The sequence below is a fragment of the Coregonus lavaretus genome (assembly GCF_964263955.1).
Source record: "Coregonus lavaretus genome assembly, chromosome: 28".
Classification (NCBI taxonomy): Eukaryota; Metazoa; Chordata; class Actinopteri; order Salmoniformes; family Salmonidae; genus Coregonus; species Coregonus lavaretus.
Window position 1 is genome coordinate 15,368,037 of NC_140015.1, and position 59,261 is coordinate 15,427,297.

The following is a 59,261-nucleotide window of genomic DNA, read 5'->3' on the forward strand; positions in this document are numbered from 1 at the left end:
TTTAGACAGGCAGCCCAGTTCTGATATTTTTTCCACTAATTGGTCTGTTGACCAATCACATCAGTTCTTTTCACATCAGATATTTTTCAGAGTTTATCTGATTGGTCAAAGAACAATTAGTGAAAAAAATATCAGAATTGGGTTGCCTGTCTAAACACAGCCATTGATGCATATACTATTTCTCTCCTTCAGCAGAACCAACTATAGTCCTTGTCCTCAGCCAGTTTGTATTTCCAGTTTGTGTGATTGCTGGAGTTCTGTTGTTTGTATTTTACAACCCCACCACAAGGTAACTGGTCTTCTTCAGAAACCCATAAAAATACTTTAAATTGTGTCATGAGAGAGCAAGTCTGATTTGGAAGCACACAAACACAAATCATTTATAATCATTTGTGCCATAGAATGAAGATAAAAGCTTTCTATGATGTGCCAAGCCCAGCCCCCTTTTTCCAGCCTATGTACAAAGATTGATTAAAAAAATACAAATATTTTACCTTTATTTAACTAGGCAAGTCAGTTAAGAACAAATTCTTATTTACAATGACGGCCTACACCGGCCAAACCCGGACGACGCTGGGCCAATTGTGTGCCGCCCTATGGTCCTCATAACATCTTCAAAATGGTCCCTGGGTTACAGTTCATATCTGAATCATTTTTTCTCTATAGGACTGGCTTGCGTCAGAGTGCAATCTGATACAAACGTACAAGACACAAGAGTTCCTGACCATCGATACTTTGATTATTGATGCCAAACCTATAGCAGAGGACCAGGACTGTTCAACTACAACACCATATCCTCTTTCACAAGGTCAAACTCCCTATGTTGGTCCCTCAGTGATGGACTGGGTCTGCAGTCACAGTCCAAATGGAAATGGTCCAGGGGACATCCCTTACACCCAGCTTCCCTGCTCTCCCCTAGAGCTCCAGTTTGGAGATATAGTCACCTCTCTCTCTCGGGACCCTTCGGTCGCCTGCGAGGGTGACTCTGGATGTGAGGACTTAACACTCAGCCGTGATAGCAGCTTGCCTAATAGTCCTGTATCTAGTGAGCCAGAATGCATCTGTACTGATTACTGTATCCTAAAGGTTTTATCCCCACCGTTGTGCCCAAAGAGGTCTTTACTCATCCCTTGAAGAGTTATTGCATAGAGGGACCAGGTAAGGAGGAAACCTGTGCCACTGAGTGAAGTTACCAATTGTTACATCATATGCCAATAGGACACAGACTGCCTACCTCTTGAGTTGTGAAAATGTACTGAGCAAGGGGTGTCATAGTCTTTATAATTGACTAAATTACATAAGGTTGTCTTATGATCATTTGCAGTTTCTAATTAATAATTTTGATGTAGAATTGTGTATATATACTGTAATTAAATGTGTTTTGTCTGTTTTAAATAACGTACATTTTAAAATGACTGTATCAATTGTGTGATAGTTTAAATAGCTCTTTTGGACCAGTTCATTTCATAATTTGTCTGCACTGATGGCACCACTAGAGCCATTGATCCTTCAGTATGTGAGTTAACCACCAGAGGATGCTGCGACTCAACACTTGCTACTATCTGTAATATTTTTTAAGTAGCTCAATAATCCTGTAATTACTATGTCCTTTAATTTGTCTTGTATTACATACGTGTTCGCTATTGCAAATACAATAATACATTGGTATGGTTTATATATATTGTTTCCTATTTAGCAAAACAGTGGATGAGTAGCTATAGTTATCAGTAGAGGCAATTGCGCCAATATCTATTTATAGCCCACCAATGGTATTCAACTTGCTTCATCTTTCATCCTTCTTGGTACAATTTCAAAACAAACGCGCGTGCTACAAATTAACGAGAGTAAAATGTGTCGTTGTGATATGACGTCACGTTTCGGAAAAACGAACCCAGTACGTAGCTAGCTTGCTTGAGGACTTCCATCCATGGCAGCAAGCAACCACTGGCCAGATTGTGAGTATCTGCCTGTGTTGCATTAACTGTCAGTTGGTTGTGGGAATGGGGAAAGTCAGGAAATGGTGACCTTATACTACTGACGTTAGCTAGGCAGCTTAGCGTGTGCTGGTAAGATTCATTTTCAAGTTTGGGGTTGGGTCTCACAGCAGCTACCTGCTAGTAGTACTACTAGCTAGCTAGATTGCTACCTTAGCACATCCGTGTGTGCAGTTGTCTTCTCAAATTTGGATTGCAAAGATGTCTAATTTAAATTGATTGACAGACCAACACTTTTCAATGAACAGCCTGTCAGTGTCTGCTACCAATTTGATCAGTAAACTGTGGCAGCACTAGCCGAGTAAACTCAATGATGATGGAGGTGAGCAGCGACTGGTGTGGGCGGACTGGAGTTCAGACGTCAATTATTATTATTTTTATAGGGACATCAGCACCCAAAGAATAGCCCGCATTTGGGTGCTGAAATCCGTCGTTTTTGATAAAAACTTTATGTGACGTCGGAGCTGCAGTCTGCCCACACTAGTCGCTGCTCAAATAAATCGTTGAGTTTAGTCGGCTATATCTGGCTAGGCCTATGCTTCTGCAGCCATCTCTTTACATTACTTTAACATCCACAAATGTGAATCTAGAAGGATGGTTCATTTAACATAGCTATGATGTTGGTTTTGGTTATCTGCTATGGTATTACCACCGACCTGTGCCATAAAGGTCAGACCTCTTGGCAAAGGATGTAGGACAGGGGTTCCCAACTGGCGGCCTGCTGACCGAATTAGGGCCACATTTTATTTTATTTGGCCCCCCAAGTTTTCTGAGCAACAAAAAAACGTATTTTTAAATAACTTTTAAAATGTTTGACCATAAAATACATAAGCAAATCAGCTCCAAGTGATTTTAATTTTGGAAATCTGTTCCAAAGTATTCCCACGCATAATAGCGAGATATACTGTATGTGATCGTAAGCAAGGTTTGAAATGATTATGTTTTAGTCAAATATATCTGTTTGGGCTTCTTGCGGTACATTTTTTGTCTACAAATTATTTGTAATTATGTTCCAGCCCCCTGACCATCTGCTCAAGAAAAAAAAAAACAGCCCAGGACTGAATCTAGTTGATGATCCCTGATGTAGGCCAATTACCCACACACATACAGAAGGCTACAGTCCTCCTGAGAGCTGTAATATTATAGGGTCATAGAGTACCACAGCCATAATAGCCATAAAACCTAGCGGTCAATTGTTTTTCCACCATTCAATTTTCCCATAGTGAATTTTAGAAATACTTAAAATAAGTGCTTTGTTTTGTGTAGGCTTACCCTGGTGTGATATTTTGATAACGGTGGAGATCTCTCTAGGACAAGGTGACTTTTATCAATATATTCACCTGGATTAACCCCCCCCCCCCCCCCCCCCCAAAAAAAAAATCAAAAAATAAATAATAATAATAAATAAATAAATGAAACGCTAATTAGCTGCTAATGTGGCAAACATAAAGAACTACAAATGCCATGATGATCTGGACGAGACTGCCGAATCGAAGCAAAGGTAAGAATCTCTGGATTAACTATCTAATGTTAGTTAAATGTAGTAATTAATAAATTGGCTACATTTCTTTAAATGGACAATTCTGTGAATTGTTTTGTGTACGTTTTAAATTGACACAATACCTGTTAGCAAAGGCGTCAGCTAGAGATGCTGTGCAGGAGCTTGCAGGGATTTGTAGTTTTGCATGATGTGTACTTTGCTGCTACTTAGCATTTTTGAATCTGAGAGTAAATAGAGCCGAAATATATATATTGATAAAAGTCAACTTTTGCAGTAAGAGCTGTTTTCTTCTAAATTGTACATTTCTATGTGCAAAGGGACATACCCTTCTGGTTTCTGTGGTTTATAGTTTTGTCATGGTGTTGTTGGAGCACTGCCTTCCGTGGCAGGTGTCTGGAGTGGAAAGTACCCTACACCAGGGATCATCAACTAGATTCAGTCGCAGGCTGTTTTTTGTTGTTTTCTTGAGCGGATGGTCAGGGGGCCGGAACATAATTACAAATAATTTGTGCACTAGATTCTACTCTGCTGAAATAGTATGTGCATTACAGTATTTGCATTCTAAAGGTAAATTCACAGGTAAGACCAATTTCACAATGTATTATTAAGTTTGACATTCATTTATTTTATATTTTTGTATCTTTGAATAACTTTTAATGGAAGTTTTATAATGTTCCTTGTTTAGAAATTGTGGGCTGTATATTCGGCTGGCGCTAAGGAGGCGCAAGTGTCAAACGCACATTAGTAACTGTCAAACGCACGTTAGTTTGCAATGTCGTCATGTAAAAACTGTTGCACAATTTATTTATTGATCCAGTCTAAATAAATAATATAATAATACTCGTAGGAAAGGTTTTCATCTTTTGCTCATAATCTGTGGATACTATACGATTAGAAAGGTTCAAAATGTATGTAAAACATCACAGCACAATTGAAAAATATATGGCACATGGAAACCAAACGAGGGTGGTCTATGGTGATAGGTGGGATGGGCTGAGAGTGGCTGAGGGGTGGGATTAAAGATCTTATGTTCAGTAATGTATTATTGTTATGTCATCATTTGTAGACAACATTAAAATCACTTGGAGCTGATTTGCGGTTGTTATTACAGTCTTTTATGTCCAACAATTAAATATATACAGTACCTGTCAAAAGTTTGGACACACCTACTCATTCCAGGGTTTTTCTTTATTTGTTACTCATTTCTACATTGTAGAATAATAGTGAAGACATCAAAACTATGAAATAACACATATGGAATCATGTAGTAACCAAAAAAAATTATATTTGAGATTCTTCAAATAGCCACCCTTTGCCTTGATGACAGCTTTGCAGACTCTTGGCATTCTCTCAACCAGCTTCACCTGGAATGCTTTTCCAACAGTCTTGAAGGAGTTCCAACATATGCTGAGCACTTGTTGGCTGCTTTTCCTTCACTCACCATCTCAATTGGGTTGAGGCCGGAGGATTGTGGAGGCCAGGTCATCTGATTTAGCACTCCATCACTCTCCTTCTTGGTAAAGTAGCCCTTACACAGCCTGGAGGTGTGTTGGGTCATTGTTCTGTTGAAAAACAAATGATAGTCCCACTAAGCCCAAACCAGATGTGATGGCGTATCACTGCAGAATTCTGTGGTAGCCATGCTGGTTAAGTGTGCCTTGATTTCTAAATAAATCACAGACAGTGCCACAAGCAAAGCACCTCCACACCATAACACCTCCTCCTCCATGCTTTACGGTGGGAACCACACATGCAGAGATCATCCATTCACCCACACCGCGTCTCACAAAGCCACGGCGGTTGGAACCAAAGATCTCAAATTTGGACTCCAGACCAAAGGACAGATTTCAACCGGTCTAATGTCCATTGCTTGTGTTTCTTGGCCCAAGCAAGTCTCTTCTTTTTATTGGTGTCCTTTAGTTTTGGTTTCTTTGCAGCAATTTGACCATGAAGGCCTGATTCACACAGTCTCCTCTGAACAGTTGATGTTGAGATGTGTCTGTTACTTGAACTCTGTGAAGCATTTATTTGGGCTGCAATTTCTGAGGCTGGTAACTCTAATGAACTTATCCTCTTACATTGCAGTGGCGGTCCTCATGAGAGCCAGTTTCATCATAGCGCTTGATGGTTTTTGTGACTGCACTAGAAGAAACTTTCAAAGTTCTTAAAATGTTCCGTATTGCCTGACCTTCATGTCTTAAAGTAATGATGGAGTGTTGTTTCTTTTTGCTTATTTGAGCTGTTCTTGCCATAATATGGACTTGGTCTTTTACCAAATAGGGCTATCTTCTGTATACCCCCCTACCTTGTCACAACACAACTGATTGGCTCAAATGCATTAAGAAGGATGACATTTCCACAAATTAACTTTTAAGAAGGCACACCAGTTAATTGAAATGCATTCCAGGTGACTATCTCATGAAGCTGGTTGAGAGGATGCCAAGAGTGTGCAAAGCTGTCATCAAGGCAAAGGGTGGCTATTTGAAAAATATAAAATATATTTTGATTTGTTTAACACTTTTTTGGTTACTACATGATTCCATATGTGTTATTTCATAGTTTTGATGTCTTCACTATTATTCTACAATGTAAAAAATGGTAAAAACAAAGAAAAACCCTGGAATGAGTAGGTGTGTCCAAACTTTTGACTGGTAGTGTATATATTCAGTTTTTTTGCTCAGAGAACTTGGGGTGCCAAATAGAATAAAATGCTAGGGCTGGGCGCCAGGCTGCTTGTGTTTCTATTGTTTTGATGGTTGCTTCTCTCAATGGACTCATTCACCAGTGTCTCTAAACCGTGTGTTTTCTGTTTTAGCCTAAGTCGAGGTCTATCCCTATGCTCTGACAATCACTTAGCCTAATAAAATTAATTAATGAAAGTAACTTGCTACCGTAATTTCATGATTGTCCCAGGACAATATTCTATAAGATAAACAACAGTTATTAAAGACCCTTTCTCTCTTTGAGTCATACTTGAATAATGAAATGGTAATTATAAGGAATTGGAACAGCACCTGTAGTCATGCGTTAAAAAATAAATAAATAAAAACTCCCTGTGTGGAAGCAGCATGCTAGTTTATCAGCTGTGGGTAACTCGCTGTATGGTGGTTTTCTTGTGTGTGAGAGAGAGAGGGGGGAGGGAAAGTGGGGTGTAGCTTAGTATTTTTGTGTTGTGACTGTTGTTTTTCTGTCTCCGTACTTTCTTTACAGTATGATGCCATTCCTATTCTGCCCAGCGTCATCCTGTGTTCCTCCCCTCCTCCTTCTATGGTAAGAATCACCTGAACTCCAGTTTGTACCTCCACCTAAGAATGGAGGGTCCTCAAGCCTCCCCAAAGCCTGGAAAGCAGCCAGAGGACTTCAAATTTGGTCGAATTCTAGGAGAAGGCTCCTATTCAACAGTAAGTCCTCATACGTTTTCTATGGTGTTGTATTTTGTGCGTGGGGCTTACAGATTACAGTTGCAGTCATATGGGCCCCATGTAGCTCAATTGGTAGAGCATGGCGCTTGCAACGCCAGGGTTGTGGGTTCGATTCCCACGGGGGGCCAGTATGGAAAAAAAAAAAAAAAAACATGTATGCACTCACTAACTGTAAGTCGCTCTGGATAAGAGCTTCTGCTAAATGACTTAAATGTATGAATTACTTTTTATTTTCTATTGTTGGTAATGGGTTGATGGATTGTTAAAAAATATATATTTGTTGATTGCGAACTTGTTTCAGGTTGTGCTGGCAAGAGAACAGTCCACAGGGAAGGAATATGCTAGTAAGACACATATGTTTTCTCTTGTTGCATGATGTTAATGATCCTCAAGTGGCGTTCAAGTGACTGTCCTAGATTCTGCTTATAACTTAAATGCATTTGTCCTAAACAATAATACTCTTTGAAGTAAGGAAACTGGAATTTGATTCAGTCATAAATCCTGAGTGGTATAGTATATCGATTTGAATTGTGTTTCAGTGAAGATTTTGGAGAAGATGCACATCCGGAAGGAGAACAAGGCACATTGCGTGACGCGAGAGAGGGATATCATGTCAAGCTTAGACCATCCATTTATCGTCAAGCTCTACTTCACATTTCAAGATGTGAAAAGGTTGTGTATCCTTTGAAATAATCAGAACATGGGCTACTTCAAGACTCCTACATAATAATATCTGGTCTCATCTATTTTATGATCTTACTTACAGTACCATTATCCTTAACTGCCTCCTGTTAGATTTTGGCATAAGCTATGCAAGAAATGGGGAATTACTGAAATACATTCGCAAAATAGGCTCATTCGATGAGACGTGCACTAGATTCTACTCTGCTGAAATAGTATGTGCATTACAGTATTTGCATTCTAAAGGCATAATTCACAGGTAAGCCCAATTTCACAATGTATTATTAAGTTTGACATAAACATGAATTTATTTGATATTTGTATATCTTTGAATAACTTTTAATGGAAGTTTTATAATGTTCCTTGTTTAGAAATTGTGGGCTCTATTTTCAGCTGGCGCTAAGGAGGCGCAAGTGTCAAACGCACGTTAGTTTGCAATTTCATCATGTAAAAACTAGCGCACTGGCATTTTCCAGCCCTAATGCCAGGTTCGGCAATTTACCTGTCTAACATCAGCTTGCTTGCGCTGATTAATTATTTTGGAGGTTTTTGCCCCCAGCTTTTTCATTATTCACAATTCACATACTTCCATACCATATAAACATTTTTGAGAATCTGCCTAGCACATAGGCAACGATACAATCAACAGGAACCTAGTATTTTGTAAAGACGTGCAAATGTTATGGGTAAAGACACTTGAATTGTAAATATACTGCACATCCTGAAACATACACACATATGCCTACCTGCGTACTTCATTTCGCTTGTTCAAGTATCCATCTCCAAAGAGTGCCTCTCATCTGGTTGCCAAAGACGCACCCCTCCAAACGTATTTAAATTATTCAGTCCTATAATGCAGTATCAACGGTAGGCCTAAGCTATATTTCGCTTATTGAGAATGTGCCTCACACATACAATACAATTTACAGGAGCCTAGTATTTTTTTATTTAGGAAAAGTTTGACGCATAAAGACATCTAGGCTAGGCTAGGCTCATTGAAGCCAGTTACAACAATGTTGACTTCAAACTCTCCAAACATAGGCTATTGAGCAAACTTGTTACTGTAGCCTATGCTATTTCATCAACTTTAGTATCAATCCAAAATGGGCAAGGATGAGAATACAGTGGGGGAAAAAAGTATTTAGTCAGCCACCAATTGTGCAAGTTCTCCCACTTAAAAAGATGAGAGAGGCCTGTAATTTTCATCATAGGTACACGTCAACTATGACAGACAAATTGAGAAAAGAAATCCAGAAAATCACATTGTAGGATTTTTTATGAATTTATTTGCAAATTATGGTGGAAAATAAGTATTTGGTCACCTACAAACAAGCAAGATTTCTGGCTCTCACAGACCTGTAACTTCTTCTTTAAGAGGCTCCTCTGTCCTCCACTCGTTACCTGTATTAATGGCACCTGTTTGAACTTGTTATCAGTATAAAAGACACCTGTCCACAACCTCAAACAGTCACACTCCAAACTCCACTATGGCCAAGACCAAAGAGCTGTCAAAGGACACCAGAAACAGAATTGTAGACCTGCACCAGGCTGGGAAGACTGAATCTGCAATAGGTAAGCAGCTTGGTTTGAAGAAATCAACTGTGGGAGCAATTATTAGGAAATGGAAGACATACAAGACCACTGATAATCTCCCTCGATCTGGGGCTCCACGCAAGATCTCACCCTGTGGGGTCAAAATGATCACAAGAACGGTGAGCAAAAATCCCAGAACCACACGGGGGGACCTAGTGAATGACCTGCAGAGATCTGGGACCAAAGTAACAAAGCCTACCATCAGTAACACACTACGCCGCCAGGGACTCAAATCCTGCAGTGCCAGACGTGTCCCCCTGCTTAAGCCAGTACATGTCCAGGCCCGTCTGAAGTTTGCTAGAGTGCATTTGGATGATCCAGAAGAGGATTGGGAGAATGTCATATGGTCAGATGAAACCAAAATATAACTTTTTGGTAAAAACTCAACTCGTCGTGTTTGGAGGACAAAGAATGCTGAGTTGCATCCAAAGAACACCATACCTACTGTGAAGCATGGGGGTGGAAACATCATGCTTTGGGGCTGTTTTTCTGCAAAGGGCCCAGGACGACTGATCCGTGTAAAGGAAAGAATGAATGGGGCCATGTATCGTGAGATTTCGAGTGAAAACCTCCTTCCATCAGCAAGGGCATTGAAGATGAAACGTGGCTGGGTCTTTCAGCATGACAATGATCCCAAACACACCGCCCGGGCAACGAAGGAGTGGCTTCGTAAGAAGCATTTCAAGGTCCTGGAGTGGCCTAGCCAGTCTCCAGATCTCAACCCCATAGAAAATCTTTGGAGGGAGTTGAAAGTCCGTGTTGCTCAGCGACAGCCCCAAAACATCACTGCTCTAGAGGAGATCTGCATGGAGGAATGGGCCAAAATACCAGCAACAGTGTGTGGAAACCTTGTGAAGACTTACAGAAAACGTTTGACCTGTGTCATTGCCAACAAAGGGTATATAACAAAGTATTGAGAAACTTTTGTTATTGACCAAATACTTATTTCCACCATAATTTGCAAATAAATTCATTAAAAATCCTACAATGTGATTTTCTGGATATTTTTTTCTCATTTTGTCTGTCATATTTGACGTGTACCTATGATGAAAATTACAGGCCTCTCTCATCTTTTTAAGTGGGAGAACTTGCACAATTGGTGGCTGACTAAATACTTTTTTTCCCCACTGTATACTTTGCCTCCAGCCGAATTGGAAGTGATGACAACGCAAAGACCGTCAATAACCGACAGAACTTGAGGCAAACACATGCAGTATTTAAGCCATGGAACGCGTTGATAGGCCAGTGAGTGGCCAAGCCCTCGTCACATCTACAACTTGTTCATTCATCAAAACCCAGCCCTTTCGCGCCACCGCCAGCTATTGTAGTCATAATTCCGGCTGTGAAAATGGCAAAAATATTTCTGACACACCCCTGATCCTATAGTGCTATCACCAGCGCTTAGATTTACCACTGCATTAGGTTTGTTAAAATAGAGGCCCTGTATGTCATGATATTAATTTTATTTGAAGGTTTTAAATGGTGTGGCTTTTTCTTTACAGGGACCTCAAACCAGAGAATATTTTACTGAATGAGGACATGCACATTCAAATAACAGACTTTGGAACTGCAAAACAACTCTCATCAGATAGTACACAAAGTAATGTAACACATATTGCTTTGTCTTTGTGTAATTTTCCTCCAGTTTGTTGATAGACAGAGTACAGTACATTGGTTTGTTTATCCCTTATCGTATTGTGGTTAACTTATCTATCTATACCTCTCTAAAGGCTAACAGAAAAGTGTTTTTGTTATTTATAGCCACATGCACAATGGTCTCTATGTGGACATCATAGATATGGAAGCAAATTATAGCAAATTGCTGGTTACACAGTACTCAGAATATAATTTTAATAGGTATGAGTCAATAGTGCCATTTTAAGCACAATTGACTCAAGACATCTTCAGTGAAGGTACCAAATGTGTCATGTGAACAATCTGTCCATACTTATAATTCATATGATTGTTTTGTTTTGCAGACAGAGCGAACTCCTTTGTTGGAACAGCTGAGTATGTTTCACCAGAGCTACTGACTCAGAAATCCGCCTGCAAAAGGTAGTTTGACTCGAATTCATTCAGAACCCTGATTTGAATCTAATATTCAGGTTCTCTGTGTAGTTCTCTGTTAGTGTATCACCTCTAGCCTCGCTTGCAATGCTTTATGCAGCTGGGAACAAGACTAGTGTATTTCTGGCCATGTTTACATCACTAGGATAAAACCCAACACTGAAAAAAAGTTAACTGAATCTGTCATGTTTTCTGGTGTGTTTTAGCTCTGACCTTTGGGGATTAGGCTGTATCATCTACCAGTTGGTAGCAGGATTACCTCCATTTAGAGCTGGGTAAGTCACGTATTATACATTCTTTTTCTTTTCCTTTTTGAATATTCGGGTAAAATATTTGAGAAGCGACATCGTCAGGGGCTTTGCAGAAGTGCACTTTGTTATTTGGGAAACGATTGAGTCTATTTGTTATCACAGTCTAAAAACACTGTGTGAAATAACAGGAAGTTATGGCTGTGGTGTTTATGACTTGTTTGTGTATTGAGTGCCTGGAGGCTTGAAGAAACCCCAGTCACTCTGTCACATGGCAGCAGCTTCATGGTTCAACTATAAACCAACACATTTACCTCAAAGCCCTTTCAAAGCCAAGTACAGTGACAGTTGTGTATACTGTATGCATCTGCCACTTTCAGGCAATCAAGCCCCACAGAAGACATCAATATGACACAAGTTCTAAAATGTGCCTTGCACTCTCATATGATCTTCTGTCTGTCCATGTGGTTGATGGTGTTATTTGCTCACTTATTTGCTCACCAGGAATGACTACCTGAAATTCCAGAAGATTATTAAACTGGAGTTTGAATTTCCTGATAAATTCTTTCCTAAGGCGAAGGATCTAGTGGAACAGCTTCTAGTGAGTCTAATCATATTAATGATTAAAATACATTCTGATGTTGTTCCTCAGTTACATACTAGTACCCAATGAGTGTCATTATTAACTAAGCATTGATTTATTTTTGTGGTAGTGCTTGGATCCCTCCAACCGATTAGGTTGTGAGGAGATGGGTGGGTACAACCCTCTCAGAGCCCATTCTTTCTTTGAGGCCATCACATGGGAGAACCTTCACCTACAGACACCCCCCAAACTCACCCCCTACCTGCCAGCCATGGCTGAGGATGATGAGGACTATTATGGAAACGTAGGTTTTTCCCTCTTGACTAAATTTAATCTATGATTAAATCAAGGTTGACACAAATCCTTGTTGACATATTGATTCCCCAATATGTCAAATTAGCGTGTCCTTGTTTTGTAATCTGTACTGAAAACACCCCGATTATGATGTGGTTCCATCCACAGTATGATGACCTCCTCAGCCAGTTCAGCAACATGCAGGTCGTCCAGTCCAGCTCTTTCCAACCACTGTTTGTGGCCAACCCCAGTCCCATCCCCAACTCCAACCCTGCACAAAGGCCCAACAGCAACATCGAGCAGTACATTCATGACCTGGACAACAACTCCTTTGAGCTGGACCTGCAGTTTTCCACTGAGGTGAAGCGGCTACTGCTTGAGAAGCAGACAAGTAGAAACCCCTGGTAGGCCTGCAGCGATGTCCTTGCGAGCAAAACATGTTTTTGTGGATAAAGTGTCAGAAGACTGATTAACTGTCAATATTATCTCACCATAATATTGACACATACTGTAGTTGATGATCTCATTCTCGTCCATTGGGATTCCTATGTTTACTTACGATATTTACACAATTCTATGTGTGATATCTTGTAAACATGAAGCACTTTACCTAAAGGCAATACAATGCCAACAATAACATCCTCTGTAGCTCAACTGGTAGAGCACGGCGCTTGTAACGCCAAGGTAGTGGGTTCGATCCCCGGGACCACCCATACACAAAAATGTATGCACGCATGACTGTAAGTCGCTTTGGATAAAAGCGTCTGCTAAATGGCATATTATTATTATTATTATTATATATACTGTGTGAACTGTATCAAGAAAGATTTGGAGAATTTACTTTTTTTCTGTATTAAGGCATCGGTTTGTGGAGAATAATTTGATCCTCAAGATGGGACCAGTGGACAAAAGGAAGGTAAGGATTTATGTAGTCCCACATTACAGTAATGTTCTACTTTTCAGTTTACTACGTTTTTCAGTTTGAAGGGGAGGAGTAAATGTCTTGATACTGTACTCTTCCAACAGTAAAGCAACATACTGCCCTCCTCTGGCAGTTGTTTGCAATTGCTGCCGGGAATCAATTTGGGGCATCTTGAACCATACTTACTGACTTTACCTACAGGCAAGGGATTTCATTTTTATGTCTGAGAATCGCTCTCTGCTTTTACAGGGGCTGTTTGCACGTCGGCGCCAGCTATTGTTGACTGAGGGACCACACCTTTACTATGTGGACCCAGTTAACAAGGTTTTGAAAGGAGAGATCCCCTGGTCCCCTGCACTGCGCCCAGAGGCCAAGAACTTCAAGACCTTCTTTGTCCATACAGTAATGAATTAGTCTATTGCAATTAATAGCTCACCCTTAGCTAACGAAACTCACTTTATAAAACAATCAGTAACAGTGACCTATCCTCCTCTTTGCAGCCAAACAGAACATACTATCTGATGGACCCATGCGGGAATGCTGACAAATGGTGCAACAAAATTCAAGAAGTGTGGCAAAAGATCTATAACAAGCATTTTAACTCATGCATGTAGGTTGTGTACACTATCTTTTGAAGACGGGTCTTACCCCATAATGACAGGAGACAGAAAATGAAGGCGTCAATTAATAAATGATGGAAAACACCTAGCTGTAATGTAGCTTACAAATCGGTTTCCCTATTACTACACACGTTTTATTTATTGTAGGGCAGCAGGTTCAGGACATGTACTATTGTAATGCAGAATTTGATACAATCAGCTGGATCAAAAGGCATTCTGGTATAGAAAGGACCTATTATTCAAGGAAGTAGAATGGGTATTGCAACTATTCTAACTGGTGATTTCTTAGGCTTGGATGGTCTCATGTCTGACATGGTGGCCTTGGTACTCTTAAGCAATTTGTCTTCTATAGCAGAAAATAAACCGGTCAAACCACATGGGCTGGTGCTGCTTTTGAAAAAACAGTTGACTTGGATGTTGGTAGAACAGTTCATCCAAATTGCAAAGGAGGATGTTGTAGCCTGTTTTTGACGGTTGTTCTCATTTCTGGGAGCAGTTGATTGTAAATGTTATTTTGTTATGTGAGTCTATTCTACCGAGCATTGCTGTGATGTACAAAATGGGATGCAAGTCAAGTGTAATATGTATATTTTGTATTTGTTTTAGGCTTCTATACTTTGCTGATTCATCCTCATGTTATCCAAGCAGTTCAAATATGGTAATCATTTGGATAATGTCCAGGCTCCATGTTTACATAATTTAAATGTAAATGTAAATAGTTGATAACGGTAAATTATGATATTTTGCTACCTTTCATTGTAGTCTATATTTTATTTATGGATGATGTTATGTTTTACATAAATATATGTAGGCCTGCCCTATTTTGTTGTGTGCAAGTTTTAAATTGTTAAATGGGAGAATGCAGTATATATAAAGGTGGCTTGGTAATAAATGCATGTGGGATTTTGGCAAACGTCCTGTGTTTATTTATACTTCGCTTGGGTGAAGGCTCAGTATGATCATTTTGGGACCAAACCTTCAGCTACAGCAGCTGAAACCTTTTTTGAGGTCATGGAGTCACAACTGCAAAGATTATTCTTATGACAAGGATGTGGGGGGAGGGGTCGTCACTAGCCTCAGTAGCGACAAAGTTATAAATGGGAGGGGGGGGGTTACCAAACTTGGATTACAGTACTTCCTGCCTGTGCCTTGCCCAGCTCAGTTCCTGTAACTTTAGCTAGCGACGGAGCCATAGGAGAGGAGAGGAGAGGAGAGGAGAGGAGAGGAGCTGGGATGGCGGAGAAGAGCCCTGACTTCAGCGGCTCAGTTGGCCAGTGTCCCGCCCTGTCTCCAGAAGAGAAAATGCAGTCACCTGGGATCGGAGCATCCAAATGGGTCCGTCTGAATGTCGGTGGGACATACTTTCTCACAACGAGGCAAACGTTGTGCCGAGACGCAAAATCTTTCCTGTACCGTCTGTGCCAGGCCGACCCCGACCTCGACTCTGACAAGGTACGGCTATCAAGCTAGCTAATGTTAGTTACTAGCTAGTTGGCTAATGTTAATAACTAGCTAACCTTAGTCTGTCTTACACATCATGTGAATGTTCTAACACGTTACCTAGCTAGCATATCCAGACCGATTTACTAACTAGTTAGCGTTAGTTGTTTAGCAAGGAAGCCAAACGGTTAGCTACCACTAGGCTAGCTAGCTCAGCTGGCCAGCAGTGCGTTAACTCAAAAGAAGTTGTCTAGCTAGCTAACGTTAGTTTGTTTTCCTCTTTTTTTTCTTCTGATTAACCCTCCTGACCACAGATCTAACTAACAAATATGAATTTGCACAACCAGCACAGTAGCACGTTTTCTACTAGTACTAAGATAACATTCGTATATAGTACTAGTATCTGTCAGCTAGCTAAATGGCAAGTTAGTTAGCTGGCCAACCACAATAAAAAGTAACGTTAACTGTTACTGTAGCTATCTAACTTGCGAGATAACAGTTGGGCTGGTGAACGTCAGAATAACGCCTACAAGCAAATGGACCATAAAATACATTGTTTGTTTGTTGTAAATAATTGGTCTTATAGTATACAATTGTGCAAATGAGAACCCCCCCCCCCCCCCCGAAAAAGGAGCATTGCCCTTGTAAGAGAGAGAATGATAATCAACATGTTGAGAACTTGTTTACCATCCTGATTTTCAACCCTCAAAGGTCACCATGCACCATTTAACAGGAGGATGACATTTAAAAGCTGGCAAAAGACCTTACAAGACAAGTTGGCTCAGTCATACAGATGCAGTTGCAATTAGTCTTGGGCTCTGAAAGATCCACAGTATCCCAGCAGAATAGTTTCATCCCATAGTTTCGTAAATATCCTAGATAACTATGCTGATTAGCATTCCTCATTTGAAGTTGAGGTGAAAGTCTGTAATGTTCATGTGCCCAGTGTAATGTGGTAAGATGTATCTGCCCTCTGTATTGATTCTTGCTAATGATGGTGTGTGTGAAGGCTGGAGCAAGGCCGCTGTGGTGATTCTTCAGGGATAATGAGACCTGCTAAATGTCAGTTACCCCATGTTGGCGCCTCTGGCTGCTCCATGCTCTGGACATTGAGCTGGTGTATCCATGGATCGACTATGGGCTAATTATAGGATTGCACAGTTCTGTTTCGATGTTTGTCACTGTACAAAAATCGTTAATGGTATCTCACCTGATTTGTTATTGACTGACTGCTTTTTGTCATTGTTATTGACTTCTCTTTCTTCAGGATGAAACGGGTGCCTATTTGATAGACCGAGATCCAACGTACTTTGGTCCAGTGCTCAACTACCTGAGGCATGGGAAACTGGTGCTCAATAGAGGCCTTGCAGAGGAAGGTATGATGAGAATGTCTAAGGGATATTCTGGGATATGCTAAGACATGTCTGAAGAGTTGTGCCATTGTCATCTTTGTTGCTGTTTCTTTTTCGCTCCAACACTTCACACGCTAACAATCACACGTATTTGTTTTGACTACCTCTTACATTTAACACCACAGCAGTTCTCATTAGCATACATAGTTGTTTTCAATGATTGGGGTTTTAATAACTGGTTAAATACATTCTGTTCCCCTCAAGGTGTACTGGAAGAGGCTGAATTCTACAATATCACTTCTTTGATCAAGCTAATTAAAGACAAAATCAGGGAGAGGGACTGCAAAACAGTTCAGGTGTGTGGGCTTGACTAAAATTGCCATTGCTATCTGGGTGATTTCTTTCTTCCCCGAGACTGTCCTGTTGTAATCACTAATACAGAGCTCTGGATATAAGAGGGGGCAGTGGGGTGGCATATCAGGCTTGGGGCCTCTAAGGCCCTCTAACTACTGGAGAGAGGCACATCCTTGACAAGCTCCCTCCCAAGGATCACCTCTGTTTACAGGGCCTAATACTGCGATGACTCTGGGCACAAGCTCCGCTTAAGATTTAGATTTAAGTCATTTAGCAGACGCTCTTATCCATGGCGACTTACAGGAGCAATTAGGGTTAAGTGCCTTGCTCAAGGGCACATCGACAGATTTTTCACCTAGTCGGCTCGGGGATTAGAACCAGCGACCTTTCGGTTACTGGCACAACGCTCTTAACCACTAAGCTACCTGCCGCACGGATGTCCAGGTCTTGTTGATGTATTGCCATTAGTCCAGAGTCGCCTTGCCATGTAGATGCGATCAGGAATTGGCACATACTGGCTATGCTCTACTCTGGGGGGGGATGGATGATTTGTATGTAGTCTATTGAGAGCACTTACTGCTCTGTTGCATTTCCAGCTATGAATTAACATAGCCTCTTTCTCTCTCTCCACAGCTCCCTGTAAAACATGTCTACAGAGTCTTGCAGTGCCAAGAAGAGGAGCTAACACAAATGGTTTCCACCATGTCAGATGGTTGGAAGTTTGAGCAGGTAAATCTCCTGAAAGGAAGACATTGGGGAGTGTTCTTCCTCCTTTCTTTAGAAATGTTCCTTTCGGCTGCGCTTTGACTTGTGTTGGTTGATTTACTGTCCACGGAGGATGCTGAGTTCAGTGAATAATCTTGCAGCATAATTTGGTTACATAGCTGTTATTGTGATACTGTATTTATTTTTGTGAAAGTCTGAATTGTCTGACCATGTGCGAAAGGAGGCCTATAATGAGCTATGGCTGTGCCTGGTGCAAATGGACACTTCAAGTCTGGTTTCTGTCAGAGGCCAGGTTGCTAGAGTTAGATTTTGTCTGATGTTTATGGAACAGCAGAGAAAGGGGATGTTTCTGTTCATTCAGGAGGACACCCTGTACTGGGTGCATTTCCGTTACTTGCCCCCTCTCTCTAGACCTTGCAGGGTGTTAGGGTCTTCCCCACAGAGAGAACTCATGAGTGGGCTCAGGCTGGTACCCACGGTTCCTTTTTTGGGTGCCTGCAAGGTGCCAGAATGTTAGGCATTCTGCTCGTGGCAGCTTTGTGAAAATGGGAACCTACTGTATAGTGTAGTCTGTTTATTTGAATTAGCTCCCACCTTAACAACAGATTTCACCCCCAATCTAATCCAAGGAATACTAAACATGAACGAGCAATGTAACAGCTCAAAGTGCTCAGGTGTCCTAGATAAGTAGTCCGTGTTTGTTACTTAGAATTTTTTTTCAATGATCCTTAGGTAGAATAGAAATTGTCTACTGTAATCTGTTAAATTGTTTTGACTGCCTGGCAAGTTGTTGGAAATATTATATTTCCCAAGTGTGCGCGCTTCCTCTAGTCCCTTAGAAACATTTCCCTTCTCATTGGTTACCCCTTTTTTTTCTCCCTCAGTTGGTCAGTATTGGCTCCTCATATAACTATGGAAATGAAGACCAGGCAGAGTTCCTGTGTGTTGTCTCTAAGGAGCTACATAACCAGTCATACGGCACAAGCAGTGAACCAAGTGAAAAGGCCAAGGCGAGTATCCCAGCACTGCAACAAAAACGTCTTTCATCAACTTCCTGACCATTATTACAACCTGTATTGTGATTTACACCAAGTTTGGTGTACATTTTGTCTGTCACATGGCTTTGTCTTACATAAATAAATGCATTATATTTTTTTACTGGTCATGCATGCTGCAATTACTTTCTTTGCATGCTGCATTTCCTGCAGAGGACAAGTACAAGAAGTGTTAGAATCAATTTGCCACTGAAAGTATCTACCTTTGAATATAAGGGGACATGGGTGAGATTTTGCTTAGACCCCTGCCATTGTGGCCTTAAACCCTTCTCCAAGAGCCCCTTCTCCCCTTGTGCCATATCATTCCTATGAGCCCATTATCTAGAGAGCATCCCGCTAATCATTATCTAGACGAGCAATGCCTCGATAATGATTTAAACTACTTTAATATTTAATGACCTCCTGTCACTAGCTTCTGCAGTTCATATAATTCTCCATAGCCTTAGTCTCCCCGCTTTCCAGTCTCCTGGTTAAATTTTCCGTTCCTCAAAACGGAAGCCTGTTGAAAGCTGACAAAAAGTATTAAGAGTTGTTAAAGGTTTTTTGGAACATCTGTCTAGTATGAAATATGCAGGCCTAAACATCTTATTTTGCTCTTACCGTTTTCTTTTGCAGATTCTTCAAGAACAAGGCTCTCGAATGTGAAGAGACTGTGCAGTCCTTAGGATTGCATCGTGACATGATGTCCAGATATAAAGACACAAATCACATCACATTCTGAGGAACGTTATGGCACGCTGAAGAAGCTGGCTAATGCGCTCTACACGTTGCACAACATTTTTCTTTCAGACATCAAATCAAAATGCGCAATCGATAGCGTTACTCTTTTTTTGTGCCTACATAGTAAAACTGGACTGTAGATTGTCCACACAGACAGAAGGGCCTTATCACTCAAATAGGCAGGAAATATTGTCCACAGCATTTATACTTGGTCCATCATTTACTCAGGGTCTCTAATAGTGTTTTGGAAGATGCAATAGGTGTGCACTGTCTGGTGGGACATTATTTCAAACACCCATGCATACTACATTATGCGAGTCCTTCACATACAAAAATCTAACCTCTTTGAGAAGTTAATTGAAAAGCATGTTTTAAAAGTTAGATATTTAAGACTGTATTTATAAGGAGTTGTATAGATTCATACTGTCTTGTTCGAGGCAAAGACTGTATTGACAGTTTATTTATTTTTTACATATCTTTAAACTGAGATTATTTATGTCCCTTCCCAAATATCCCTTCAACCTGCACATTATCAGTTGTTTGGAAGGAGGACATTCTTATAACTACTTCTACCAGGGTTATTGTATGTTAATGAGGTTGGGGTGATGTTAGGGAATGCCAGACATTAAAGGACTAAAAGTTGTCTTCCATCCCTGGACTCTGGCGTGTTTTAGTTGGGTTGCCTGTGGAACTGGAACACATTGTTATATTTTAGAGGACATGATATACCTAGAGCCATTTGATAGGCACGTTTTTTCACATTGACATATGACAGTGACAGGGCCTGTTTTCCATTTTATGTGAGAAAGAAAAGCCTTTGTCTCTTGCATGAATTTGTGTGTATACACAACCCGTACGCTTCTGCGGATTGACTATTGAGCCTTGACAGGGCTATATACCATGCAAAAATACATCAAACTGTGGCTCGAGACTATGCAATCATGCAAGTTCTGAGCTAAAATTCTTTGGTCATGTATTTATGAAAAGATTGGCAATTATAATCTGTAGTCATTACCATAGTTCAACTTGTAGATGGTTGAGCTACTTATTGAATACATTAACATTGTCAGTTTATGAAAACATTTCTCTAGGAAAATGTTGCCTTTCTTCTATGACCAAATCAATGTCTGAATTTCAACTTTAATCTGAATTTCTTTGGTCAGGGTTAAGGATATTTCTTTGGTAGTCTACATGCATATCTATGAGGAATTGTACATAGAGGAAGTCTAATATTCAGATGTGTTATCAGTGTATGCTATTTCTTCCTAACACACACTAAGGGCTTTAACTAGTGGAATACAAGCTATACTCTCTGTAGAGGTCAATTGGACCCCTCCTATTGCCTGATCAAGGTAAAGTTTACATGTCTAGTGTTTTATAATCTGGATTTTACTTACCTTGCCATTGTGACACAACCCTCTAATTTGGCTGGTTTAAACATCTGTATAGTACTGTGTTTACATATCCCAGAAACCCAGGTAGTTTCTGTCAGCCATGTATCTAGTACGCAGACGGATAGTTTTCCTAAATTTTCCATGGACAGTTTTTCTTGGTCACTGAGTTGTCTTCTGGTGATAAGTGCCTCTTTTGCCCCTGAGGCTTCACAGTGCATGTGAAATCTGTGTAGCACTGATGCCCATAACCACAAGGGCTCACTGTTTGTGTCCACCCTGCAGTAACAGTGAAGACATTGAACAGTGTGGGCAATGTGTGTCTAGTGTGGTGTCCTTTGACTGCTGATTCTTAAACACAGGAGGTGTCAGCCATTGCATGCATGGCCTGATGCACCTTCCACCATGCCCTCAGCTCTGCAGGACACCACTTCACTCCACTGTGACACTTCAGCTCCTGTTTGACAGTTATTTAGTTCTAGAATGCTTATTAAGACACATGTGATCCCTCTCTGAGGCTGATGTGGGTTTCTAATGGGACATTGTTCCAGTTTTCCATTAATCTGTTAAATGTATTATTTTTTTATGAACAGAGGCAGACAATTGTTATTTGCTCCATTTGATCACTGCTGTTCCTATATATTAGTATCCTCAAATGTTTTGTATTTTTTATGCTTACTGTATATACATACTATATTATATGTATGTAATAGCAAGTTTTGACTGGGGATAATGGAAATGATGGTGATGCTAGACCTGGTGAATTTAATCAATAAATGGTCATGAATTCAACTTTTGTATTGTATTTGAACAAACTGTTGCAGAGCCATAGAGAAATACTAGAAAAAAAAAATAAGGGCTGTGTTTTGTGTAGGCTTACCCTGAAAATGCTAATTAGCATCAAAGTAGACATCATGCAAGACTACAAATCCCTGCAAGCTCCTGCACGTCATCTCTAGCTGACACCTTTGCTAACAGGTATTGTGTCCATTTAAAACTTGCACAAGACCTTTCACAGAATTGTCAATTTTAAGAAATAGCCAACATTAGATAGTTAATTCAGAGATTCTTACCTTTGCTTCGATTCGACAGTCTCGTCCAGATCATCATGGCATTTGCAGTTCTTTATGATTGCCACATTAGCAGCTAATTAGCATTTCAGTTTTGGGGGGTAAATACAGGTGAATATATTGATAAAAGTAACCTTGTCCTAGAGAGATTTACACGGTTCTCAAAATGTCATGCCAGGGTAAGCCCACATGAAACACAGCCCTTATTTTAAGTGTTTCTAAAATCCCCTAAGGAATAAATTAATGGTGGGAAAACAATTGGAACCATTTCCCTGTTTCACCACTAGGCTTTATGGGTATTATGACTCATACTGTGGTACTCTATTGTAATCCCTTTTCACACATGTAGGCAATGTCATCAGGTCTAATGGTCCAGACCGTGCACATACAGGCTGTCAAAGGCACTCCTTCAATATAAAGTAGTTTTTTACGAAAATGAAAACGTGTCAGTTTGTCACTTCCATGAGGTTGGAGTAAAACCATGTTCCACTACTTAAGACATTGGCTCGAATCTAGGTTGTGCGTTCAGATTTCGAGAAAATTAACAACTAAGGAATAATGTTTCACTTTTCTCATTGACTTCTCAAACCCCAAACTCCGTTCTGGTGTGCTTGGTCTGTTTAGCAAGCGTTCCCGGAAGTCTCGCGATGTTGCGCCTCTGGGTTTAGAAACTCCGTGGCACAACGTAGAACGTTCAGATAGAAACACATCGAGGAACTCTCTGGTCAATCAATCTAAACTAAAGTTTCAGTAGCCTATGATGCACCAAAGATGTTCTAGTTCCTCGCTGGTTGTACCCTCCTAAACACGATACAGGTTTTGTGAACAAACCTCGATTGTGAAGTGATCATCTGTAGGTGTTAGAAACGAAGTAGTGTGATTATTGTCATCATACTGTTTAGCAGCTACTATCAGGCTTATGAATGAATCACTATCCATATCAAATCAAATTGTATTAGTCACATGCGCTGAATACAACAGACCTTACCGTGAAATGCTTACTTACAAGCCTTTAACCAACAATGCAGTTCAAGAAAATGTTTACTAAATAAAATAAAGTAAAAAATAAAATAAAAAGTTACACAATAAAATAATAATAACGAGGCTATATACAGGGGGTACAGGTACATTTACATTTACATTTACGTCATTTAGCAGACGCTCTTATCCAGAGCGACTTACAAATTGGTGCATTCACCCTATAGCCAGTGGAATAACCACTTTACTTTTTTTTTTTTTTTTTTGGGGGGGGGGGGGGGGGTGAAGGATTACTTTATCCTATCCCAGGTATTCCTTAAAGAGGTGGGGTTTCAAATGTCTCCGGAAGGTGGTGAGTGACTCCGCTGTCCTGGCGTCGTGAGGGAGCTTGTTCCACCATTGGGGTGCCAGAGCAGCGAACAGTTTTGATTGGGCTGAGCGGGAACTATGCTTCCGCAGAGGAAGGGGAGCCAGCAGGCCAGAGGTGGATGAACGCAATGCCCTCGTTTGGGTGTAGGGACTGATCAGAGCCTGAAGGTACGGAGGTGCCGTTCCCCTCACAGCTCCATAGGCAAGCACCATGGTCTTGTAACAGATGCGAGCTTCAACTGGAAGCCAGTGGAGTGTGCGGAGGAGCGGGGTGACGTGAGAGAACTTGGGAAGGTTGAACACCAGACGGGCTGCGGCATTCTGGATGAGTTGTAGGGGTTAAATGGCACAGGCAGGGAGCCCAGCCAACAGCGAGTTGCAGTAATCCAGACGGGAGATGACAAGTGCCTGGATTAGGACCTGTGCCGCTTCCTGTGTAAGGCAGGGTCGTACTCTCCGAATGTTGTAGAGCATGAACCTACAGGATCGGGTCACCGCCTTGATGTTAGCGGAGAACGACAGGGTGTTGTCCAGGGTCACGCCAAGGCTCTTCGCACTCTGGGAGGAGGACACAACGGAGTTGTCAACCGTGATGGCGAGATCATGGAACGGGCAGTCCTTCCCCGGGAGGAAGAGCAGCTCCGTCTTGCCAAGGTTCAGCTTGAGGTGGTGATCCGTCATCCATACTGATATGTCTGCCAGACATGCAGAGATGCGATTCGCCACCTGGTTATCAGAAGGGGGAAAGGAGAAGATTAGTTGTGTATCGTCAGCGTAGCAATGATAGGAGAGGCCATGTGAGGATATGACAGAGCCAAGTGACTTGGTGTATAGCGAGAATAGGAGAGGGCCTAGAACTGAGCCCTGGGGGACACCAGTGGTGAGAGCACGTGGTGCGGAGACAGCTTCTCGCCACGCCACTTGGTAGGAGCGACCGGTCAGGTAGGACGCAATCCAAGAGTGAGCCGCGCCGGAGATGCCCAGCTCGGAGAGGGTGGAGAGGAGGATCTGATGGTTCACAGTATCAAAGGCAGCAGACAGGTCTAGAAGGACAAGAGCAGAGGAGAGAGAGTTAGCTTTAGCAGTGCGGAGAGCCTCCGTGACACAGAGAAGAGCAGTCTCAGTTGAATGACCAGTCCTGAAACCTGACTGGTTTGGATCAAGAAGGTCATTCTGAGAGAGATAGCAAGAGAGTTGGCTAAAGATGGCACGCTCAATAGTTTTGGAAAGAAAAGAAAGAAGGGATACTGGTCTGTAGTTGTTGACATCAGAGGGATCGAGTGTTGGTTTTTTGAGAAGGGGTGCAACTCTCGCTCTCTTGAAGACGGAAGGGACATAGCCAGCGGTCAAGGATGAGTTGATCAGCGAGGTGAGGTAGGGGAGAAGGTCACCGGAGATGGTCTGGAGAAGAGAGGAGAGATAGGGTCAAGCGGGCAGGTTGTTGGGCGGCCTGCAGTCACAAGTAGCAAGATTTTATCTGGAGAGAGAGGGGAGAAAGAAGTCAAAGCATAGGGTCGGGCAGTGTGAGCAGGACCAGCAGTGTCATTTGACTTAACAAACGAGGATCGGATGTCGTCAACAAAGGATTCAGCAGGGAGGAGAATGTGGCAAAGAGCTTCCTATGGTTAGAGGCAGATGCTTGGAATTTAGAGTGGTAGAAAGTGGCCTTAGCAGCAGAAACAGATGAAGAAAATGTAGAGAGGAGGGAGTGAAAAGATGCCAGGTCCGCAGGGAGTCTAGTTTTCTTCCATTTCCGCTCAGCTGCCCGGAGCTCTGTTCTGTGAGCTCGCAATGAGTCATCAAGCCACGGAGCTGGAGGGGAGGACCGAGCCGGCCGGGAGGATAGGGGACATAGAGAGTCAAAGGATGCAGAAAACGAGGAGAGGAGGGTTGAGGAGGCAGAATCAGGAGATTGGAGGGAGAAGAATTGAGCAGAGGGAAGAGATGATAGGATGGAAGAGGAGAGAGTAGCGGGAGAGAGAGAGCGAAGGTTGCGGCGGCGCATTACCATCTGTGTAGGGGCAGAGTGAGTAGTGTTGGAGGAGAGCGAGAGAGAAAAGGATACAAAGTAGTGGTCGGAGACATGGAGGGGAGTTGCAGTGAGATTAGTAGAAGAACAGCATCTAGTAAAGATGAGGTCAAGCGTATTGCCTGCCTTGTGAGTAGGGGGGGGGTCAATGTGCAGGGTACAGGGGGGGTCAATGTGCGGGGTACAGGTTAGTTGAGGTAATGTGTACATGTAGGTAGACTGTAATATTTAAGTATGAAAATACTCTCGAGTAATTACCAAAAATATTGTCATAAGTATGAAAATGTATGCACTCACTAACTGTAAGTCGCTCTGGATAAGAGTGTCTGCTAAATGACTAAAATGTAAAATAGAATAAAGTAATATTTTGCACACAGTCCTAGCCAGAAGATTCCGACCCTACCATTACTCTTGTTTACACTGAGCTCTACTGGGGTTGGAATGCCATCATGGTTAAATTAAGTACCTCAATGCAGGGAGGTTGTTGTTCAACGTGACATAATGCGACATAATGGCTGCTGTGACTACTGCTAGTTAGCATGATGTCGAAAAAGGGCAGTTTTCTGAAGAAAAAAAAACAGTATTTTAATTTTCTCGCTGTATCAGTTTGGCTGAAGGTCAAATTTTGAGTACAGTGGCATATCCCATCCCTGTATTAAGGTACGTTTTCTGACCCATATCTCTCGCTGGCTCTGCAGTGTCTTAAATTAACTATGATGGTGTTCCGACCCCAGTGCAGCTCAGTGTAAACAAGTATAATGGTAGGGTCGAAATCTTTTGCCTACACTCAGTCCCTAACTTTGGATGTACTGTCTCTTTAAATGCATAGCTGTCAAATGCTTTGCCTGAAAAGTCATGTTAAAATCTTAAAAGATCATATAATTTGTACCAACATACGCCATACCTTGTATTTTCTGCAAAATATAATACATTCATCGTATTAGTTGTGACACCACATATTTCACAGAATATTCAATGTTTCATGTTTTTGTTAAATAGCTATCTCATAATACTTTTTTGATGGTAGCAATTTTATTACTTCCACTCTTAATAAGAAACACCTTGTAGATCATTAATTGTCCTATCAAGTAATTAGTGCAAATTGTTTTCAGGCAATAGCAAGTAATCAGGTCCTATGTAGCTTGGGCTAAATGTCTGTTTTTTTTTCAGGAGGGAAACGAGTTAGATTCAATTTTTTGGGGGGCCACCCGAGTGTTCTTAAAAAAATATAGCTAGTGATTTTTATCACACTGAAGGTAAGTGTTTGTTGCCCATTGAGAATGTTTTTTGTTTTTTAAAAGTCCGTAGTCGGTGTACATTTTCGTGTTTTTGGTTTGGGGTTTATGAAGCTAACGCTAGCTAGCTAGAAAGCTTGCTACAGTTAGCTAGGCTACAGTAGTTGGCTGACTAACTAACTACGCTATCCAGACGGAAGACAAACACTTACATTTACGTTAATGTTAAACGTCACGTACCGATGCCTGTTATTTTATCTCGGCTTTGATATATGTATTTAAATGGGTAAAGGCTTCATAAACTGGACTTCTATGAAGCTAACATAGCCACGAAATGTGACGGCTGAGAGTGCGCAGTTGCACACTTGTTTAGCGGCTTTTCGTGCCAGAATTGCGCAGAGTTGCGTATTCGCTTTGGACAACAGAAAGGCTGTGCGATTGTGTAGCTACCGCTGTACAAGTTATCCAATCAATATATAATTAATGGGCATGTGTTTGTCAACAAAATAAGCTGCTATAGTTAACATGTTAGTTGGCTACATTGTTGCATTTCAAATACAACCAACGTTACCTGTTAATGCTAACTTTACTTTATTCAATTCCCGCTGAGTGATAACATATCTCGGTTGTGAGAGTGTTATTCCTATAACTCAAGGGCAAAGTTTCCCCTGTCATTATATTCTATGTCTCTCAATCTTGTCAGCATATTGATAGTGGCACATTCAAAAGATGAGTTGAGCTAGTCTGGTATGAAGCTTCAATACTATAGCTTTTCTACACTAGGGGCCCTAGCTACCTACAATAATCAGGCTTCCCAGATAATGTAAAATATTTTCACCACCAGATTATTCATCTTTTATTTGGGTTTTAGATTGTTCTATGCAAGCAATGCTTACAGTATACTCATAGAAAAAACGGTTCCAAAAGGGTTCTTCGGCTGTCCCCATAGGATAACCCTTTTGGGTTCCTAGTAGAACCCTTTACACAAAGGGTTCTCCTATGAGGACAGCTAAAGAACCATTTTAGGTTCTAGATGGCATTTTTTTTTTTTTTTTTTTTTGAGTGTAGGAGAAGCAAATTGGATGTAGTCTCACAGTGCCATCCGTTTTGTCACCAAAGCCCCATATACTACCCACCATTGTGACCTGTACGCTCTCATTGGCTGGCCCTCACTACATATTCGTCGCAAAACCCACTGGCTCCAGGTCATTTATAAATCACTGCTAGGCAAATCCCTGCCTTATCTTAGCTCATTGGTCACCATAGCAACACCCACCCAGTAGTATGCGCTCCAGCAGGTATATCTCACTGGTCATCCCCGAAGCCAACACCTCCTTTGGCCGCCATTCCTTCCAGTTCTCTGCTGCCAATGACTGGAACGAACTGCAAAAATCTCTGAAGCTGGAGACTCTTATCTCCCTCACTAACTTTAAGCATCAGTTGTCAGAGCAGCTTACCGATCACTGCACCTGTACACAGCCCATCTGTAATTAGCCCACCCACCTCATCCCCATATTGTTATTTATTTTTGCTCATTTGCACCCCAGTATCTCTATTTGCACATCATCTTCTACACATCTATCACTCCAGTGTTAATACTAAATTGTAATTATTTTGCACTATGGCCTATTTATTACCTTACCTCCATAATTTACTACATTTGCACACACTGTATATAGATTTTCTATTGTGTTATTGAGTGTAAGTTTTTGTTTATCCCATATGTAATTGTTTTTTTTCCTCACTGCTTTGCTTTACCTTGGCCAGGTCGTAGTTGTAAATGAGAACTTGTTCTCAACAGGCCTACCTGGTTAAATAAAGGTGCCTACCTGTTGAATGGAAGTCAGTTTTACTTTTTACTACACACATGCCTAATGGCTGTGATAACAATACCGGTCAAAAGTTTTAGAACACCTACTCATTAAAGGGTTTTTCTTTATTTTTACTATTTTCTACATTGTAGAATAAAAGTGAAGACATCAAAACTATGAAATAACACACATGAAATCATGTAGTAACCAAAAGTGTTAAACAAATCAAAATATATTTGAGATTTTTCAAATTGCCACCCTTTGCTTTGATGACAGCTTTTCACACTCTTGGCATTATCTCAACCAGCTTCATGAGGTAGTCACCTGGAATGTATTTCAATTAACAGGTGTGCCTTAAAAGTTAATTTGTGGAATTTCTTTCCTTATTGCGTTTGAGCCAATCAGTTGTGTTGTGACGAGGTAGGTGGGTTATACAGAAGATAGCCCTATTTGGTAAATACCAAGTCCATATTATGGCAAGAACAGCTCAAATAAGCAAAGAGAAACGACAGTCCATCATTACTTTAAGACATGGTCAGTCAATCTGGGAAATGTCAAGTACTTTGAAAGTTTCTTCAAGTGCAGTCGCAAAAACCATCAGGCGCTATGATGATACTGGCTCTCATGAGGACCGCCACAGGAATAGAACACCCAGAGTTACCTCTGCTGCAGAGGATAAGTTCATTAGTTACCAGCCTCAGAAATTGCAGCCCAAATAAATGCTTCACAGAGTTCAAGTAACAGACATCTCAACATCTACTGTTCAGAGGGGACTGTGTGAATCAGGCCTTCATGGTCGATTTGCTGCAAAGAAACCACTACTAAAGGACACAACTAAGAAGAAGAGCCTTGATTGGGCCAAGAAACACTAGCAATGGACATTAGACCGGTGGAAATGTGTCCTTTTGGTCTGGAGTCCAAATTTGAGATTTTTGGTTCCAACCGCCGTGTCCTTGTGAGACGCGGTGTGGGTGAACGGATGATCTCCGCATGTGTATTTCCCACGGTAAAGCATGTTGGAGGAGGTGTGGGGGTGCTTTGCTGGTGACACTGTCAGTGATTTATTTAGAATTCAAGGCACACTTAACCAGCATGGCTACCACAGCATTCTGCAGCGATACGCCATCCCATCTGGTTTGGGCTTAGTGGGACTATCATTTGTTTTTCAACAGGACAATGACCCAACACACCTCCAGGCTGTGTAAGGGCTATTTGACCAAGAAGGAGAGTGATGGAGTGCTGCATCAGATGACCTGGCCTTCACAATCCCCTGACCTAAACCAAATTGAGATGGTTTGGGATGAGTCGGACCGCAGAGTGAAGGAAAAGCAGCCAACAAGTGCTCAGCATATGTGGGAACTCTTTCAAGACTGTTGGAAAAGCATTCCAGGTGAAGCTGGTTGAGAGAATGCCAAGAGTGTGCAAAGCTGTCATCAAGGCAACGGGTGGCTATTTGAAGAATCTCAAATATAACACTTTTGGTTACTGCATGATTCCATATGTGTTATTTCATAGTTTTGATGTCTTCTATTATTCTATAATGTAGAAAATAGTAAAAATAAAAACCCTTGAATGAGTAGGCGTTCTAAAACTTTTGACCAGTAGTGTACAATGAGGGACAAAAGTATTTGATCCCCTGCTGATTTTGTACGTTTGCCCACTGACAAAGAAATGATCGGTCTATAATTTTAATGGTATGTTTATTTGAACAGTGAGAGACAGAATAACAACAAAACAATCCAGAAAAACGCATGTCAAAAATGTTATAAATTGATTTGCATTTTAATGAGGGAAATAAGTATTTGACCCCCTCTCAATCAGAAAGATTTCTGGCTCCCAGGTGTCTTTTTATACAGGTAACGAGCTGAGATTAGGAGCACACTCTTAAAGGGAGTGCTCCTAATCTCAGTTTGTTACCTGTATAAAAGACACCTGTCCACAGAAGCAATCAATCAATCAGATTCCAAACTCTCCACCATGGCCAAGACCAAAGAACTCTCCAAGGATGTCAGGGACAAGATTATAGACCTACACAAGGCTGGAATGGGCTACAAGACCATCGCCAACAGCTTGATGAGAAGGTGACAACAGTTGGTGCGATTATTTGCAAATGGAAGAAACACAAAATAACTGTCAATCTCCCTCGGCCTGGGGCTCCATGCAAGATCTCACCTCGTGGAGTTGCAATGATCATGAGAACGGTGAGGAATCAGCCCAGAACTACACGGGAAGATCTTGTCAATGATCTCAAGGCAGCTGGGACCATAGTCACCAAGAAAACAATTGGTAACACTACACCGTGAAGGACTGAAATCCTGCAGCGCCCGCAAGGTCCCCCTGCTCAAAAAAGCACATATACAGGCCTGTCTGAAGTTTGCCAATGAACATCTGAATGATTCAGAGGAGAACTGGGTGAAAGTGTTGTGGTCAGATGAGACCAAAATCGAGCTCTTTGGCATCAACTCAACTCGCCGTGTTTGGAGGATGAGGAATGCTGCCTATGACCCCAAGAACACCATCCCCACCGTCAAACATGGAGGTGGAAACATTATGCTTTGGGGGTGTTTTTCTGCTAAGGGGACAGGACAACTTCACCGCATCAAAGGGACGATGGACGGGGCCATGTACCGTCAAATCTTGGGTGAGAACTTCCTTCCCTCAGCCAGGGCATTGAAAATCGGTCGTGGATGGTTATTCCAGCATGACAATGACCCAAAACACACGGCCAAGGCAACAAAGGAGTGGCTCAAGAAGAAGCACATTAAGATCCTGGAGTGGCCTAACCAGTCTCCAGACCTTAATCCCATAGAAAATCTGTGGAGGGAGCTGAAGGTTCGAGTTGCCAAACATCAGCCTCGAAACCTTAATGACTTGGAGAATATCTGCAAAGAGTGGGACAAAATCCCTCTTGAGATGTGTGCAAACCTGGTGGCCAACTACAAGAAACGTCTGACCTCTGTGATTGCCAACAAGGGTTTTGCCACCAAGTACTAAGTCATGTTTTGCAGAGGGGTCAAATACTTATTTCCCTCATTAAAATGCAAATAAATGTATAACATTTTTTACATGCGTTTTTCTGGATTTTTGTTGTTATTCTGTCTCTCACTGTTCAAATAAACCTACCATTAAAATTATAGACTGATCATGTCTTTGTCAGTGGGTAAACGTACAAAATCAGCATCGGATCAAATACTTTTTTCCCTCACTTCCCTCACCTCCCTCATGAGCAACAATCTGCATAATGATAACGAAAACAACATGAAGGACTGAGTTCATATTGAACACATTTAGGCTAGGTCTCAGGTTTGTCCCTTTGGAACCTGTGGATGTGACCTAGATGAAGTGGCTGCAGCATTGTGAGCTGTCTGAGCACCACATTTGGCTGTGCTCTGTTATCCACAGACCAGTAACATTAATTGAGCAAGTGTCAGAGAAACGAAAACCAGCTGAACTTATCTGTGGGCCGAACTTGTGCATCACATCTAAAATTGTTTATTTCAATAGAACTGTACACCATTGTTGATCCCTTTTGTTTAAAATCTGAAATGTTTTTGATTTAGGGAGTCGTCACAAGTCATGTCTGGTATAGCCTTAAGTCGTCTTGCACAAGAAAGAAAGGCCTGGCGAAAAGACCATCCTTTTGTGAGTATCAAGGGACTTGGGTGGAAGTCTTTTTCATATCAACAGTTCCTTTTGCATATAAGCCTATCTGGATCTTTAAGGGCATGTGTCATGTTGGAAGACCTGTTTGTAGAAATTTGTTTTCTGGATAGTAGTCTATTCCAGAACGTGTTACACTATGCCAAGCAGAGCTGTACTGCCCTGGTTGAATAAACTTTTTATTGATCCCAGATGGGAAATTGGATTTGTCACCAGCATAAGACTCTTACAGGGGGACAACACAGACACATGCCTACATCTGAACACGTACTGCATTACTGATGGCTGTTGGTACTGACGCACTAGCCTACAGTCGTGGTCAAAAGTTTTGAGAATGACACAAATATTAATTTTCACAAAGTCTACTGCCTCGGTTTTTATGATGGCAATTTGCATATACTCCAGAATGTTATGAAGAGTGATCAGATGAATTGCAAAGCCCCTCTTTGCCATGAAAATGAACTTCATCCCAAAAAAAACATGTCCACTGCATTTCAGCCCTGCCGTAAAAGGACCAGCTGACATCATGTCAGTGATTCTCTCGTTAATACAGGTGAGAGTGTTGACGAGGACAAGGCTGGAGTTCACTGTCATGCTGATTGAGTTAGAATAACAGACTGGAAGCTTTAAAAGGAGGGTGGTGCTTGAAATCATTGTTCTTCCTCTGTTAACCATGGTTACCTGCAAGGAAACCCGTGCCGTCATTGCTTTGCACAAAAAGGGCTTCACAGGCAAGGATATTGCTGCTAGTAAGATTGCACCTAAATCAACCATTTATCGGTTCATCAAGAACTTCAAGGAGAGCGGTTCAATTGTTGTGAAGAAGGTGTCAGGGCGCCCAAGAAAGTCCAGCAAGCGCCAGGACTGTCTCCTAAAGTTGATTCAGCTGCGGGATCGGGGCACCACCAGTGCAGAGCTTGCTCAGGAATGGCAGCAGGCAGGTGTGAGTGCATCTGTATGCACAGTGAGACGAAGACTTTTGGAGGATGGCCTGGTGTCAAGAAGGGCAGCGAGGAAGCCACTTCTCTCCAGGAAAAACATCAGGGACAGACTGATATTCTGCAAAAGGTACAGGGATTGGACTGCTGAGGACTGGGGTAGCGCTCACCTTGCCTTCTCCGAACAAGCTTTTTTTCCAGATGCCCCAAATGATCAGAAAGGGGATTCATCATTTTCTCTGAATCCACTTTCCGATTGTTTGGGCCATCCGGAAAAAAGCTTCTCCGGAGAAGACAAGGTGAGCGCTACCATCAGTCCTGTGTCATGCCAACAGTAAAGCATCCTGAGACCATTCATGTGTGGGGTTGCTTTTCAGCCAAGGAAGTGGGCTCACTCACAAGTTTGCCTAAGAAAACAGCCATGAATAAAGACTGGTACCAACACATCCTCTGAGAGCAACTTCTCCCAACCATCCAAGAACAGTTTGGTGACGAACAATGCCTTTTCTAGCATGATGGAGCACCTTGCCATAAGGCAAAAGTGATAACTAAGTGGCTCGGGGAACAAAACATCGACATTTTGGGTCCATGGCCAGGAAACTCCCCAGACCTTAATCCCATTGAGAACTTGTGGTCAATCCTCGAGGCGGGTGGACAAACAAAAACCCACAGACTCCAAGCATTGATTATGCAAGAATGGGCTGCCATCAGTCAGGATGTGGCCCAGAAGTTAATTGACAGCATGCTAGGGTGGATTGCAGAGGTCTTGAAAAAGAAGGGTCAACACTGCATAAACTTAATGTAATTGTCAATAAAAGCCTTTGACACTTATGGAATGCATCTGACCAATATCTAAAAACAATGAAGCAGCAAACTTTGAAGACCAATACTTGACAGTACATGACAGGTGACTGTGCTGTTAACAGGTAGCGCTGCCAACTAAACACATTGAGTTACGCATCCATAGAGGGTAGGGGGCTAAGGATTGATTCTGGGCAGGGCCATAGTTGGCAAGTTCATGGAGTTGGACATTTAACGTGTTGAACAATATCTCTTCCCTCTCCCTAGGGGTTTGTTGCTGTGCCAACAAAAAACCCAGATGGAACAATGAACTTGATGAATTGGGAGTGTGCCATCCCTGGAAAGAAGGGGGTAAGAGTCTCTCTCTGCAGTGAGCGCAGATCACTTTCTCTGTATATGTATTGTAGGTACCACTATGTTCAGACTGGAGGAAGCGATCACTCATATGCAGCTTAAGTTGGCACTGTATGGTGTTTTTCAACTGGACAGCAGATTTTGTTTTAATACAACTAAGCAGGGTGTTAACTGGTTGTAGGCGACTACAAGCACTTCAGAGTACGGTATTTAATGTCTGTATACTGTTAGAAACTGTAAAGCTGCTGGATGACCAATGAACCAATGTTAATTGATTAACACAGATGTGCGATGTTCTCATTGCTTCACTATGAACAACTCTACAGTTACCGAAGGAGTGTTGACCAAGTTGCTGTATTTCTCTCCACAGACACCATGGGAGGGGGGCTTGTTTAAACTGCGAATGCTCTTCAAGGATGACTATCCTTCTTCACCTCCAAAGTGTATGTTTTCTCTTTTTAAAAGTCCAATGCAGCTGTTATCTATATCATTTATGGGTAACAATTAAGTTATTTACTGTGACTGGTGTCCCCCACGATGAAATCTGGGAGGGGACTGTGGATTTGTCTCTGTATATTAGTCACACGTGAAATCTCAGACCGTACTGGCCTGATTTTGATTAAACTTGGGTGAATGCTGCGTCTTGCCATAGAGCTCCAGCATTTACAAAATTACACTGATTAGGCAGATGGTGGCGCTATAAGAGATTTTGAAAATGCAAACTTTCAAAGGTCATGCCCCTCACTCCGTTTGACAGTCATGAAATTCAGTACATGCTTCCCTCTCTTCACAAGGAACATATTTGCCTCGGTGATCCATAAGGTCTGCCATAATGTATTTTCCGCCATCTAGAAATGTGTGAAACACTTAGTGCTACTCTTCTGGCACCAAATTACGGCTCTACATGAAACTTGATATGGCATCTATGGACAAAGGTCTCTCAACGCAATACCTAACACTAGTACCTAAAACATGGCCGCTATTGACCAGTAAATGTTCACGTGGACGTGGTCTGGCACACAAATGCATATAAATCAGTCAAGGATGTTCTTATTGTAACAACTTGGTACACACGTTGCAAACACTGTTAAGAAGCCAACATAAGCAAGAGCATTTATATCGACCACATGGTGGTGCTATAACGGACAATGTTTTTGTCTATCTGTTTGACTCTGATGAAATTTGGCACACATGCTCAGGGATATGAGTCTAGCTAACCCACATGATATCTCAGACACCACAGGCCCGATTTGACAACTTGGGTGAATGATGAGTCTTGCCAAATGATTGCCCCAAGGGGCGCTGCATCATTCGTGTGGGACGACATGTTTACTGTTGCCAATAGAATGGCCAACAAACAAAAATAGCTTAGCGAAAAGCAATTGCTCAAGCAATAATTTAGCTAGGACTGGTTGTGTGAGTGGGTAGGGGAACTCGGTTTTGAACTCTCCTTATTGGTCTAGTAACTAATTTTACCAGGCAGGCTGAAACTCCATCCCACCAAAACAGGCTGAAATTTCAGGCTCTTACACTAAAAGGGCATTATCATTTTCAGTATTATTCCAACCTCATAGTGTGGATAGAGCGAGGGGGAGATATCTATCAAATCACGGCGTTTAATGAACTGTAAATAAGTGCAAACTGGAATTTTCTCCAGATTGTGCTAACAATCTAATAATTATATTTTCTCCACTCTTGGTAGGCAAATTTGAGCCCCCTTTGTTCCATCCAAATGTATATCCCTCTGGTACAGTCTGTCTATCGATTTTAGAGGAGGACAAAGACTGGAGGCCGGCCATCACTATCAAACAAGTAAGAGCTTTCATCCAAGACCCTTCTCTGGTTTTAGCGTTTTCTTTGCATATAACCCTAGGAATGGTAAATACACTCCACTCTGTATGTATTTGGACAGTGAAGCTAATATTTAAAATTTGCCTGTATACTCCAGTGTTTTGGATTTGAGATCAAAGTTTCATATGAGGCGACGGTACAGAATGTCACATTTTATTTCAGGGTGTTTTCATACAGATCTGTTTTTAATCATTTGAGAATGAGTGCATGTCAGAGCAAAAACCAAGCCATGAGGGCTAGGGAATTGTCCGTAGAGCTCCGAGACATTATTGTGTCGAGGCACAGATGTGGGGAAGGGTACCAAAACATTTCTGCAGCATTGAAGGTCCCCAAGAACACAGTGGCCTACATCATTCTTAAATGGAAGAAGTTTTTGGAACCACCGAGACTCTTCCTAGAGCTGGCTAAACTGAGCAATCTGGGGATAAGGTTCTTGATCAGGGAGGTGCCATCAGAACCTGATGGTCACTCTGACAGAGTTCCTCTGTGGAGATGGGAGAACCTTCCAGAAGGACAACCATCTCTGCAGCACTCCACCAATCAGGCCTTTATGGTAGAGTGGCCAGACAGCAGCCACTCAGTAAAAGGCACATGACAGCCCGCTTGGAGTTTGCCAAAAGGCACCTAAAGGATTCTCAGACCATGAGAAACAAGATTCTCTGGTCTGAAACCAAGATTGAACTCTTTGGCCTGAATGCCAAGCGTCACTAGTCAGGATCAAGGGAAAGATTAATTGAGCGAAGTACAGAGATCCTTGATGAAAACCTGCTCAGGACCTCCGACTGGGGTGAAGTGTCACCTTCCAACGGGACAACGATCCTAAGCACTCAGCCAAGACAACGCAGGACTGGCTTCATGACCAGTCTCTGAATGTCCTTGAGAGGCCCAGCCAGAGCCCGGACTTGAACCCGATCGAACATCTGGAGAGACCTGAAAATGTCTGTGCAGCGACGCTCCCCATCCAACCTGACCGAGCTTGAGAGACTCTGCAGGGAAGAATGGAAGAAACTCCCCAAATACAGGTGTGCCAAGCTTGCAGCGTCATACTCAAGGCTGTAATCGCAGCCAAAGGTGCTTCAACAAAGTACTGATTAAAGGGTCTGAATAATTACGTAAATGTGATATGTAATTATTTTTTTATATATACATTTGCAAACCTTTCTAAACCTGTTTTTGCTTTGTCATTATGGGGTACTGTGTGTAGATTGAGGGGAGAATATTTTTTAAAATAAAAATCCATTCTAGAGTAAGGCTGTAACAAAACAAAATGTGGAAAAATGTAATGTTCTGAATACTTTCCGAATGCGCTGTATGTACATATAACTAGGAATAAAGTGACTTGGCAACAGGATAGATAATAAACAGTAGCAGCAGTGTATGTGAGTTAGTGCAGAAATGGTCAATGCAGATAGTCCGGGTAGCTATTTAACTAGTTGAAGTTGGAAGTTTACATACACCTTAGCCAAATACATTTAAACTCAGTTTTTCACAATTCCTGACATTTTAATCCTAGTAAAAATTCCCTGTCTTAGGTCAGTTAGGATCACCACTTTTATTTTAAGAATGTGAAATGTCAGAATAATAGTAGAGAGAATGATTGATTTATTTCAGCTTTTATTTCTTTCATCACTTTCCCAGTGGGTCAGAAGTTTACATGCACTCAATTAGTATTTGGTACAGTGAGGGGAAAAAAGTATTTGATCCCCTGCTGATTTTGTACATTTGCCCACTGACAAAGAAATGATCAGTCTATAATTTTAATGGTAGGTTTATTTGAACAGTGAGAGACAGAATAACAACAAAACTCCAGAAAAATGCATGTCAAAAAAGTTATAAATTGATTTGCATTTTAATGAGGGAAATAAGTATTTGACCTCTCAATCAGAAAGATTTCTGGCTCCCAGGTGTCTTTTATACAGGTAATGAGCTGAGATTAGGAGCACACTCTTAAAGGGAGTGCTCCTAATCTCAGTTTGTTACCTGTATAAAAGACACCTGTCCACAGAAGCAATCAATCAATCAGATTCCAAACTCTCCACCATGGCCAAGACCAAAGAGCTCTCCAAGGATGTCAGGGACAAGATTGTAGACCTACACAAGGCTGGAATGGGCTACAAGACCATCGCCAAGCAGCTTGGTGAGAAGGTGACAACAGTTGGTGCGATTATTCGCAAATGGAAGAAACACAAAAGAACTGTCAATCTCCCTCGGCCTGGGGCTCCATGCAAGATCTCACCTCGTGGAGTTGCAATGATCATTGCAGTATGAAAAAGTTTGCACTAACTAACTAAGTCGCTCTGGATAAGAGCGTCTGCTAAATGACTAAAATGTAAATGTAACGGTGAGGAATTAGCCCAGAACTACACGGGAGGATCTTGTCAATGATCTCAACGCAGCTGGGACCATAATCACCAAGAAAACAATTGGTAACACACTACGCCGTGAAGGACTGAAATCCTGCAGCGCCCGCAAGGTCCCCCTGCTCAAGAAAGCACATATACAGGCCCATCTGAAGTTTGCCAATGAACATCTGAATGATTCAGAGGAGAACTGGGTGAAAGTCTTGTGGTCAGATCGAGCTCTTTGGCATCAACTCAACTCGCCGTGTTTAGAGGAGGAGGAATGCTGCCTATGACCCCAAGAACACCATCACCACCGTCAAACATGGAGGTGGAAACATTATGCTTTGGGGGTGTTTTTCTGCTAAGGGGACAGGACAACTTCTCCGCATCAAAGGGATGATGGACGGGGCCATGTACTGTCAAATCTTGGGTGAGAACCTCCTTCCCTCAGCCAGGGCATTGAAAATGGGTCGTGGATGGGTATTCCAGCATGACAATGACCCAAAACACACGGCCAAGGCAACAAAGGAGTGGCTCAAGAAGAAGCACATTAAGGTCCTGGAGTGGCCTAGCCAGTCTCCAGACCTTAATCCCATAGAAAATCTGTGGAGGGAGCTGAAGGTTCGAGTTGCCAAACGTCAGCCTCGAAACCTTAATGACTTGGGGAAGATCTGCAAAGAGGAGTGGGACAAAATCCCTCCTGAGATGTGTGCAAACCTGGTGGCCAACTACAAGAAACGTCTGACCTCTGTGATTGCCAACAAGGGTTTTGCCACCAAGTACTAAGTCATGTTTTGCAGAGGGGTCAAATACTTATTTCCCTTATTTACATTTACATTTTAGTCATTTAGCAGACGCTCTTATCCAGAGCGACTTACAGGAGCAATTAGGGTTAAGTGCCTTGCTTAAGGGCACAGCGACAGATTTTTCACCTAGTCAGCTCGGGGATTAGAACCAGCGACCTTTCGGTTACTGGCACAACGCTCTTACCTTATTAAAATGCAAATAAATGTATAACATTTTTGACATGCGTTTTTCTGGATTTTTGTTGTTATTCTGTCTCTCACTGTTCAAATAAACCTACCATTAAAATTATAGACTGATCATGTCTTTGTCAGTGGGCAAATGTACAAAATCAGCAGGGGATCAAATACTTTTTTCCCCTCACTGTAGCTTTGCCTTTAAATTGTTTAACTTGGGTCAAATGTTTCGGATAGCCCTCCACAAGCTTCCCATAATAAGTTGGGTGAATTTTGGCCCATTCCTCCTGAAAGAGCTGGTGTAACTGAGTCAGGTTTGTAGGCCTCCTTGCTCGCACATGCTTTTTCAGTTCTGCCCACACATTTTCTGTAAGATTGAGGTCAGGGCTTTGTGACCAAGCTTTAACTTCCTGACTGATGTCTTGATGTTGCTTCAATATATCCAGATAATTTTCCTTCCTCATGATGCCATCTATTTTGTGACGTGCACCATACCCTCCTGCAGCAAAGCACTGCCACAGCATGATGCTGCCACCCCTGTGCTTCACGGTTGGGATGGTGTTCTCCGGCTTGCATGCGACCCCCTTTTTCCTCCAAACATAACAATGGTCATTATGGCCAAACAGTTCTATTTTTGTTTCATCAGACCAGAGGACATTTCTCCAAAAAGTAAGATCTTTGTCCCCATGTGCAGTTGCAAACCGTAGTCTGGCTTTTTTTTTATGCCGGTTTTGGAGCAGTGGCTTCTTCCTTAATGAGCAGCCTTTCAGGTTATGTCGATATAGGACTCGTTTTACTGTGGATATAGATACTTTTGTACCCGTTTCCTCCAGCATCTTCACAAGGTCCTTTTGCTGTTCTGGGATTGATTTGCGCTTTTCGCACCAAAGTACGTTAATCTCTAGGAGACAGAACACGTCTCCTTCCTGAGCGGTATGACGGCTGTGTGGTCCCATGGTGTTTATACTTGCGTACTATTGTTTGTACAGATGAACGTGGTACCTTCAGGCGTTTGGAAATTGCTCCCTTGGCTGATTTTTTTTATTTTTTATTTTCCCATGATGTCATGCAAAGAGGCACTGAGTTTGAAGGTAGGCCTTGAAATGCATCCACAGGTACATCTCCAATTGACTCAAATTATGTCAATTAGCCTATCAGAAGATTCTAAAGCCATGACATTTTCTGGAATTTTCCAAGCTGTTTAAAGGCACAGTCAACTTGGTGTATGTAATCTTTTGACCCACTGGAATTGTGATAGTGAAATAATCTGTCTGTAAACAATTGTTGGAAAAATTACTTGTCATGCACAAAGTAGATGTCCTAACTGACTTGCCAAAACTATAGTTTGTTAACAAGACATTTTTGGAGTGGTTGAAAAACTAGTTTAATGACTCCAACCTAAAGTGTATGTAAACTTCAACTGTATATAGCGTTCTTATGGCTTGGCGGTAGAAGCTGTTCATGGTCCTGTTGGTTCCAGACTTGGTGCATCGATACCGCTTGCCGTGCGGTAGCAGAGAAGTCTATGACTTGGGTGGCTGGAGTCTTTTAAAAAAAATGTTGGGCCTTCCTCTGACACTGCCTGGTATAGAGGTCTTGGATGGCAGGGAGCTCGGCCCCATTGATGTATTGGGCCGTACACACTACCCTTTGTAGCGCCTTGTGGTTGGATGCCAAGCAGTTGCCATACCAAGCAATGATGCCGCCTGTAAAGATGATTTTTAATGGTGCGGCTGTAGAACTTTGATCTGAGGGCCCATGCCAAATCTTTTCAGCCTCCTGAGGGGCAAGAGGTGTTGTCATGCCCTCTTCACAACTGTTGCTGTATGTGGAATATGCTAGATCCTTAGTGACGTTGACACTGAGGAACTTGAAGCTCTCGACCTGCTCGGACTACAGCCCTGTCGACGTGAATGGCGGTGTGCTAGTCCTTCATTTCCTGTAGTCCGCGATCAGCTCCTTTGTCTTGCTGACGTTAAGGGAGAGGTTGTTGTCCTGGCACCACACTGCCAGTTCTCTGACATCCCTGTAGGCTGTCTCATCGTTGTTGGTGATCAGGCCTATCACCATTGTCGTCAGCAAATGTAATGATGGAGTTGAGCGCTGTGGGGCCCCAGTGTTGAGGGTCAGCGTGATGGATGTGTTGTTGCCTACCCTCACCACCTGGGGGCGACCTGTCAGGAAGTCCAGGATCCAGTTGCAGAGGGAGGTATTCAGTCCCAGGGACCTTAGTTTAGTGTTGAGCTTGGAGGGCACTATGGTGTTGAATGCTGAGCTGTAGCCAATGAACAGCATTCTCACATAGGTGTTCCTCTTGTCCAGGTGGGAGAAGGCCGTGTGGAGCGCAATAGATTGCCTCATCTGTGGCTCTTTTGGGGCGGTGTGAGTTGGTTTGGGTCTGGGATGATGCTGTTGTGAGCCATGACCAGCCTTTCAAAGCATTTCATGGCTACAGATTAGTGCTACGGGGTGATTGTCATTTAGACTGGTTACCTTGGCATTCTTGGGCACAGCGATTATGGTGGTCTGCTTGAAACATGTAGGTATTACAGACTGGGTCAGGGAGAAGTTGAAAATGTCAGTGAAGACACTTGCAAGCTGGTCAGCGCATGCTTATAGTACGCGTCCTGGTAATCCATCTGGCCCTGCAGCCATTTAAATGTTAACCTGTTTAAAGGTCTTCCTCACATCGGCTACGGAGAGCGTGATCAGTCGTCCGGAACAGCTGGTGCTCTCATCCATGGTTCAGTGTTGCTTGCCTCAAAGCGAGCATGGAATGCGTTTAGCTCGTCTGGTAGGCTTGCGTCACTGGGCAGCTTGCAACTGGGTTTTCCTTTTGTATTCCGTGAAAGTTTGCAAGCCCTGCCTCATCCAAAGAGCATCAGAGCCGGTGTAGTAGGATTCTGTCTTAGTCCTGTATTGGCGCTTTGCCTGTTTGATGGCTCGTCTGAGGTGTTCGTAAGCGTCTCACCTTTCCACAGAAGGGTCATATTAGTGTAGCCCAAACTGTTCGGATGCTACAGACCGAAGTTGGCAGATCGGCTGTACCGACTTCAGACGAGTCCAAGACGCTTGTGGGGGGCCGTAGAGCAAAACAGAACACCATCGTGTTCGTGAGAGAGGGGGTCATAATAGTTTTTAGGCCAAACCGTTCGGTTTGGTAGTCGAGTGAGTGGTGTAGTAGTTTTCTGTCGTTTGTAGCTAGTGCAGTAATGCCCACAAGGACAGGGTTACGACTCATTTGTGGCCCAAAAACAAGAAGCAAGCTTTGAAGTAGGAACAGTTTGTCTGGTTGAAGCGAGTGGCTTGAAGTATGGTAAGTCTACTGTATGCAGTGCTCATTTCACCCCGGAGGTCTTTGATGGCTTAGTATAACCAGTGGAAGTCAGGATTCAGAATGCGACTGACTGAAACCAGGTTCCTAGCGTGAATGTGAAGCCTGCTACTTCTATTACCTACCGGTGTGTCAGCAGTAATGGAGATAAACCAGCTAAATTCAATGTGGACTTACCTCCCTATATTGCTATTGGATTAGCTAGCTGACTCTCCCTCAGAAGGCCTCTTCTTTGACTTTGCTAGCTAACTCGGCCGTCAATTGGTAGGTCTCCGCTCTCTTTACTTTAGATCTGCTGGCTTTTGTCTTCTGTGGGTTCCTGTCTGTGCTAGACTAGTTGTTCTCTGCCCTACTATTTAGCTATGTAGACCGTGGTGGTTGGCTAGTTAGCTGGCTAGGCTAGTTGGCAGGCTAAAATAACTAACCGTAGCTGGCTGGCTTGCTGGCTAAGAACTGCATATACCGGTAACATTATTTGATAACTGGGTAGATGGCGTTAGGTGTTTCCAAAACTTTGGTTTACTTTAATCTAGCAGTAACCTAGGTGATGATAGCAGTGGAGGCTGGTGGGAGGAGCTGTAGGAGGACTGTGTCATTGTAATGGCTGGATGGAAAAAATGGAATGTAATCAAATTAATGCCAATACAATGAGCCTGTCCTCCTATAGCTCCTCCCATTAGCCTCCTCTGGTTGATAGCAACCGGCTGACTCACTATCAGGCTAGTTGACTTGCAAGCTAATTTGTAACAATACATTCATAAAGTATTTGCTTGTAAGTTGGCTGAATTTTATTGAGTGCAATTGATTGCGGCATTACTTTTGCATTCTTCGGAATTCTGATCAGTTTTAAATCAATAGAAAACTAAATAGGTTACGTTTATGCTACCTACCCTTTTAACCTGTTTTTTTGGTAATAATCACTGATCTGACTTTCAACTCTAAAAATTGAAATTGTGTTACAAATTTAACCAGAACCATGCACATCCACAAATAATGACAAACTTCTGGTAGCAGGCAATATAGAAAATTAACACAGGTCTCGAGCCCACCTGCTAGTGAGTAGCCAGCTAATCTTTATATTTAAAGTCTAGCCAAGCTGGAACTATTTGGTTGCTAACAGGGTAGAACAGTTGAATTATTATGAATACACCCTCCTGTCTCCAACTGTTTGAACAACAGCCTGTTCATTTGTTTAGATGTTGAAATCAAGTGGCCTACCTGGGTAAGATGCTTATTTCTCAGAATGAGAACGAGATGCCAATTCCTTATGTAGATGCCCATTGCACATATAAAACTGACTAGACTGCTAGCACATAAGCCTGGCTAAAATGCTGCTATTGGTATGTGATACCACACGCGACAAACTGAGACTTAATTTTCCACAATCCTATTAATTGATACTCCCTGCTTAGTAGGGTCTGCTCTGTTCTACATTTTGGGAGTTGAGACATAAGGGTATCGTTACAAAGGAGAAGTTCTCTATTACAGTAAAATAGGCTCAATGTGTTTCGGTGACCATATGACTTTGTTGGACCAAATGCAAATAACGAGTTGAAACTGCTTGTCAGAGGAGGACCTTACGTCTTTGTTGTGATTGGTGGGGGGAGGTGTTTGGTGTCTGCAAGTGGGAAGGAGCGAAGGAGATGAGCCCAAAAAGATAAGCGCTCATAAATACATTAACCTTTATTCTTGTGATACAGGCATTTGGAACATCGTGTCACTGGTACGTCCTCTGAGTATTTGCTTGTAAGCAGGAATCGGGAGGATGGAGTTATGGTGAGATTTGCCAAATGGAGGATGAGGGAGAGCTTTATATCTGTGTAGAGGGTGAAGGTGATCAAGAGTTGTTCTAGTTGCTCAGGTGACATGCTAGTAGAAATTGTCAAATGGATTTCAGTTTCCCTGCTTTAAAATCACCAGCCACTAGGAGCACTGCTTCTGGATGAGCATTTTGTTTGCTTATGACCCTATACAGCTCGTTGCGTGCGGTCTTAGTGACGGCATCGGTTTGTGTTGGTAAATAGACAGCTACGAAAAATATAGATAACCACTCACTTGGTAAATAGTATGTAGTGTCAAAAATTGTGTATTTGGTCCTATATTCCTTTCACACAATGACTACATCAAGCTTGTGACTCTACAAACTCATTGGATACATTTGCAGTTTGATTTGGGTTTTGTTTTGCCAAATAGGAACTGAATGGTGATTTGATGACTGAAGTAATTTTCTTTCTGTGAGAGAGGTCCCGACAATGCAATGATTTAAGAAATCATGAATGATGCCATTCATTTTACATTTTAGTCATTTAGCAGACGCTCTTATCCAGAGCGACTTACAGGAGCAATTAGGGTTAAGTGCCTTGCTCAAGGGCACATCGACAGATAGTCGGCTCTGGGATTAGAACCAGCGACCTTTCGATTACTGGCACAACGCTCTTAACCACTAAGCTACCTGCCGCCCCATTCAGAGGCTACAACAAAACATGTTAACTTCTCACCATTACCAATAACGGGATATTAGCGTTTTGGGTGGGGGTATGATCTTTGTGCCTCTAACCTTCTCACTTACCATGATTCACAATAATACAAAGTTTTCATTTCAAAACAGTAAAACGGATATGTATGAAAATACCCTTGAATAAAAGGTGACATTCTGCACTGTTGCCTCACATGAAACATTTGATCTCAAATCCAAAATGCTGGAGTGTAGAGACTAACATTTTTAGCTTCACTGTCCAAATGCATATGGAGATATACATTTACTTGAGATCTTTGCATCAGTGTGGATGCGAACTGCACTTGTGTATACAGGCGACTCTTGGCTGCAATGTAAACGGCTTTGCTGAGGAGGGCAGCATAGCTTCATGGTGGTTACTTATTAGGTGAAATTGAATAAACGCCATGGGAGGTTGCTAACACAAGATTTCCATTTAAACTTTGTTTTCATCCACAGATATTGTTAGGAATCCAAGAGCTCCTAAATGAACCAAATATCCAGGATCCTGCACAAGCTGAGGCGTATACAATTTACTGGTGAGTCTGCGGTATGAGCCAGTAGATATTTTAATTCAGTAAAATATTTGTCAAATATCAGTCCGAATAGGGTACACAGCTGCTGGCAAATCTTCTCATTAGCTTGTGCCCATCCTGGCCAATATTTTGATGTCTAGCTGTTAGCAAACATTGTTGCAAGGCTGTTAGTCGATACATTCCCCATAACATGCCTCCATCTCTTTCATTTCAGCCAAAACAGAGTGGAATATGAAAAAAGGGTTCGAGCACAAGCCAAAAAGTTTTCTCCATAAAGGTTCAAGACTACACAAGATTTAAGATATTGGTTTGCTGAGAATTTTTCTCTGCCCCCTTTTTGTCTGTCTCCAAAACTATGTCCATTGCACACCTATTTTGTGCTGCACTGTTTTAAAACTGAATATTTTGTGCCATTTCTCTGTCCATCACCCACCATTCTGATGCACCCCTTTTTCTTTTTGATTTGGAGGTCCTGGATTTGAAGGTGGACTATGCCGCCACCACAAAGGATTTTCCGTACTCCAACTGTGGTATTTTATCTTTTTTTTTTTTTTTTGCCAGAGCTCACGCTAGTCAGGAAAGACTGTACGAAATGGGAGAGTCACTTCTATTCATCTTTATTAATGTATTCAATGTTAGAATTACTTTGCTTATGTTCTGATAAAGGACGAAAACAGCCTCAATGAATCCCATCAATGGTAGTTTAGTGTATCTGCATCAGACTGTTAAGTTGTTTTGTTCCAAATATTTAGATTAAATAAAAATGTTTGTACAAAGCCAGTGTTAAAACATAGATGGACTCAGTTCCATCTTTCCCAATGCATTGTGTTGCCAGTTGAATGTTACTCTTAAAGGTAGACTTTGAGCAAAAATAACGGCTTTAGGCTGTATAACTGATCAAATCACAATCATACCAGGTCATTTTAATGCTTAGAAACAAAAATTGATGAAATAAGATATTTGGCTACAGAAGTGCCATTTCTTACTGATCTCTACAGCTTCTGTACAAAAACAAATCCTGTGACATGACATCACATACTGGAGGAGGTACTGCCTAGCTACAAGTGGCTAGCTTAGCTAATGAACTAGCTATGTTGGTCGCTGCATGCATGACCGAATGACACATGTTGATGAACCACCAAAGGCACACCCCATTTCAGTTTGAAAACTGAGAAAGCGGAGGAGTTGGGGCTGTTTTTTGTGCCTTTTAAAGCTGTTTGTGCATGGTAAGGATACTGGATTATATTAGTAATAGGTTTTGAGTGAATGTCAGGACCGCTCAAACGAGACTGTACCTATGGGACGAAATCTGGTAACCCTACATAAGGGACCCTTTTTAATGGGGGATGTAAAGGGTTTATAGATCCTGGCGGACCCTGATTTATTTGGTTTTCAGATTTAAATTGTTGGACATAAGACTAAAACACCAACAAATCAACTCCAAGTGATTTTAATTTGAGAAATCTGTTTCAAAGTATTCCCACGCATAATGGAGAGAAGTGATCGTAAGCAAGTTTTGAGATGATTGTTTTGTCAAGTATCTTTTTGGGCTTCTTGCGGTCAATTTGCAGTCAACAAATATTTGTAATTATGTTCCGGCACCCTGACCATCCGCTCAAGGGAATATCGTCCCGTGCTGAATCTAGTTGATGATCCCTGCTCTAAAGGGATAGTGAGATTTTGGCTATTAAGACATAAAAATGTTATCCATGAGTTCATCTGACTGGGCAGGTAGAAAAAGGCAAAATAGCCAAAATCTCGCTCTTATCCCTTTTAATCAATGTAACAAGGGCATAGTAATTGACTTCAGTGTGTGTGTGTGTTTGCGCATGTCACACCTTTCAAAGAGGGAATCCTCTTCACTCTACTCTAACCCCATGGGCCCTTATGATTGCATTCCACCTGCTGGTTACAGCTAGCAATTAACACCATGCAAATTCCAGGTTTTGTGATGCAAATTAAATCATTAGCGCATTCACCATCATGCACACTCCAGCTATACATCCTGTTTTGTGGCAGGTTTGCTCAGGAACACAAATCAGTGTTGATATTCCATTACCAACATGTTTATCAGGCTGTGTGATTTGAAGTTACTCATTTCTGTCTGATTTTTGTGAGGGTTTTTTGTCCCTTATTCCTTAGTTTCCTCTGATGCGCCTAGAATTGCTACTCTTACTGTATACATGAAAATAGATAACCAAAATGAGTGTCGCTGTGTTGATGAACCAAGCCGATTCCAGAAGGTGTTCCTTGTTTTGAAGTGGCATAGTTCTGTAAGTCAGATTTCTAATCAGCTTACTTCATCCACTACAGCAATCACTTTCAGAAAATCTCCTTTGTGTCATACTCACTAATAAGCATGATACAAACCTTGATTACACCTCAGTGACAAGGTGGTTTGTTGTGGATGGCTATTGATTTAGTCAGTGTTAAGTCAATGTTCGCTGCTTGTGGTGCTGTATGACAACCCCACATTAAAAAACGGGATGTGGATCAGCTTAAAAGGCATAATGAAAGTAATTTCAGGGTGAGAACAAAAAAATGGGTGAAATGGAAGAGCATTAATTACTATCTGCAGGGTGGCTTTATGGGGTGTCATCAAACATGGATTAAAGCTAATCATTTTTTGCCCAAAGTGCTTTTCCCCTCCTTACTCCCTAAACTAGGGGGCTTGTTATTTTAAATATGCTGTGCCATTGCCACTTCAAACCGTTCCAGCCAGCTGGGGCGGTGCACTAATGATGTGGCCATGGAAACGGAGCGGCCAGAGGGTCACCCTGTGTCTTATCACTAAGCACAAAACAAGGAAAATCCTTTGTTTGCAGATTTAGAGTTAGGATAGCTGACACAATGGAAGACAAACCAGATAAAACATGGAATAAACCAGAGGGAGGGACTAGTAACTCTATAATCTTTAATCACACCTAGGAGCCTTCAGGGTAGGTACAGTATATACATAGAATGTCTGCCCAATCCACTGCACGATTTTGAACAACATTCACAGTACAACGACAAACTTAATTGCGTATTCATTCAACCATGCTTATTTGCTGTGGAGGAATCTTACTTTTTGAAACCTGGTAACTGGGATGTGGGACAAGGCAGGCCAGGGAATCCTATACTAGGTTAATCAGCAAATGGAAGAGAGTCGCAACCTCTCCTTGACGTGTAGGTGGAGGAGGGAGTACAGGTGCTCCATCTAGCTACAACTTCAAAGGCCTATGACAGGGTTCTTCAATTCCGGTCCTGGAGGGCCGAAACACCTCTGTTTTTCATCCTCTCCTTCTAATCAGGGGCTAATTCAGACCTGGGACACCAGGTGAGTGCAATTAACTACCAGGTAGAAATAAAAAACAGAAGTGTTTCGGCCCTCCAGGACCGGAATTGAAGAACCCTGGCCTATGAGGTCCCATTGACTGGACTGCTGCATCCTCTTTCAATGCTGTGCTTTCATTTCTAATTTCCTACTCTCTGGGAGCCCAGGAGGCCAAGTGCTGCAACAAGCCATTAAAATGTATTCCGGTACAGGTACGCTCTTAGAAAACAGTGTTCCAAAAGGGTTATTTGGCTGTCCCCATAGGAGAACCCCTTTATGGTTCCAGGTAGAACTCCTTTTTGTGTTCCATGTAGAACCCTCTGTGGAAAGGGTTTTATATGGAACCCAAAAGGGTTCTTCAAAGAGTTATCCTATGGGGACAGCTGAAGAACCCCTTTAAGTTCTAGATAGCACCTTTTTTCTAAGAGTATACTATTGAGAGGTCCTTAGAAAGAAAGGCACCTAGCAGCAGACAAACAATTAAGTTTAGAGGGGCTCTTTACATGGGCAACAGTCCAATCACAGTCTAATCCTTGCTGAACCCTAAGTCTCTAATTGTCAATGACTGGGGCAGGCCATTCATTTTCATTATTAAAGAGGAAACATTAAAATAACCAACTCAGTGTATCTGTTAATGGCATTGCTCGCCCACAGTCTGCCTAACTTGGGAGCCAGGTCCACCCACTGGGGAGCCAGGCCCAGCCAATCAGAATGTGTTTTTCCCCACGAAAGGGCTTTATTACAGACAGAAATACTCCTCAGTTTCATCAGCTGTCCGGGTGTCTGCTCTCAGACGATCCTACAGGTGAAGAAGCCGGATGTGGAGGTCCTGGGCTGGCATTATTACACGTGGTCTGCGGTTGAACATTGAATTATCTGGCGGCAGCTCTGCTGGACATTCCTGCAGTTAGCATGCCAATTGCACGCTCCCTCAAAACTTGAGATATCTATGGCATTGTGTTGTGTGACCGAACTGCACATTTTAGAGTGGCCTTTTATTGTCCCCAGCACAAGGTGCACCAGTGTAATGATCATGCTGTTTAATCAGCTTCTTGATATGCTACACCTGTCAGGTGGATGGATTATCTTGGCAAAGGAGAAATGCTCACTAACAGAGATGAAAACAAATTTGTGAACAAAATGTAAGAGAAATAAGCTTTTTGTGCTTATGGAAAATTTCTGGGATCTTTTATTTCAGCTCATGAAACATGGGACCAGCACTTATCATGTTGTGTTTATATTTTTGTTCAGTATAATTCCATCCAAATAATTGAAGTCAATTAAAACTCAAAAGAGCATGACAAGTGCCCTTGAATTGCCTTTCCGTCAGCAGATCAATGGATGTGAACAGCCAATAAGGAACGTGTCCTAATCACAAGATCCTGTTGCGCCTTGGTTTTTCCGCTGGCGCTAAGTGGTTCTATTTGGGAAGTGTCAGTCCCTGTGCCATGAAATGGTGCCTGACTGGAGCTTTGGTTTCACTGGCTGTGTGTGGAATCATTTCTGCACATAGAGAGGCACCTCACCCCAGCAGCCGCGTAATTAATGTGTCTATGCCTATTTATAGCTTTTGTGTGTGCAAGAGAGAAAGATGGAGAGAGAGGAAGAGAGTGATGTGTAGTAGCTGACATTTTCTACATTTTTTTTACTTCAGTTTATTTAGTAAATACTTTCTTAACACTTACTTTTCTTTCAACTGCATTTTTGGTTAAGGGCTTGTAAGTAAGCATTTCACTATAAGGTCTACACCTGTTGTATTTGACGCATGTAACAAATACAATTTGATTTGATTTGATTTTGACAGGGAAGCTAAGAGTTGTTCTTGGTGATGGTGCCTTTCACTTCCTCCATGCTGGTTCATTGGAACTGGGAAGGAAACCCTCTCAAGTTGCCATCATGTGTTGTTGTGTGTGAAAGAAAAACAAGTTTTCATTGCTGAAAATATTCTCATGTAGTTTATCACTTCTAAAAGAGGAATTGTGGGCCTATTTCAAAAAGTCTGATTACAATATGAAATCTTGGTTTCCTGGCTGAGGGGAATAACATGTAATACATTTAACTCAGGCTGAAGATGATCTACAATCACACTGAATAATGCAGCATACTCATTCAAGGCACAGGAGAGACCTTACAGATGCTTGGGGCCCCGTACACTAGTTAAAAGTCTGTAATAATCAAATTACAAATCCCACAATGTGTGCATGGATGCCCAGATGGTTGCAGCACAGATGTCCTCAACAGATCACCTCTGAGCAGTGCGCAGGAGGTGGTAACACCCATGCTGTGACTCAGAACCCCTGCGGGGACTCTTGGACAGCATTTGAATAGGCAGGCGAAATAGCCTCCACAATCCAAAGGGAAAAAGCTTCTGATCTGAAAACCTGTCAAAAGCTAGGAAAGAGATAGCCAGTCCTTACATGGGTTATGGGATTTGAAATACTGCAGCCTGTTCACAACAGTATAACATACAGCCCACCATCAAATAACGCAGAACCCTAAAAGTCATGTTGGCAGTATTGGTGGCCATCCTTCAAGTGCATTATAGGTTCACAAGGAAGAAGCCAGCTATGGTCTTCTCTGAGCCAAAGCCTGGTTTCGTAGCAGCCCTTCCCATATGAGGCTAGAGCCAAAATACCACTCAAAAACTATCTTTTGATATTTGTTTCATTAGTCCACTGTTTTTTTTTTGTAATAGTATTTTTATTGGAATTTCACAGTTTTCTTCCATATTAAGAGATAAAACAAAAAGATAAAATATGAATAACAATAAAAATAAAAATAAAACAATGAATGAACAGATGTGAATTAAACCCTAAAGTTCGGTTTAAATAAAGGAATTAGCCCCAATACATGGAATGTACAGTATAATCAAGAGACAAGTAAACAACCATTCTAAAAGAATACTTGCATCATAATAGCTGATAAATCAGGTTCTTGGTCATTCAAATAAGGTTCCCACACTTTGTACAACTGATCTGTTTTAGAATGTAATGTACATGTCAAATATTCCAATTCCAATGGAACCCATTGAAATAGTATTTTATGCCAACCTTTAAAAGATGGGACCTTGTCAGTAATCCACTGTAAGAGGATGTTTTTCCTCGCTGAGAAGGTAAGGATGTTTTACAGCCTCCTCTTACCCACAGAAGTAACATGCCTACTAGGGAGACCTAACAGCAAAGAAATTGGGTCCAATTCTAGGTCGACCCCTAGAATTTGTTCAATTTCTTGAAGGACATTAGAACAGTACTTTTGTAATTTGGAACATGACCATAAGCACTGAGGAGAGGAGGAATGGTTAGACGCATGTCTGCGATTCGGCGATATATGCAATCTGTATATTATTCTTAATTGGATTGCTCTAGTGCGATTACAGTTTTAGATATAGTTTTTGCATATCTCCAAATGTCCTCCCACATCTCCTCGTCATTAGTAACACTCGCTTGACCCCTTATGTGTCTACAGTAGAAAAGGGCCTCAAAGCATCATAAAATAAACATACAGACATTTTTCTTTGTGAGAAAAAAAACATTATTTCAATGACAGACGCATCAGGGTTGCCAACCAACGTGGTGCTCTTCAAAATATGTCAGACGTTTAGAAAGCTGAAAAAGTCCTGCTTAGGGAGCCAATATTTCTCAACCATCTGCTCAGATGACATTAGAATCGTGTCAGCTAATAAATCATTTAGTCTGCCTATGCCCTTATTAAGCCAAAGGTTAAAGCCAACATCCAGCAATCCTGGTACAAAATCAGGGTTGTTAAGAATCGGGGTAAGAGCAGAGGTTAGTTTGGACCTTCCCTCAAAATGTTGAACTGATCTCCATGCTTTGAGTGTATAAAGTGAAACTATTGCAGCTATCTTTTACAGATTTGAAGCTTCTGAAAAATAAAAGATCCTGCAAGGGGTATTTTGAAAAAGAAGTCTCAATATCTAACCAAATAGCGGAGTCATCATTTGTGATCCAGTCAGTAATATACCTTAAGTGGGCACACCACTGATAAAACCTAAAATTGGGCAGATATAAGACCCCTACAGAACCTGACAGTTGCAATATTGCAATATTAAGTATTGGCTTGCATTTACTCCATAGGAACCGTGCGTCCTCCGAAACAAAAACCAACCGAGCCGCACTGCTTCTTGACACAATGCCCGCTTAACCTGGAAGCCAGACGCACCAACGTGTCGGAGGAAACACCGTACACCTGGCGACCGTGTCAGCGTGCACTGCGCCCGGCCCGCCACAGGAGTCGCTAGTGCGGATGGGACAAGAACAGGAGTCGCTGGTTCGCGATGGGACAAGAACAGGAGTCGCTAGTGCGCGATGGGATAAGAACATGACCGGGTTAATTCCCAGGGGTCTATGCTATGATCTGTAAATTGAAGTAGTGAACCAACCGATAGACAGTTTGGGCCGGAACATAATTACAAATAATTTGTAGACCGCAAATTGACCGCAAGAAGCCCAAACAGATATCATATTTGACTAAAACAATCATTTCAAACCTTGCTTACATTTGTATACATTGACGTGTCTCTCTATTATGCGTGGGAATATTTGGCAACATATATCCTAAATTAAAATCTATTGGAGCTGATTTCCTGGTGTTTTTACAGTCTTTCATGTCTAATAATAAAACCACCTGCAGGCCAAATTCGGCCCCTGTGCTGGCAGTTGGGTAACCTTGATTTACATGTTGACTTGATAATGTTTGACTTCAGGTAGGCTACATATTCCATCAACTGTTCCCTGTACCAAATTTACAACAACCTCTTGTGTTAATGCTGGTGTAGTTGCTTGAACGCAAATAGCCTTAATTATTGTGTAATTTTGAAGCTATAACAGATGATTATGACAGAACACACAGGTAGAGCTAACTAAATGTGACAGGTGGATCTACCCTCTTCTTCGCAGAGTGGATTTCTTACATCCCTCGGCAACAGCCCGATGCGGGGAAAGTGTGCCTGCACTTCCTGTGACTATATATGGAGACCACCCGTATAGCATGAGTGAAGAAGAAAACATCTCCGGGAAAAATGAGAGCGTTTGTCTGTGATCCCAAAAAATATTAATCGTTTATTGCGGCCATGACTATATCCTATCTTAAAGAGACAAACACGTATTTTCCGTCGATTTTGTTGTGCTAAAACAGGAACTCAGAGACGCGAGCAAAAACATACGCACATCGCAACTGTGAATGAGAAAGCTACAGGTGAGCATTATTTTTTCTTTATCTACAGTATTTCAACTTTATTTAGTTGCACATATACCATATCTATTCCATGTCTGTTTTAAAGGTGAAAATAGCACTTTGCATAATTGATTGTCTGCTGTTTCAATATGTGAACATTTTGGAGGGGACATTTCATTGCTTTCATACCTGTTGATTTGAATTGTAACCAATTTGCGTGCCTAATCAACGAATATTTTAATAAGTTGACAGATACATATTTTATGCCATGGTAAAGCTTATGTCTATGACTGTCGTTGTTGTCACTTATCTGCTAGTCCCCCTTTAAGTTTCTTATTCTAAGAAAAAGTTGTTTATCCATCCCCTAATATTAATTTCGGTTTTAGAATTAATACATATTTCAAATATGCCGAAACCCTAGTTATTCATGAGGCTTTTGGTTGATCTGTTGGTTGATTATTGACCAGAAAAAAATAGGAACAGGTGATTTAATTTCCTCAACAAGATGTTGGCTAACAATATGCCATTTAGCAGACGCTTTTATCCAAAGCGACTTACAGTAATGTGCGCATACATTTTTACGTATGGGTGGTCCCGGGGATCGAACCCACTACCCTGGTGTTACAAGCGCCATGCTCTACCAATTGAGCTACAGAGGACCACCTAATGGTACGCACGAAGATATTATTAAGTCATTTAGTTGTAGGCTATAATTGGTCACCTATCTTTCAGAGGATCGTGTGTTCTCTAACATGCACTCTGCATGTGATCTTCCAAAGATTTCATCCTATTATTCCATCTTAGTTGTTCATGTCAGTGATTCGTTTTGAAAAACTGCAACCAGTTCCCTGCATTGGTCAAGGCAACCCAACCTTGCTGAACTGAAACTCTTATTTGGCATATAGAAATAATTAATGAAACAGACACCTTTTTTAAAAAACTACTCAAGTATGTCTATCACTTATTATTTTCACATAAAGGCTAGATGTATGAATTGATAATAACTGCATAGTTACACTTATAGTGCTCTCAACAAATCTCCATTACTGTACAATCAGAATCCTTTGTAGAGCATACTTTTCCCCAATCAACCAGTCTTGCTAAATTGTCATGAGGCGTAGTTTTCTGCATAAGGGATGTATTCACCAAGGGAACCTTTCTTATGTATATAGCATGCAGTTGTCTTGGAAACGGACTAACCTGATGTAGGGATGGTTGTTGTGTTCATTATATCAATCACTCCTGGTAACCTCCCTTTTAACTTTTAACAATACTTCTGAAAGTACCGATGTTCTCTCTCCAATAATTATGCGATATTGACCCTCATTTGTGAATTTCAATGAAGAGGGTTAATGCATAATCAGTCTGGTCTTTGTGCCAATGCACTCAGAGGACAGGGTTATTTGCATGTACCAGAGAGGTGAATGACTGTTATGCAGATTGCAGGAATATGATTTCCTTTTTTAATGAAGCACTTTAGAGGTAAACAAAAACAAGAGGGGTCCTAAGTGTCCACTTAGAAGGAGCTCGTCAAGTATCTTAAGGAGACCAATAACTCAGACAGGTGTTGTTATATTTCCACTGCACCTACAGAGTAATCACAAAGAGTTTTAATAATGATTTACATTTAATCATCATGTCCCCAGTGGATGCGTTCAGTGAAGAAAATATTATTTCCTCCACTGAATTTTGCCTCTCCTACATGCGTAGTCTCATAGCCTGTAACTTTCCTGCATCATATTACACTAATCAACATCAATTAACAAAATGTGCCTCTGGACACACATCCATAATGTCCTAGAAGACAGAAAACACTGAATTCGTTGATATTTTACCCTTTTGTTTCACATAATTCTTAGAAGTCCCCTTGAGTTCTATTGAGAAAATAAGTCTCTCAATCTTATACAAAGAGAACAATTGCAGTATAGTCATGTTATGTCTGCACACTGCGTTTACAATGCTGCATTAAGAGTAACATTAGCACACAGTTCGATAGTGCTGTTATTGTTGGGTTATGCCTAATGTATTGTGATATGTGATTGATTGATTGCTTGGTTCTGTAACGGTCACTTCAGTTTGAGATATGAAAAACACGGTTGATTAGAAATCGCTGTCGCAGAGATATCTTTCTAAGCACGACAGTCACTTGAGTGATTGTTTCCACATCTATGGCTATATAAATTCCATTATCTTGTTGATTGACAGTTTAAATCTATCTGTGTGGTACAGTTTTTTCCCTCAGAGCTTTGAGAAAGCTTCCTGTGGCAGGTTAGAGACTACTTGATTCTAGAGTCTAGCCCTATGAGTCACTCTCTGAACACTACTGGTGCTATAAAAACTCTGGCTAACCCTGTCTATTCCCCACACTCCTCTCTCTCTCCTTAGACATCCAAAGAGCAACTTGTGAAAAGGTTGAGTGAGAGGGTAACTTCATTTTGATGTGTCTGTATGTCAATTTGGCCCTTATAGTAGGTATAATTATGACAATGATTCTAAGGCTCCAGGGCATATTATGTTGGTTGAAGGGTTCCCTGGTCCTTTTATATAAAGAAAGATGAACACACTGTGAATCATTCATTTTTCACTTCACACAGGATCATGGTTTTGTAAAGGATTGAGCTCATAAGCATTTACCTTCACCATCATGCAACCTTTCATATAATAATGAATATCCTGTCATAGTCACCATGGTTGATATTGTGTTGTGTTTGAGGTTGTATTTGTATTGAGAATTGAGTTGAGTAGCATAGAGAGGAGACCTTCCTTATCTACATAACATAACCAGTCTGTATTGTTTTGCATATCATGAAATGCGCTGCATGTACCCAGTGTATTCAGAGAATAGTTATAGTAGTGAATTCTCATTGAATAGAGCATTGTTGCTCCCTGCATTATGCCCTTGTTCATGTGGCTCTCTAAGTCATTTCTGCTGTGTTGCTAGGTTGTGGCTTTGTATAGCCTAAATAGCACAGAAAGACTTTACCAAAGCTGTATAACAGCTCCCAGCCTCTTTCCCACCAACACTGCTGAATGTTCACTGCCTATCGATCTCAGATGCAAAGTGTCAGTCTTATGTCAATCCTGAATTGAGCGCCCGCGGATCACCCTAACAGATTGTCTCATTGGCTGTGCAGGGGCTGCTGAGAATAAGCTGCTACCGTGGAACCTCTGATTGTCCTCCGGTGGTTCTGTCAAAGCCTGGAGGGGATCAGAGCCCTTATCTATCTAGACATGCACACAGATCTTAATGATACTGTTGCTATGTCTCCCCATTCCATGTGAGGAACTTTCTCTCCATGTTCAACAAGAGCCTTAAAGGCTTGTTGTGGAGCTCCCAGCGCAACACGTTCTGTCTGCCATGTCACAATGCCCAGGCCTCTAGTATGGCTGTTATGTGTGTGGTGGATATAAGTGAGCCCTTGTCAAATCAATAAGGTCCTTTCCTCCCTGATTATCTGTAGATGAGCCATTCACAGAGGTTTCAGTCTGTGGGCCTGAGTGACCACCTCATTTGGCCCACACACAAAGGATTCATCAAGCAAATAGATAGTTGTTAATCGGGTTTGTTCCATAATGATGTTGTTTTTGTTTGTCTTTGAATAGTATTACCTTTCCCTCAAGGAACGATGTAATTACATTTTGACAAAGCTGAAGGTCATCATGTGGATATCTTTGTCCATTTGATTGCCAGTCATTAATCAAAAGGATTCTTGACATTTCAGTGGTTTTTAGAGCATCCTGAACATACATAATATAATGAATAATATAATGAATGACTTCCAGTGTAAAAGCCAAAATAATATTGAGAAACGACAACTGCGGAAAATACAATTGGATTAGAGAAATGAAGAGATTGTAAGTCACATGCAAACGCAGGCACACACACACACACACACACACACACACACACACACACACACACACACACACACACACACACACACACACACACACACACGCACACACACACAGTAGGCCATATACAGTACAGTCCATGCACATAATCAAGTAGACCTCCCATAGGACCAAAGAAGATCATTTAAACCATCTGTATTCTGAGGGATTGGCAGGACCGTCACCGAACATGACTAAATAGATAACACTTGTGGACTAATTGATAACAATGGTATTCAAATTACATTTGTTCTTCTTTCTAAAAATGCCTGCCCTCTATTTTGGATATGATATCATGTCAATTTCTTCACTCAATCCTGAAGAAATTAGATCAAGGAAAGCTGTGCTGCGACACTCCAGGGTCACACTGATGGATACATTTTACAGCAGCAGTCTAGGCTGGCTGATGCCATTTGATAGATACCAGTAGGTTAACCAATCTATAAGGATGAAAATGATATCAGTGGCAGGATGAGTCCCCACCGACAGAATGGGAGATTTTTTATGAGTCATAAATCCATTATTATCTCCATCCCAATTGGCTTTGAAAATAAGTGTGTCATTCTGTCTCCCTGGGAGTCTGATGATGGGGCATTTGCAGTCCTTTAGCCTCCCTGAATACGGAGCGTATGGAGCTGAGGAGATGAGAATTCAGGTGGGATCAGGACCCACATTTGCCTCATTCGTGCTGTGGTGTGTTAAGCTAGCCTGGCCAGGGGAAGACTGATATAATAACATCAAGTGGTTATTTATGCAGCCTGCCTCGGTAGAATTCTGTCTACCTGGATTTACCAACCCCTTTCCCTCCCTCTGCCGTTACCATAGAGACCCCTCCATCCACTAACAGCAAGGAGCCTTTCGCTGCCGGGGCTCGCTGGCTTCTCACAGGAGAAATACACTGTTGAGTCCCTGGCAAGGTTCGGGCACCTGTGGTGAGGAAAGAGAGAGGAAGAGAGAGAGGAAGAGAGAGAGGAATTGAGAGAGGAATTGAGATAGGAAGAGAGAGAGGAAGAGAGAGAGGAATAGAGAGGAAGAGAGAGAGAGAAAGAGAGAGAGAGAGAGAGACTTGCATTCACTTAAATAATAAATAATAATATGCCATTTAGCAGACGC

General features: G+C 41.8%; 3 protein-coding genes across 3 annotated transcripts; all 3 read left to right on the forward strand.

The window, feature by feature from the left end:
* Positions 1-1,877: 1,877 nt before the first annotated feature.
* On the forward strand, positions 1,878-14,834 carry LOC311103591 (3-phosphoinositide-dependent protein kinase 1-like). The gene is made up of 14 exons (XM_084145185.1): positions 1,878-1,955; positions 6,706-6,896; positions 7,219-7,261; positions 7,457-7,594; positions 7,713-7,857; positions 10,694-10,791; positions 11,171-11,246; positions 11,465-11,533; positions 12,011-12,107; positions 12,220-12,393; positions 12,552-12,787; positions 13,242-13,299; positions 13,555-13,707; positions 13,806-14,834. The coding sequence occupies exons 2-14, from the start codon at positions 6,807-6,809 to the stop codon at positions 13,917-13,919; spliced, it is 1,491 nt and encodes a 496-aa protein (XP_084001311.1). The 5' UTR covers positions 1,878-1,955; positions 6,706-6,806; the 3' UTR covers positions 13,920-14,834.
* A 256-nt stretch (positions 14,835-15,090) lies between these two features.
* On the forward strand, positions 15,091-21,755 carry LOC311104359 (BTB/POZ domain-containing protein KCTD5-like). The gene is made up of 6 exons (XM_084146174.1): positions 15,091-15,377; positions 16,633-16,741; positions 16,982-17,073; positions 17,705-17,800; positions 18,682-18,807; positions 19,468-21,755. Exons 1-6 carry the CDS (start codon positions 15,159-15,161, stop codon positions 19,495-19,497), a joined length of 672 nt encoding a protein of 223 aa, XP_084002300.1. The 5' UTR covers positions 15,091-15,158; the 3' UTR covers positions 19,498-21,755.
* Positions 21,756-26,533: 4,778 nt separating this feature from the next.
* LOC311104361 (SUMO-conjugating enzyme UBC9-B) lies at positions 26,534-48,377 on the forward strand. The gene is made up of 7 exons (XM_084146176.1): positions 26,534-26,665; positions 32,016-32,097; positions 34,122-34,205; positions 34,579-34,651; positions 35,911-36,020; positions 45,669-45,748; positions 45,960-48,377. Exons 2-7 carry the CDS (start codon positions 32,032-32,034, stop codon positions 46,018-46,020), a joined length of 474 nt encoding a protein of 157 aa, XP_084002302.1. The 5' UTR covers positions 26,534-26,665; positions 32,016-32,031; the 3' UTR covers positions 46,021-48,377.
* The last annotated feature ends 10,884 nt before the right edge of the window (positions 48,378-59,261 follow it).

Coding starts and splice junctions, on each gene's coding strand:
- LOC311103591 (XM_084145185.1), top strand. CDS start 6,807: ATGGAGGGTCCTCAAGCCTCCCCAAAGCCTGGAAAGCAGCCAGAGGAC. Junction 6,897..7,218: donor GAGAAGGCTCCTATTCAACA/GTAAGTCCTCAT, acceptor AACTTGTTTCAG/GTTGTGCTGGCAAGAGAACA. Junction 13,708..13,805: donor AGACCTTCTTTGTCCATACA/GTAATGAATTAG, acceptor TCCTCTTTGCAG/CCAAACAGAACATACTATCT.
- LOC311104359 (XM_084146174.1), top strand. CDS start 15,159: ATGGCGGAGAAGAGCCCTGACTTCAGCGGCTCAGTTGGCCAGTGTCCC. Junction 16,742..16,981: donor TAGAGGCCTTGCAGAGGAAG/GTATGATGAGAA, acceptor GTTCCCCTCAAG/GTGTACTGGAAGAGGCTGAA. Junction 17,801..18,681: donor ATGGTTGGAAGTTTGAGCAG/GTAAATCTCCTG, acceptor TTTCTCCCTCAG/TTGGTCAGTATTGGCTCCTC.
- LOC311104361 (XM_084146176.1), top strand. CDS start 32,032: ATGTCTGGTATAGCCTTAAGTCGTCTTGCACAAGAAAGAAAGGCCTGG. Junction 34,652..35,910: donor TCCTTCTTCACCTCCAAAGT/GTATGTTTTCTC, acceptor CACTCTTGGTAG/GCAAATTTGAGCCCCCTTTG. Junction 45,749..45,959: donor GAGGCGTATACAATTTACTG/GTGAGTCTGCGG, acceptor CTTTCATTTCAG/CCAAAACAGAGTGGAATATG.